At 33.8% G+C, this 72089-nt stretch overlaps 4 protein-coding genes and 1 pseudogene across 4 annotated transcripts; 4 read left to right on the top strand and 1 right to left on the bottom strand.

Moving 5' to 3' along the window:
• Positions 1–15172: 15172 nt before the first annotated feature.
• LOC111020061 (Cysteinyl-tRNA synthetase, class Ia family protein) lies at positions 15173–23150 on the bottom strand. The gene is made up of 9 exons (XM_022296622.2): positions 22608–23150; positions 21497–21560; positions 18791–18952; positions 17968–18138; positions 17599–17880; positions 17379–17504; positions 16950–17183; positions 16243–16359; positions 15173–15805 (listed from the first exon to the last, which is right to left on the bottom strand). Exons 1-9 carry the CDS (start codon positions 22772–22774, stop codon positions 15407–15409), a joined length of 1722 nt encoding a protein of 573 aa, XP_022152314.1. The 5' UTR covers positions 22775–23150; the 3' UTR covers positions 15173–15406.
• Positions 23151–25748: 2598 nt separating this feature from the next.
• Positions 25749–29919, top strand: LOC148211984 (uncharacterized). Its single transcript, XM_088122973.1, has 5 exons — positions 25749–26782; positions 27317–27614; positions 27724–27790; positions 27871–27968; positions 28012–29919. The coding sequence occupies exons 1-5, from the start codon at positions 25749–25751 to the stop codon at positions 29917–29919; spliced, it is 3405 nt and encodes a 1134-aa protein (XP_087979099.1).
• Positions 29920–34107: 4188 nt separating this feature from the next.
• LOC148211983 (uncharacterized) lies at positions 34108–34822 on the top strand (annotated as a pseudogene).
• Positions 34823–56183: 21361 nt separating this feature from the next.
• Positions 56184–57779, top strand: LOC111020057 (uncharacterized). The gene has a single exon (XM_022296617.1). It carries the CDS (start codon positions 56184–56186, stop codon positions 57777–57779), a length of 1596 nt encoding a protein of 531 aa, XP_022152309.1.
• Positions 57780–69436: 11657 nt separating this feature from the next.
• LOC111020030 (uncharacterized) lies at positions 69437–71287 on the top strand. The gene is made up of 3 exons (XM_022296571.2): positions 69437–70454; positions 70593–70670; positions 70856–71287. Exons 1-3 carry the CDS (start codon positions 69714–69716, stop codon positions 70868–70870), a joined length of 834 nt encoding a protein of 277 aa, XP_022152263.1. The 5' UTR covers positions 69437–69713; the 3' UTR covers positions 70871–71287.
• The last annotated feature ends 802 nt before the right edge of the window (positions 71288–72089 follow it).

The following is a 72089-nucleotide window of genomic DNA, read 5'->3' as shown; positions in this document are numbered from 1 at the left end:
TTGTAGAGATAGAATACTAACTCTAATTTTCCTGGAATCTTTATTTTCAAATTTCTATCTTCAATTTCGTGACTATCAAAACACACCCAAGGAAATTAAAAAACTTTTGAAATTCATCTCTTATACCCCATGTTAATTTTTTACCAATAACAAATTGTGAAACTAAACTCAAGTGACAAGATGATTCATAGGAATTACTATAGCATCCTTGACACTAAAAATTAGTCAATTCTAACATGTGCCAAATTAAATTTAAACTTACTACTCAGAACATGTCAAACTTTATGCTCAACACTTTTTAATTTACTAGTTCCCTATTTTAACATTAACATATTTTAGCTCGTAAAAATTCATCAAGTTAGTAGAACGTCCTAGTTATTATGATCGCTTCAATATTAATTGGAAAGAAAGTGACAATGGGAAGAGAGTTTGAATGTTATTATACCATCACTAAATCTTTTTTTTCCTTTTATCAAGAATAGTAATCCTCCACAATTTTAGTAGTGAAGAGTCACTGTTGTTTTGTACTAGGTGGCAAGCATTTTGTATAGCATTTGAAGCTGATTCCTTTGTCACTATGATATGCAATAGAGAAACCAAAATTAAAATTTTGATATCCAATAAGAAAGGGTGGATTGAAAAACAATAATGTTTGAGGAAGCTGATTAGATCCCCAAAAGTCAGCTGAGAAAATGGAAATTTTAGAACTTGACGTGAGACACTCATTTTGCTTTCTTGATTGCTACACTTAATAAAGAGCCATTCAAATTACAACTTTACTATAATATATATATATATATAAATTTCTTTTTCAAAGGTATAATATAATATATTGTTAGTGTGTTAGTTACTTATTGGCAAAAGATAGATTTTTTCTATATTTTCTGAAAATATGGTCGGTGCTTTTATATATAGAAAAATATAAAATTGCAATTTTTTAATTATTATTTTTATTATTGATCTCTAAAAGTTTTAGGATCACTTGATTTTGGTAAGTCTTTTTACTTTTTGTGCTTTAAATTTTGGTGATCTGAATTATATTCTTATAATTTTTTTGTAAGTACTGCAATCCAGGGTAAAGAATTAAATTTTCAACTTTCAAAAAATAAAATAGGTATTTTTAACTATCTACTCAACTTTAACTCTAATACCCATCAATATATTTTTATTTTATTATTATTATTATTTTAATACACAACATGTCAAATTTGGGAATCAAACTCACAACTTCTTGATTGGAGATGTATATATACCAATTATCACTACGCTCAATTTGACAATCAATATATTTTATTTAAAAGAAAAAAATCAAGTAATTAAATTTATTTTGTTTGAATTACTTGGAGGGGAGTAACGATATGTATGGTCTTTTAAAATAGACCGTTTTAAAAATGGTTAAACAACTCTTGAATTATTTTCTTGTTTCGAAATTACCCTCAGCTGAAAACTATTCATATGCGAATTCTACTTTTTTCTCTCTTTTTTTCTTACCTTCTATGTATATATATATATATATATATAGAAGAATTCTACTGACTTTTTCCCAACTACAACATACTCCTAATGATTTTTTTGACAACCCATTTTTGGGGAATCTTAGTAAAATAACAAACAAAAAGGAAACAATATTTATCAAATAAAATCTAGAGAATCCTACTAATATTTTTACCAGCCGATTTTTATAAGAGAATCCTAGTTAAAACCTGTTGGGGCGAATTTGGACCTGCCACCTATCATGATCAGAGAGGTAAGCCGAATTGACCTGCGGATGAAATTAGAATTTTTCCTAAGGTTGTTTAGGTCGGCGATCACGGACTGAGCTAAAAGGATGGGCCGACCTTAAACGAGGTCCGTAAACGTGTTTATTTTGAACCCGACAACACGCCGTATTTGTAGGGTGTGTCAGAGTTCCTGTCGGGCCCAGTTTCTATAAGTAGAAACCTTAGCCTTAAATGCAAGGTACGCGATCCTAGATAGACTCGGCAAGTTAGCTCGGACTAGACTAACTAGCTCGTCGGAGTGCTAACTTTGTTTTACAGGTCTCAGGAGTGATCTGGGAGGGTGTTGGACCGTCGGCCGTAGTTCATCCTGAACAGTCCGATCTAAGGTTTCTCCGAGCTCAGCGATTTTGAGCTCCACCAAAACCAAAATTAAAGTAGAATCATTATAAAAAAAATGATATTAAAAAAAATTAAAAGAATAAATATAATTAGAAATAGAAATACATACCGTGACGCTTCACTAATGCAACTTTGGATCAAAGTAATATTTACTTCAACCTTATTAGGTGTTTGTCATATTTTTTTCGGATTTTTTTTAATAATGCTTCATTTGAAATTATATATATATCAACTCTCAAACTATTTACAAAAATAATGGTTTTGAAAATTGTAGGTAAAAGTAAGGGAACAACCACTGTAGCAGAGTATTAAAACTATTTTTATTTTGCATATATCTTCTCTTGAAAAAGACGACATGCCAGAATTAAAAAGAAAAAAAAAACACCAGCGAGGCATCATGCAACTAAGGAAGCGTGAGGTGACAAGAGACGACCTACAATTTCCAAAACATTATTTTTGGAAATAGTTTGGGAGTTGATATATATTTGGAATAAGTCTTGAGGAAAGCATTATTAAAAAAAAAAAAAAAAAAAATCCTACTTTTCTCTCTTCTCCTTCTAGCTATATACCCTCTATTTGTGCGGGCCACATGTTTTATCTCTTCTACTTCTTGCTATATATCTTGTATTTCTGCTCGTCTATTTTACCACTTTTTTTTCTCTCTTTTACTTCTAGCTATATACCCTGTATTTTTGTACTTGTCAATTTCGATGTCACTAAAATATTTATGATCGACAATACAGCCATCGACTATTGTGTGATAGATTACTTCCTACTATATATATACCATGTATTTGTTTTACCATCAATTTCAATATCGCTTTCACATATAGTAAATGAAAAGTAGGACGAAGATGTTGATAGAAAATACCGACACTGTAGTTGCCTAAACAATCCGCCTCTTTCGTGAGGCGATTGGTTGCCTGAAAAATTAGTGAACATCAACTCCCTTGCCGCGTCACGGTCCAAACCTAGAGGACATTTTTTTTTCAATTAAGTTCCTTACCATCTTCTAAAACATTAAAATTCATTATTTTGACAAAGTTTTAATTTACTTTATGTTTTCAATTTATTAAATTGGACATACTATAACCTACCCACTTTACACAACTCTAACTTACAATAAGGCAATTCGACCCATTTAAAATGTTATTATACTAACAATTAGATATCGAGTATATATATATATATATATATATAATTTAGATCAGTCCATAGCTTTTTAGTTTTTTATCCATATAGTTGGGACATTTGTGCTCATCCCAAGGCCTTGACCTAAAAGATATTAAATATATTTGATATTAAGCTCACTCAAAAGTTTGAACACACGAGACCTCATGGTAGGCACTTATACTACAATATAGTGCCTCATGCTCCTTCCAATAGGACCACCTCTTATTAGGGAGCTTAGTCATTGAAAAATATTATTTTTAAAGTCTACATAATTATGTTTTAATTTTTTAAATTATACCTTATCAGTTTTTAACCTATATTAAAATAAGGACTTAGTGTGACACAACTCCATACTTAAAAAGAGATGGAACTAAAATTTTAGATAGAATTAAAATTTTTCATTTTAGAACTAAGAATGAAATTAGAAAAATGACATATGAATTGGGGATTATATTTTTCTGTTTTATTTTTTGAGAAAAATTATTTCCTTTCCATTATATATATCATGCTAATTAATGAAATCTAGTACATTGGAATCCCTAGCTTCCCCTTTGTAACGCTAACCTAATCAATAGCCTAAAATTAATAGAGAAATTTGCGGTTGGATCATTTTTTTTCTTCATGTTAAGATGTCAATTATAAGGTCTTGAATTTTTTAATAGGCATTATGAACAAAATTAATGCAAGTGGGTTCTTAACTATCATTAATAAAAATTTAATTATTCTATTTTTCTCCGTTCCTAACTTTAGAATATTATATTTGGAATAAAGGAATCAAATTCAAGTTTATTTTTATTATTTTTGTTAGTGCAATACGTGGAATGAAGATTCGAACTCTCAACCTCATGGTTGGATATGTGTGTACTTTTTTAATACAACATATGGGGGTGGGGATCGAACTCACAACCTAGTATTTGGAGATATATGCATTTGAATCAACTTATATCTAACAACAACCCATAGTTATATCATTAATAGATATTTGAAAATATAAATATAATAAAATCGTAAGTAATTCTTTTGTCAAAAAAATTATCCTACTAAATAATTTTTTTCTCTTCAAAATTTTTTCTTTTATTTGAAAAAAAAACAGTAATATCTCTAAACGACACTCCCAAAATATGTTCTTATTTATTAGTCAAATTAGAGTTCATTTCATTAATTTTATTTTATTTTGTAATCAACAGTAAAACGATATACTAAAATATGCGAATTTCATCAACGAAATATTTTCTCTCCATATATTTTTTTCAGTACATTCCGTCTCCTTTTATACATATATATATATATATATATATATAAATGATCTAAACCACACATAAAAATTCAAATCAAACTGGACTTTAACAGTTGGGTTATCATTAATTAATTTGAAACATAAGTACAAAAATTAGATTACTTCTAATATAAGCTTCAAAAATCAATTATTATTAAAGAGAACAAGTGGGAAATGATTCCTACCCAAAAGGCAAACAATACTTGAAATAAATAATATGTTTGGTTGGCAAGAAAATTTTAGGATATGATTGGAAATTGCATTGGAAAACTCATTTAATATCCCAACTTTGGTCCTCTGATCATCCAATGAGCTCTTGTTCAGTACTCCTTAGTAGCTGAAATATCTTTATCAAATTAAAAAAAAAATTCATAAAAAAATAATAATAATAAAAATAAGAAAAATTTGAAAGGGAAATCCAAAATTGTTGTGTCCACACATCTTAACCTTAAGGTCAGGTTTGGTAAGGTTCTTTTTCCTGTACCTTTTCAAAAGTTCCAAACTTTAACCTCAAAATTTTTCAATGGGGATGTCCTTTAAATTCAAATTTCAAAACTTTACTATTAAGATGTACATCCTTTTTAACTTGTCTATTTTCACATTCTCTCTTGAAAATATTAAATTTGTTTTCACAAAATTTTTTTTAGTGATGATTAGGGTAAGAAGTCTTGAATGGAAAAATGGTTGCCCTATATTTTTTTCGGGTCTTGTATTTAAGCCACATGAAACCCAATTCCAATTAAGCAATGACCCTACCCAGGTATAAGGACATAAAGGTCAAAGGGCCACCAACCCCTAGGTAATAAGAAAAATATTACTTTTTTCCCTTCCATTTCTTATTAATAATTTATGATAAATATCTTTTATATTCATATTCGTCTCACAATCAATTGGTTATGAGAGGTGGAGTAGTCCATGTATATCAACCTTATTAGATCCCTTAATTTTTTATAAAAGATATAATGAAAATAATATTAGTATATCCTAATCTATCTATTTAAGCTTTTCAGTAGTCATTTATACCAGAAGTTTTATAGCTTCTTTATAATATTTTTTTCTCTTTATTAATTTAATTTTCTCCTCATTTTTATAATCCATGTGTTGGAATTTTTTTTAAAGTTTAAATATTGGTGGGAATTAGTCTATCTAGAGCTATTCGATAAATACCTAATTCTCCAGATGAAACGGATCAAAGTTAAATAATAATAGAAGGAAAGACAAAGTAAAAGATATAAAAACTAACACTAAAGTCGTTTATTTAAACCAGTTCATCCCAAATTCGAGATTACGTCCAATACTCTTCTACGACAGCAGATTCTATTATAATGTACACAAATTACAATAGAATCTTTCAACGCTCTACAGAACTTTCAAAGTGCCACAACATTGGATAATTGACATTCTAGAAACCGCAACAATAGTTACTTCAACTCTTCTCTCTGTCGTTGATCCAAGTTGTTGGGGGGAAATTAGCAAGAAAAGAAAAGGATATGAAGTATACAGTGAATTATATTCATGTTATTGGGTACTGAAAGTGAGCTCAAAGTTGTTTCTTTACCAAGTCCATATAACTGCCTTTAATGCAATTATATATCCTCTCTCTCAAGGTTGTTTTTTTACAACTCTATATATATAGCTGTCTTTAATCTAAAAAATATTTCAGGATTTGTCACAAGCATAAATAAAGTCTCACATTAGTTAGAGAAAATGATGATCCGGGGTTTATAAGAAATGACAATTATCTTCATTAGTATGAGGTTTTTTTGAATTAGACTAAAAGTACGTAAAAGTTATGCACAAAGGAGACAACATCATACTATTGTGGAGATAAAAATATACTAAGAAGACATGTAAAGGACCGTGAACCTAAAGTTGATGGATGAAAGTGAGCTCAAGGTTATTGTTTCTTTTTTCAAGTCCATAGCTGTCTTTAATCTCTCTCTTGTGTGTCTCTCTAGAATGGAAAAAGAAAAAAGGACACACTGAAGAGAGAATTGTGAATCCCAAGTTGATGCAAGGGTTGAACTCAGCTCAAGGTTGTTTTTTACACCAAGTAATCCACACAACATAGCTAGCTAGCTGTCTCTAATCTCTCTCTAGAATGATGAGAGAGAGGAAAAAGGACATGAATTTAAGGGCAGTGGCACTGTGAATCCAAGTTGATGGGTGTGGTAAGAAGAGCAGAAGTTGAGGTGGAGGTTGTCTTGTACTAATTAATAAACTTCATAGCTGTCTTTACTGTAAGAAGGAAAAGAGAAAGGGAACAAAGATGGTACTTTGTTGGTAAACTGCTTCATGATATTGAGCTGCTTTTCCATTCTTTTTAACTTCTTCCGTTCAGACCCGCCTTCTTAGTTACCGCAAAATTTATTATCGAAAAATTTCTAGTACTATAATGTATGGAAAAGATTTTGTACTATTCCCGTTAGATATTGTTAAAGGATGAATAAACCACCAAAGTTTAAGTTGTTGGATTGGATAAATTATTTAATTCATTTATATGATTCTCACCCGATATTATCTAACAATTTCTTGAATTTAATGTTAAGGATCCTACATCGAAAAGATTAGAGACATGACAAAAGTATATGGGCTACTCCTCCTCATTATCAATGGCTTTGAGATGGAACCCCATGAATATTAATATGGTTCATAATGCAAAATGTTCAAACAAGCATCTAATCCAAAAATGAGATTCGGCCAAGATCGATGAGCAAAAAGAACAATGATTTTTGAGGGAGAGGTTAAGGATCCTACATTTGGTTGTGAATATTAAGTTTTTTGTTCATTTTAATCCATGTACTTTCTTGATTCATTTTAGTTTAGGTAGCTTTGAAACATCTATTTTCATCTCTACACTTTTAAAAAAGCATATGATTATGTTGTATATAGAATTTGTGTTAAAATTTTATAAATAAGAACCAAAATAATGATCATTTTATAAAAATACAAGGACCAAAACGATTATTTTGTAAGTACATAGATAAAATGAACAAGAATGGATTATACAAAAAAATGAACCATAATTAAAAGTAAAATGACTAAAATAATATTAAGATCAAAGTTTAAATACTTAGATACTTTTTAAAGTTAAAAATATCATACAATTATGAAAATCCAATAACTAGACTGTGTAATCAAATCTTCTATTAAGTCATATTAACCATACAAATTAATAATGTGGAGTTTGTTAGATAAAAAATATATCAATTATAGGATATGTTTAAATAAATATATACAAAAGGAAGAAGTAGAAATCATGGGATGAGAAAATTTCCCATTTAATCTCAATTAATAATTTCGTCCCACAGTGGCTCTCTTATTTCAGACAAAACCCCTTGTCTTTCCAACCATTACATTAATTACTATGTTTGTGTTCCAATAAAGGACACCCTACAACCTTCGAGAAATGGCAGCATTTCTTTAATATCTCACTCTTTTAACTAATGTTTTTCGATGGTTGTTGGCCTATGGTCCTTTTTTTAGGTTTATGTTTTTAATTTTTCCTTTTTATCTTCAATTGTCTTTTCAATCATTTTCAATCACAACAAACCCTTGTTTTCTTTTTTCCATTTATCTTATCAAAGTATACTACAGAGAAAAAAAAAGCAAATGAATCTTCATGTTTTAACCAAAAAAAAAAATAATAATGACTAGGTCTCCAAGAACACTTTAAAAAATGCCTCCAAAACAAAGAGTTAACACTTCAAAAGTTTTATCAGTAATGGAATGATTATGGAGAATTATTATTGTTCAATTAAAAAATTTGCATATTTTTTTCTCTAGTATGGTGATATTTATTTGAAAGAGAGAGGACCGTTGGAATTACATATGAAGATCGTGTACCTCTCCAACGGTTACCTTCAAGATTTCAGACGAGAACTATGTTACGAGGCAGGAGAAGCAGTTGCGCGGTTACTGATTATGGGTTGGAGTAGTATATATTGTTTGTGTTGGGAAATTTGGTGCTCCAAATATAGTTTCCCCCTTCTACAATTATCCAACAAACAAGTCAATCACACGATACACAAATAAGAGATAGAAAAGCATAAAACGACACAATAATTTATACTAGTTCACCCCAACAGTTTATGGGTTGCGTCCAGTTTTTCGCTCAGATGCGGGTTCCACTATAATATGAGATTGGATACAAACACTCTCAAATATATCTCCCCGCAAATATACGCTCTTTGGAGCTCCCAATAAAAGTCTCATAGCTTCTAAGTATTTAACCTCAATATACTTAGGTCCAAGGAATGAAAAACTCACACAATTATAATCAAGATACAATTACCCCAAAACTATCGATCTCGATTTGTCCTTTTTGTTTTGCCAACACACGAGTTGTCACCCCAAATTGCCACAAAGTTGCTGCCAAATCACACAAAAAATGGCAGCAAACAATATGTTTTATTTCCCACAGCTTGACCTAAACGAAAACGCATAGGTTCCTTAAATATAACAGTGTAGCGTTGAGACGCTGCCCTAAAGCGTTGAACCAATCTGTGGCCAGGTGTCTCGACACTATGACCTGAAGCGTTGAAACATGCTACGCCACATCCTTTTTTTCTGATTTTCGTTGCAGTGCCGCGGCGCTGTGCCCACAGCTAAAATCTTGCAGCGCCCCATTTCAACTCTTTTTCATTCCTTCGATGTCCCGACGCGATCTCGGCTCAACTCGACTCGTCTCTAACTCATTCCGACGTCGATTTGGTTCCATCAATCCCAACAGTTTGGTAAAAGCTGATCGAGATTATACTTGTTTAGTACAATCTACCGGTACAGATCCAAATAAACTATCTCCTCAACAATTATGTCGGAAGTCAACTATCCATTTAACCACGATATGTCCTTTCTTGGGATTCATCCTTCATCATTCACATAATTGACTATAGTGGGAGATGATTTTGATCTTGCATTAATAATATTTTGAAGGTGATAATAAACCTGATCAGCTTGTGTAATATAATGGTTGAAAGCTTGAGTTTTGTATAATTGGATAATTTTGGATTTTGTCCAAGAATGTGTTACCTAAAATAGACAAGTTATTGGTTCTATATGATCTGTAATGTTTAGCTTGTGATGTGTAATTTTGAACAATGTCAAATTGCTATATTTGAATAAATTTGCGAACTTGGAGAATTCAATTTCACCGGGTCCATGTCGGAGACAGCGGGGCAGTTGTTACACCATTCATGCAGGCTACTTATGCGACAAGGAATTTCGCTACCTTAGGACAGTTAGAGTTACTGCCGCTGTTTACCGGGGTTGGTCGATCGCACATACGTAGAGTGCGTACTCAAATCCTCCTTTTGATTTACACGTTGGCCTCTTTAAATCAATAAGCTAATTCACGATCGTTGTTATACATACAATAATTTTACTATTTATTTAAATTTAAAGTTTAGTTTAGTGAAATTAAAATTATAAGATTAAATTAACTCACCTAGTTTAAGTAAAAACTTCACGAACACAGTAAGAATTTGAAACAAATATTAAAAAGAAAAAAACCAAATGTGCATCTCAAGTAACTTCTCAAATTATTTGCTTCAGAAAAAAAAGAAAAAAATAAACTTCTCAAATTATTGTTATGCTTTTGACATTGTCCCATTCAATACTAGTGGAATTTAACGGTTGAGATTTGAGGTTTCTTCTTCACTAAATTTTCAGTCTTTTATTTTTTAATTTTCTTTCATTAAAGATTAGATTTAATTTTATGTTATTTTGTTGACGTTGGTTACAAAATATTTGTACACATTTTCATTTTGTACCACATTTTTTGGATCACCAACCTTTGTACTTTCATTTGTTTATTCACAATTTTGGATCAATTCAATTTGCAGTTGATTTCTCATCTATTGAATTATACTCTCTCACATTTCATATTTGCTCATTATTCATCAAAAAGTTGGGAATTTTACTATTGCTATCCCTTTCATTTTCTCAACATTAACAAACCATATCATATACATTCAAACCTTTTTTTTCTGTTATTTATAAAAAAAATAATGAAAATAAAATCTCACCCCCACCCAAAAAAAACAAAACCCAAGACAATTAAAAAAAACCTATGACCATATAGTACAAATAGTAGGTTAAATAGAACCATTTGAAATTATAGACAGATAAATAGATGTAAAAAAAACCCAGAAAATGAAACAGTACAAATGTCACTCAAAAGATATAGTTTTGAAAGAAATATGATCTATTGTAATTATCAAGATTTAAAATTTTTACCAATATTTTCATATGCTCATGAGTTTAGTTTGACATTGATATTAATCAACAAAATATTAAAAAAATATCAATAAAACATCACTTAAGATAAATTATAAGAACTTTTTAATGACGAAATATTTATTTGTTATTTTAAATATATTTTTAACTTGATTTTTTTCTTTTTTAGAAATATCCATGGACATCAATACTTTTACCGATATTCTCATTCTTTTTTTTCTTCTTCTTTTCCTTACTGTTATTTGCAATCTCGTATCTGACCAATCGCTTAAGATTTGTAAATTTGTATATATATAGTACTCTTTTATCAGTTACTTAATAGAACTAACACATGTAGAAATCAGTTACATCTACCAATTATGTTGGGATTAAGGAAAGAGGTAGCTAGAAATTTAATAGAATGAAGATCAAGTTTTTTTTTTTTTGAGAAAATAATTAAGATCAAGTATTAAAACATAACAACAGATATTATCGATGTGACAAAATATAGAACATGTTGGAGACAGATTTCATCACGCACATGACAGGTAGTGAGTGGATGCAAAATATGACACGTGGTTTATAGAGGTCGTGGAAGATCGGCCAAGTATGCACATCTCGGCTCATCTCATCGGTCGAGCCGAATCCATTTAGTGGCCGAGCTGAACAAGCTCATTCAGACTTGCGTTCCCATGAGAGTGGTCGAGTCAGTTGGCTTTCCTCAGCTCGGTCACGCCTCCGATATACTCCACGACAGCACGCCGCATTTCACGGCAACCTTAAAGAACCGTTGAGGCCTTGTTGGGAACGCTGTCGGGGTTTCATTTCACTCGTCTAGAGGTACGCGAACATTTCGATTCTCTCTCGATTTAATTCGGACTTTTGCTGACTTTGACATCGGAGTGCTCACTCTGTTTTGCAGATCTGCTACCTGACATTTGAAGTTCACTACCCAGCTTATCTAGTCCAAGCCGATGTTCACAGAGTTGGTTGATTTCTTGATTCAACAGAACACGTTAATAAATAATTACTTATGATTGTTGTAAATTGATATCTAGGTTAATCATTGATTAGATTAATCAAATATCTAGGTTAATCATCGATTATATTAACCGATTGTTTAATTTATAATTGTAATTAATAAAAATAATGACTATTTTCCATTTTGTGTGCGTCTGTTTTTTAAAGATATACACGTCAATTTATGTTCAAAGTTTCCCTTAGAAAATTGAGCCCATTGAGGCCCAATTTGGAGAGATGTTCTACGGAACAGCCCAATGCAAGAATAGCCCAATTGAGAGATGCAAAGGCTAAATTACCATGGTTGCATCTAGGATTCTAGATGCCTTTTGTGGCTCTCTTCTCTTAAAAACATATGAGATAATATCTTGGGAGAGCTGTTTTAAAATCGTATTTACACCAATGTCTTCAATTTTCTAAATTTACACTTTTAGATATTTTCATCTAGAATTTTATTCTAATACCCTTTCTACCCTTATTTATTGCTTTTTAATATATTATAATTTTAAAATTTAAAAGATTTGAATCCTTAATTTGTAATTATATTCATTTAATTATTCATTCAATTTTTCAACCTAAAATCCTCAAATCTCTCAAAGATTTGATCCTCTCACCAATTAACAACTTCCATATTTGTGAAATCATGATTTGAATTTTCCACTTCGTTTTCTACCGTCTCCAACCTCCTTCGTTTGCCGCCGCCTTCCTTTCAGATGTCAGACCTTCATCAACGAGGACAGGATACTGCATACCGTCTTCTTTTAATTCTTCTTTCCTTCTAGATCTTCTTCTTTTCGTTGCCGAATAGACTTTCCGTCGACGTTGTGTGCTTCCATCAACGAGGTATTTATTCCTTCAATTTTCGTTGCACTTTTCCAACGCCGTGCAGCGTTCTTCCATCGACGCCGTTGAGTGTTCTGTTACCTGTCCCCTTCTGTTTTTACCATTGATAATTATTAGTCTTCTGTTAAGATTGGTATATATGGGGATATATTTTATGTATGTGTATAGAAAATTGAAGTTCTAAACGTCTCATAGTCTTAGTATTCCTGATTATATTCGTATATATGGGTATATATTGTATATGTGAATATATCTTATGTGTATATATCTTATATCACATATATCTTATAGTTCTGTAGAAAGGGTCCTCCATACCATTGGTAATTATTAGTCTTCCATTAAGATTGATATTATATGGGGATATATTTTGTGTATGTGTATAGAAAATTGAAGTTCTAAATGTCTCATAGTCTTAATATTCTTGATTATATTCGTATAGATGGGTATATATCTTATATGTGTATATATCTTATGGTTCTGTAGATAGGGTCCTCCAAAATTGAAGTTCTAAACGTCTCATGGTTTGGACGATTGTTATTTTTGGATTTTGGGGGATTTTGGGATATTGTTTCAAATCCTTGTCAATTTCTTTTTTTTTTTTTGTTTCTTTCTTTTGGGAGATTTTTAGACGGGATTTAAGAGATATTTTGGGAGGTTATGATTTCAATTTTGGGGAATTTAGGATTTTGTTTTTAATGTTTTGGTGTTTTAATTTGTTTTGGAAAGTATCATTAACCTAAAATTATGGGATCTAAATTGTAACCTTTCAATTAATCAATTCTGCATCTTAAAATGAATTAAAAATTAATTTGTAGATACAGGAGGGTATTTAAGTAATTTATGTAATGTGTACCTTTTTAAATAAGGTTAATACATGACAAATGTGTAAATTCTATACATTCTATCCTTTTATGTAATTAGGATCTTTAAATAGCTCATCAATGTACTAATCCCTTATTTTTTAGTATTCAAATAAATGTTAAATTACCAATTCAATTCCTTTGATTCGATCGCTGTTTTAATTTGATTTCTATTGTTCTAAATTTTATATAGTTTAGATTTTGTCTCATTTTGATTCCTATAGTTTTAAAAGTTTCAATTGAGTCAAATATCACATATCGCTCGTACCATTATAGGTTATGTTACCATATTGATTTATGTGGCATATTATTATTTATGTGACAAACGAGCTAGTCTTTCTTTTTTTTAAAAAAAAAAGAGCTAGTCTTTCTATTTAACTGATTGTGTTAGCTACTTGTATTAGGGTTCAAAATTGAGTTTAAAATAGGAGAAATTTATTTTTTCAATAGAAGCGTCCCTCCAATAACCTAAAGATCTACCAACATATAATGGATACTTGTAAATGTAAGACGAATCTTCGAATCGTTATCAATGTTTTTCCCTTTTCAAGTGCGGGTAGACCTTTTATTCTATGGAGTCGTGGAACAAGTTATATCCAAGGCAATTCCTTGATTGAGTTATGGAGTCCACCATTTTTTATAAAAGATTTGAATTGGGTAGGTCTATTGCTCAACTTTTGAATTCTAATACACTCATTTACGACTCAATTTAGTTTTTCTAAACTTAAACAATTATTTTGTGTTAGGAATATGCTTGTCCCAAATAAAATTATTCATTAGTCCAATGAAAATCCCACTCACTTGGGCGTATCTTCTACTCGGCCATTATCCACGACTAAAAAATAATAATAATAGACCTTTTGAATTCGGGTCATATGGATTAAGATTGGTTTGTTGGAGTGACGCAGGCTTATAATTGAGTCAATCTAATTCAAATTCTTTTTCTTATTTTTAGATTCATTCAATCAAATTCAAATAGTAAAAATTTATATTTTAAATATTTTCAAATATTGAATTTAAACCAATTACATTCAAAAAATATAAAAATTTTGATAAATATACTTTCATGTGATAAACACATATTTCATTTTTTTTTTTAAATTAAAACATGTAAAACATAATATATTATAAATTAGAGCATAATAAGATAATAATTATACAAAACTTATAATATATATGATAATAAATTAATTAATAATATTTTAGATTGAACTAAATATTTAATTGATAACTACAACTAATTTACAAATATAATACTAAACACGCCTTGAACAATTTTCTGAATTCAATTTTCAAATCTACTATTAAACATATATTTTAACTTTGAAGACACCAAAAATATGAAATACAACTCTAGTGTTTCTATTTTCAGATCACTAACCTGATGGAAGTTGTTGACCATTTTGTGCATATTGTATGGTAATATTACATCTAGTCGTAGCCATGTAGTACAAATATAAACTGCAGTTTTATGCATATTTACACAACATATTCACCAACTTGTACCATCATTCACCATCTTCTTTGCATCATCTAATTTTTTCATTGTTAAAACTGAGATTTTTTTGGGGGAAAAAACTGACAATAATTAAATTATCAGCTATCCTCTTCGCCTATATTCAATTATTTCAAATGGCAAAACAACTCAGTTATAGGCAGTCAGCTGGGTCGAATATTTGGTTCCCTAATAAACTGCGGTGTGGGAGATAATAAAAATTCACAGTAACACAACAATTAAATTATGTATAGATAAAGTTACATACCTTATACCTATACACTACAACCAGGCTGCTCTTCAAAATCTTTCAGCTTTCTGCATTAATGGCCGAAAGAAAGTGTTTAAAAATGGCCAAAAATGTAAAATCTCACCCATCCTTCCCGTCAACGAAGAAGATACATCACACGGGCACTGTCGCCTTCTTTCCCGCCTCGTGTGGCTGAGCAACCTCTACTGTTCGTTCTTGTACTGCCTTGTTGTTCTGTTCAACTGCTAGTGGCTGAGCAACCTGCTGCTCTGTCGGTTTTTGCTCGACTGATGGGGGGGTGGCCTTGTTCTGTTCAACCGTTGGAGGTGGCGGTGCCAGTTCCAGTTCTACGGGCACGCACGGTCTCCAGATGGTATCTTTGCCAACATCCATGAGAGCGATGCCCAAGGCCGACAGCTCGGCTCTGATATGATCACTTCTGGCGAAGTCTTTGTTTTTCCTTGCTTGGGCTCTTTCTTCAATCAGACGCAGTATATCATCTTCCACCATCTCTGCTCTCTTCAGGGCTTTGTCTTTCAACTGTTGCAAAACCTGCACAGTGGAAACAACTAACCTCAGAAATGTATTGTTGAGTTTCATAATCATTCAAATATTTGAATCCTAATAATTTAATCTATGGATTTTCACCTTGTTCTCTATCACAATCCTAATATTTTAAAATGTTTTATTTTGATCTATTTAAATTACAAAAAGATCCATTTCGGACATTTACGTTAAACTTTTGTCATGCATTCGAACAAAAATGTTAGTAGCCTCACATAGACCTATGTTTATTTAAAGCCAGATGTTAAACATTTGGAAACAAGTGATTTATGATAAATGCAAAATGAAAATTTAACTGCAAAAGTTAAAATAATTATTTTATGAAATTTCAAGAATCAAAATTTTAAAGTACAAGGACCAAAGACAAGGAGCAAAATAAGATTTAAATCTAAGGAAATAGAATATATAGGGCAGATTATATTTACTTCGGAGTAAGTAGAAGAGGACAGCAAGCCAAGAACATCTAGAACTTCTCTCACTTCTTTCTTCACACTGATAAGGGCCTGAATCATTGAGAGCTGTTGTTTCTTCGGTTGCTTCTTCTGATAAAATCAGAAACATGAACGGTTATTTTACATGAAACCAAAAAAATATGAAGAGGGGCAGAGGGATGGGAAAAAATGGAAAAGAAAAAAACAAGTATTTTTACCGCTGTAGATAAGCCAGTAGATTAATTTTATTTTATCAATTTGAACATTAAACTTAAATAAATGGTAAAATTATCATCTTCTTCACTATCAAATTTTAAAAATTAAACCAACCCAATAATCACTCAAGACTAACAAAAACATCCAAAACCAACTATAAAAACAATCAAACCTAGTAACAAATATACCACCCATCACCGATGCAAATATAATCAAGGTGCCATAAAACACTAAAACTCAGTATGAAAATATCCAAACCCGGCAAAAAAAAAACACCGACACAATCATAAAAATCAGCCCCTCAAATCTTGCCCACAAAAGTGCTCACATCAAGTTACAATTCTCAAAACCAACAAAATTTTGAAAGTATAGATTCCAACGCTTATTTAAGTTTAAAGGATCTGACGAAACTATGAACATAAAACTAAATCATTCAACTAAGGAACAAGGCATTGAATGTGCTAGATGCATGCAGAAAACTGTACCTTCAGCGAGGTTAAAGTACTATTTATAAACTTCAGAGCTTCCTGGAAAGCACCAGTCAATATATGTGCTGTGTTCAAGTCATCTGCCATTCTAGTTTGAAATTCAGAACGTAGATTACTGATGCATTCTTCAGCGGCAGAAGTAACAGGATCCTTTTTAGCTGTCTTTCCCAAACCCTCAGGCAGGTTTTCCCCTTGATGTTTTGATAAACCATCTTCACAATCTTGCAAAGTCTAACAATTACCCAAAACGATACCATGAATATCAAGAGCCTTATGTAACCCATCTATGGGCTTTTGTAATCCCTTTCATGGGGTTTGTAATTTCATACATCAAGAGCCAATATCTCAATAAAATGATAAATACAGACGATCATCATCTGATAATAATGCCAGAGGGGATTAAAATGCATTGATGGGGTTACGAACCTGGTATATATAATATACCGTATCTGATGCACTATCCAACTGAGAGACAGTGTAGTTGAGAGGAGATCGATAGTGAGCACTTATTAAAAAGTGTCTCAAAACCAATGGATGATACCTTTCCGTAATCTACAGAAGAAGGTTAAAAAAGGAATCAGTAAGCAATACCAAAACAATAAACAAAAAGTAAAAAACTATAATATCTCCTTTAGGCCCATACTACCTGACGAATGGTGAAAAAATTACCCAGTGATTTGGACATCTTCTCGTTATTATTTGTTACATGCCCATTGTGCATCCAAAAACTGATTTTGCTCTCTTGGCAGGCAGCACAGCTCTGTGCAACCTCATTTTCATGATGTGGAAAGATCAGATCGATACCACCTCCATGGATATCAAACTTAAAAGTAAGATAATGAGCACTCATAGCACTGCATTCTATGTGCCATCCTGGCCTTCCAGGACCCCACGGGCTTTCCCAACTTGGCTCACCAGGTTTTGCAGCCTATGTAATTTACACAAATTAACAACACTATACAACTAATTCCTATTTTATTCCAACTTCATAGCCTAATTGATATCCACGTTATACCTTCCACAATGCAAAGTCAGCATGATGACACTTTCGCAGGTCAACAGCAACCCGTTCACCTGCTCTATGATTTTCAAGCTTTTGTCCTGACAGCTGGCCATAATTTGGAAACTTTTCCACAGAAAAGAACACGTCTCCATCAACCACATAGCCATATTCATTCTTTATAATCTGCAAAAATTTATCAACCAACGATGAAATAAGACGGCAATCAAATCAGTCAGGAGTAATTGTTACCCTTAATTCATGTCATGAACATAAAGATCTTCATATGAAGCTATGTGGCAACACAACTATGGTTTTATGAAATGCAACATACTATTCTTTTAACTTCTAAAGAGAACGCACCCTAAATTAAACAATAAAAATATCCTCCAACCTATTCGAATCATTCACATGAAAAGACAATTGTAGCTAAAATTTCAACATGCACAGGATACTGTGCATATTTAATTTGTAGTTTTGTTTTGTCCACATAAGGTAAGAAATAAAAGATATCCGTTAATAATATCATAGTTTTCAACAAGAACACAACATTTGGAAAGATCTTCAGGTGGCAAGCACACTACACCAGAAACTTCAGCTCACTAACTAACCATCAAGAATTCATACTGTGAACTTTGGACCACACTTGGCTAGGTGTGAGACAAAAGTTACAAGCATTCTAAAATATAATTGTAGATAATATATTGAAGGGAATTAACAGTGGATGCACTCAGTAATTTGCAAAAACAAAGAAAATTTAAGTACTTTGTATATGCGGATTGATCATTGGTGCATTCTGAATTTTGCTTTCCTTTTTGAGTGGGTATAAAAAACATACCTGAGTTATCATATCCTTGATTTGTTCCAAGTGATCTGACACACGAGGTTGGTGTGTTGGAGTAAGGCACTGAAGGTCGGCCATGTCAGCAAGATACTCTTGGCAAAATCGATCACTTAATGACAGTGGATTCTCCCCACACTCATTTGCCCGTCGAATTATCTGTTAATAGTAAGAATAGCAACTTCAATATAAGTACTAAGAAATCTGACAAGTAGGAAAAACCCCACCTTTGCCATTAGGAAAATGCTAAAATAGACAAATTAACCAATTTAACAACATAATGATTGTCTCCAAGAGTTAAACACTGACAAATGACCATCAGGGATGGGGGAGATGTTAAATAATGTTTTTATAAAAAGATGATCGATATTCCAAACAGAAATCAAAGGAATTAGCCAGTAACACAGAGTAAACTTCAGGCCCGACAGCCTGTTGGGACAACCCAAAGCCAGGGACTTTTGTATTAGCAAATAAAATCTCTGGACTCAAGCACTCAAAAACCAACAGCTACCTCAGTACTCAATGAATGGCTTTTAGGGTAAGTTAAGGAGTTCATTAATGAGATACACACATGTTAATGATTAATCTATTGTCTCTTTCTTGGAAAGATAATCATGGTCATGTTATCCTTTCTTATGATTATTAGCTGCCCCAATTTGAGTTTAATTTTAAGTATAAAGGGAATAAAATTAAAAAATGAAATTAGACGAGAAATGACCAAGAATATCAGTAGAACTGTAGAACCACATCATGTTACCCATTATGACTCATGTAGTATAAATAGTTGAGCTTACAAAGAAATGGAAATAAAAATGATTCTACAACGTACAGTAGAAAGAAATAAGAGTCTTAGTTCTAAAAATGAGGCATACAATACATGAATCAATAAATGGAGCAAACAATACGTATTCATAGAAACATAGACATGAAAAAAAAAAACATCTCTAATGATGATGTCCTCCCTGTTCTCTCCATAAAATTTACTCAGGCCACCACCACCTCACCTTTATTATGGCCTCAGTGGGGGGTGGTATCTGAACAGACAAATTGGATTAAGCAGAGAGAAGATTGAGTTTAAGTAAAGACCAGCTATTAGTGTTAGGGTAATCTCACTTCAAAATAGTTTTCCCAAGACTGCATCAGCCATTAGGTGGCAAATCCTAGAGTTTCCTCATTAACATATGTTGCTCTGAACAACAAGGGGATGAAATTTGGCCTCGTCAAAGGGCCGTCAATATTTTAAAAAACAGTACATAATGCAAAGCAACGAGTCTCTTGACCGACTCAAACCAAGAGGCAACCAAGATGCAATGACCAGATTGAAGGGATGCAGACTTGAATAGATAAATAAGTAAAATATATATATAACAGAAATTTGTAAAGTAAACACTAATTGATACTCCTCCAATTTTCCTCACTTGACGATCACAGTCTCTTTAAACACATTTTTACAGTTCAATATTCACCAAGTGTTGTGTTGCTCTGGGTCATGAAATTACACCCTTTGTTGCACTGATGGGCACAAGTCACAACTGAACACCAAAGCACACCTCTGCAAGCAGAACCCTTGATCTTTTTCCTTTTTTCTTTTTTCTTTATCTTTGTAGTTTTCGCCTAGTCTGGACTCTAAAAGCAAAAATGAAAGAACACTTCACAAAGACACAGCACAGCAACCTGAAGCTGCTATATGTGATTTTTTCCCTAAATGACTCCTTTTTCTAATTTTTTTAGGATATTGCTGGGTTTTCGCCATCGTGCCTCAATACATTGTTGTCTCACCCTGTTTCCATGAAGATTAGGCTCGTGGTGGCAGAATAGCAACCATGGCATGTGCCTCTTTAAAAGGTGGCACAACACGCTCTACAATCTACTGTGAGGAGAAGAAGACAAAGGCACATAACTGCCAAATAACACTGGCTTGGTTAGTTTGCCAGTCAGAAAAGGCACATTGCTGAATCAACTATACAACTCTGATGCCATCTTGGGTAGCATTCCCACTAAGACAACTTGAAAGTTGAAACATTAAAAAAAGGTTAACTTCTTCACTTGAACTTTGCCTCTTAATTGTCTATTTCAGTGGATAAAATGCCTAAAACATGGCTCTCTGGCCTAATCGATGCTGCTAATACAATCAAGCTGATAAGAACCAAAGTCATATTTCCCTTCACTGTCCTTTCACATTATAAATTATCTCAACATGGCTCTCTGGCCTAATTGATGCCACTTGGTCCATTTTCCATGTGGTCAGTTGTTAAAGATATTTTAAATTCTGTGGAACAATGAAACTGAAAAGAGAGTTTCGGGAGATTTGAAGGGCAAGAAACCAAAGAATTTTAAAGATAAAACTAAAGAGTTAGATGAAGAGTGAAATACGGCTAGATATCTTTGTTCATGGTGGTGTGCTGTCTCTAAAACTTTTTCCAGTTCCAGATATGAATCTTACGATTAATGCCAATTGAAGGTCAACTTTGTAAACTGGCTATAGGAAGATTGGTTATCCTCCTGTTCTATAATACTTTTTCTATTGTAACTGATAGTTTGTCTCATGTCAAAAATAAATAAATAAATAAATAAATAACAAAAGTAAGAAACTCTAAGAAATCATCCTTCTGGTCCATCATAGAACCACAAGCAAATCATTAAACTACAGCTAACACAACTTCCTGCTTGGTGTAAGACATGTATACAACTCTACACACTCACCTTGTCATCAACATCAGTAAAGTTCCGCACATAAGTAACTTCATATCCCAAGTACTTAAGATATCTGCAATGAGTGTTGTCACCACGTTAAAAAATAATAATTGAAGCATTTGACGGAAATAAATCTTCAGAACTGCAAAATGAGTCATCAGACATGTAGAAAAATCTAAAAGTTAAGAGAATCAGATAGTCATGCTAGACAGCTAGATGTATTAACGACTCTCATGAGAACGAGACTCCCAATATTCAATCTCCAGTTTAGACTATAGTTGCACATTATAAATTATGCTCCACCTTCTAGACCAATCAGAAAATAATAAAATTTGAAAATCTTTGGTTCTTCATATTTATTGTAAACATTTAGACAAAAATACAATTGAAAAGATTCACTTTGCAGAGGTACTCTATCCATTGAAATATTAGATATCTCATGCCAATTATACCAATGTATGAGTAATAAAACATCCCAAGTGCCTCAGATTATCTAATGAGTTCATCTAGAAAAATGTTCACCCTTTTTAGGTAATAATTATGAAGAGGTAAAAGTTTTCTCGTTCAGGAAGTTCATTATAGAGTACTTAGCCTTACAGAACTACAAAGAAAATGTACATTTAGCAAGATAGATCTCCTTCACGTTACCTACAGCTTACAGCCTCATAGTTAGCGTCTCTCACTCTCATATTCCCACTCCAAAATCTTTAAATTATCAATCAAGCATCGTTGACATTTTTGTATGCACCTAATTCATTCGTACAAGTCAAATCACCACTAATAAAACGCTAAGGTGTATCCATATCCATAATACTAAGACTTGCTTCGGTTTTTTGTCCCTTCCATAATGAACTTACATATAATTGCTTCAATACTACCAGTATGACATACTGATTAAATTTTACAGAAAAACAAAGAACCGAGTTACCAGTAACAGAAGTTCTACTTCTCCGACACTTAGCTAAATACAACCAAGATAATAAATAAACAGTTCCAATAAGGTATAAAATTATGCAACTCCCGGAACCATTATATGCCGGCGCTACCTACAACCTCATAATCCAAGAGCCAAAAAGAAAATCTGGCTGATGGAATCAACTGCATATAGAAATCGGTATACCTGTAGAGGACGTCGAAGTTGACGGCCGCGCGGGCATGGCCAATATGGCTGAAATCGTAGGCCGTGATGCCACATACATACATGCCAACCTTACCAGGCTCCTTCGTCGTGAAGACCTCCTTCTGCTGCGTCATCGAATTGTAAACCCTAAATTCCTCCTTCGCCATTCCGACGGCAAACAAAATATCCTTCCTCTCTCGTTGAGATAACAGCAACAAAGAGGCGGCGAAACCCTAACCGCCGCTGAATATGGTTTACGGCGTAACCGGAGCCGGAGTTGGAGGTTCCGCCGTAGATCTGAGTCTGAAATTTTTGACGCTTGGAATGACGGACGGATTTGTTGTATACTGGCGGCAGTTCCTGGATTGGTAACGCGTCGCGACTTGATTTGGATCAATCACCACCGTTGAATCAAGAGGAAAGTGTAAAGTAACGTCCAAGTCTTTCCCTTTCTGATTTCTGCACTCATTTAATTTGGATCAAAACTTAAATTAGTCGTCTGTTGATCCTTGATTATGAATGAAGTTTCAAATTCAGATTTTAGGTAATTAAGAATCATATATCTATTTGTGAGTTTGATCTCTTGGTACTAAAAAAAAATGAATTACTCTCTTCCTTATTTTATAGGAAATGTTGAGGTTTGGAATATCCATCTAATTTTAAAAGATACATTTTTACTAGTGGTCGAAAACTACATCGGGTCAAAAGTCCACTTTATCCGTATAATTATCCACTATTTTTATATTTATTTTGTATATTTTGAATTTATTTTTACTATCAATTTCGGTGTATTTTGCATCTTGTATGATGACTTCATCCAAGAAGTTTGGAAAATAGTTATAAATGGTCTCTGACCTAATTTTGTCTCCTGTCATCGTATGAATTTGTAATTTATATCATTTTTAATTAAAAATTTAAACTTAATGTTATGTATATAAATACATATTTACTTTTTGTACTAGTTTTTAATTCCCTCTCGATTATCCATTGAATAATGACATATCATGCTAATTAGATAAATTTAAATGGAATTAATACAAAAAGTAAAAACAACTGGACAAAATAGAGTTGCATGCTGGATAAAAGATATTTTGTGACTTAGAAAAACTGATATGTCGGATGTTTCCCTTATTTTATCTTGGTGTCTAATTCATTATGCCAACAGTATCAAATTTCTACTCTAAAATAGAAATGAGCGGGTATGACCAAACAATCTACTCTTTCTCTTAGAGTTAGGGGTTCGATCTTCATTCTCACACTTGTTTATTAAATAATAATAAAAAAAAGTAGGTTATGACCCACACTTGTTTATTAAATAATAATAAAAAAAAAGTAGGTTATGACAAAAGAATCTTTATGTTCCTTATTTGCACTACCTTTTCTTAAAATATTGTATATTTTACCCTAAACGGACAATACAATATAAAGTATATAGAATTAGAGTGTGTTTGGGAGTGATCTTGTCATTGCCGTGGTCAAAATCACTTCCTTCCCAATTAAAATTAGGAAAGTTTAAAATTACTTTATATTGATTTTTAAGGTACCACTTAAATCACTAATTCTACCATCACTTTAATTTTCTTATTTCTTATTGAAATGTATTCGTCTTCTCTTTTTGTGAGAGTGTTTCTCTCTTTTTGAGAGTGCGGTTTTCTTCGGGTTTTGGGGAGCCTCTATTAGGCTTCTGCAGGTTAGGTCAGTCATGGATGACCTCGTTGCCTGTTGCGAAAACCTCAATCTAACTTCTGAAGAGAATGAGGTGATAGTGATTGACAAGGAAAAACCAATAATGAATGAGGACAATGTTCAGCTTTGTGTGGTGGGGAAACTCCTATCAAGCAAGCGTACAAGCACGGAGGCATTACAATCGGTAATGAAGCAAGTTTGGAATGTTCATGATACCACAAGGATAGAACCTATCGGGATGAATACGTATGTCTGTCTATTTCGATCTCTAGGAGAGAAAACTCGAGTCCTAAACTCCGGACCCTGGACTTTCAACAAATCCCTTTTTGTCCTAGCTTCTCCTTCCGCCACAGATCAGCCTCTTGCAATGAATTTCAATGTTTGTGCTTTCTGGATTCAGATCCATAACATACCTTTTGAATGTATGTCTCAGGAGATGGCTCTTATGCTTGGGAGTAAGGTAGGTGAGGTTGAAACAGTGGACAGTGAAGACCAGGAGGGTTGGACAAGACCTTACTTTCGGCTGCGAGTGAAGATTGATATCTCGAAGTCGTTGCGGAGAGGTTTGAAATTATGTGGCAGCGATGGAAAGGATATGTGGTGCCCAATTCGGTTTGAGAAACTACCAGATTTCTGCTATGAATGTGGAATAATTGGTCATTCAGGAAGGGAATGCAACAATCGTAACACTCTTTGTCAGAACCAGTATGGGGAGTGGTTACGTGCATCCTTGCTAAAGAAGAATGTGGGCTTGCGTGGGGCAGAAACTGGGTTTAGGGGCGGCCGTGGAGGGCAAAGTAACAAGGGTCGTGGAGGATGGGGGGACTGGCGACGGTTCGAAGAGGAGAGCGAGGAGAATAAATTTCCGGCAGATGTTGTCCGGAGGGAGGTGTCGGACAATGCGACGGTGGACGTTCCGGCAAGGGGCGATTCGGGGGAATCCGGTCTGGAAGAGGGGTCGAAAAAGGTAACTCCTGTCGAGAGGGCGGAAGATACGGAAATCTCATTAATGAGGCAATCATTCCCAAAAGAGACCACTATTCATGAGGGATTTAAGGAAACGGAAGAAAATGAGACCGTCATTATTACAGATAGTCTGACCATGGATCTGGATTTAAATGCCCAAAGCAATAAATCTGGGCAGGATGAGGAATTTGATATGTCTAATCAAGGCTCTGGGTTGGTGGACATTATGAGGAGTAAGTCAAATGGAACCCAAAAGAGTTGGAAACAGGCTGCTAGAATTCTACCGGTTTTAGACTGGGGTTTGGAGTCGCTAGGCCCATCTTGTGGGAAACGGAAAGGGAGCCCAGCGGAAGAAAGTCAGGGCACTATTGTTTCTACTAATCAGAAACTCTTGAAAATGGATAACGGAAGCAAAATGGGCTTTAGTAATGGGCCGGCGATGGAGGTATCAGATTTGGCGGAGGCTGTTATGCAGCCCCGCCAAACTCAATGATAGGCCTATTCTGGAATGTTCATGGGTTGGGGTCTCCCACGACATTCCAAAGTCTGCATGATTTAGTGCAGATCTCGAAACCTCATATTTTGTTTCTTTCTGAAACAAAAGCTAGAAGAGACAAAGTTAACAGTGTTAAGCAATGGCTGGGTTTTTCAAACTGTATTTCGGTGGATTGTAAAGGGAGAAGTGGTGGTTTAGCTTTGATGTGGCAGGATACATTGACTTTCAACTTGATCTCGTTCTCGCAAAATCATATTGATGGGGGAGTTGAATTTGAAGGGAATATTTGGCGTTTAATGGGATTTTATGGGTATTCGGAGGAAGAGAATCGTCATCTTTCGTGGGACTTAATGCGTTGGTTGAAAGGAAGCGGATCGACGCCATGGCTCATTGGTGGCGACTTTAATGGAATTTTAGCCCATTCTGAGAAAATTGGGGGGAGACCGAAAGATGACAAGTTGATCAATGATTTTAGTTTGGCGGTGGATGATTGTGATCTAATTGATATGGGATTTTTGGGTGAAGCTGTGACTTGGTGTAATAGAAGACCAAATGGTGGAACAGTTTTTGAGCGGCTAGACCGGATTTTGTGCAACCCGGGCTGGGCTTCGTTATATCCAAATTTTGACGTGAAACATCTAGACTATCGAACATCCGACCATAGACCTCTGCAACTAAGTGTAGTACAAGATGTCTTTAAGGGTAGATTGATGACAAAAAGGCTTTATCGCTTTGAAGAAGCATGGCTGGAAGATCATCAATGTGAATTGATGGTAGTTAATGGGTGGAGCAGTGAGGTCCATGACAGCAGCTCTCAATCTTTAAAGGCTAAGCTTCATACATGTGCTAACCATGTTCTGAAATGGGGTCGGAATAAGGCGGGTAATTACAAGAGAAGATTACAAGAAGCAGAAAAACAGTTACAATTTGCAATTCATAATCTCCCCTTTGTATCTGACCGAACCAGAATTCAGACGGCAGAATATAATTTGGAGAAGCTTTTGAATGAAGAGGAAATTTATTGGAGGTAACGATCTCGCGATCATTGGCTCAAATAGGGTGATCGGAACACAAGGTGGTTTCACAGTAAAGCATCTTACAGGAAGAAGAGAAATGAAATAAATGGTTTGTTTGACACTCAGGGTCATTGGGAGACTGACCAGTCTGTGGTGGCAGGTATAATCTCTGACTATTTCTCAACTCTTTTTTCCTCTTCAAATCCAAGCCTTCTTGATATTCAGCAAGTTTCAAAAAGTGTTGAGCCTCGGGTCACAGATGCCAATAATAGAGACTTAATGAGAAGCTTTAATTAAGAGGAGGTCCTTCTAGCCCTAAAACAGATTCATCCGAATAAATCCCCGGGGCCAGATGGATTTCCTGGGGTTTTCTATAAGAATTTCTGGCATATTGTGGGTAAGGATGTCATTGCGTGTTGTCTGAATGTTCTTAATAATAATTGTGATTTAAAACCTCTGAATGAGACTATGATAGTGTTGGTTCCGAAAGGGAGTAGTCTTAAACATGTTTCTGATTTTAGGCTCATTTCTCTGTGCAATGTTAGCTATAAAATTATCTCAAAGGTTCTTGTCAATAGGCTTAAAAGAGTTCTTCCTACGATTATATCGCCTAACCAAAGCGCGTTTATCCCAAAAAGGCACATTGTTGATAATGCAATCTTGGGATTTGAGTGTATTCACTCTTTGAGAAATAGGAAGGTGGGTAAATCAGCTTGGGCTGCTTTGAAATTAGATATGAGTAAGGCCTATGACAGGGTGGAATTGGGCTTTTTGGAAGAGGTTATGCTTCAGTTAGGCTTCGGAAAAAGCTGGGTGGAATTAATTATGAGATGTGTCCGTTCGGTGACTTTTTCCTTTAAGTTAAACGGAACAAAGTGTGGGCATATTGTGCCGCAAAGGGGGCTCCGTCAGGGAGACCCTCTTTCTCCTTATCTGTTTCTCATGTGTGCAGAGGGCTTATCTAGCCTCCTTCATCAGGCAGCCAAGGAAAATAGGATCTCTGGACTTCGTATTGCTAGGTATAGTCCCCCAATCACCCATCTCTTCTTTGCAGATGATAGCCTGTTGTTTTTTAAGGCTAAATCTTGTGAATGAACAGCGATTAGTGACTGTCTTAAAAAGTACGAAACTGCTTTGGGTCAAATGATAAATTTTGATAAGTCTGTAGTCGCGTTTAGTCCTAATGCTTCTGGTTTGGTGAATGATATAATTAGGAACATTTTCTCAGTCAATATGGTAGAATGTCATCAACAATATTTGGGCCTCCCAAGCTTTATATCTCCAAGCAAGAACAGTCAACTATATCAAAGATCGTGTTGGGAAGCATCTCCAAGGCTGGAAGAGCAAGTTATTCTCCATTGGAGGGAAGGAAGTTCTTATTAAGTCTGTTGTGCAGGCAATCCCTTGTTACTCTATGTCGTGTTTCAGGCTACCCAAAAATCTTATTCATGAGATCAATTCCTTAACAGCTCGGTTTTGGTGGGGTGACAATGATAGGGAGAATAAAATCCATTGGATTGGATGGAAGACCCTATGTAACCCAAAATGTCAAGGGGGAATGGGATTCCGTGACCTTGAACTTTTCAATAAGGCTTTGCTCGCTAAGCAGGGATGGAGAATATTGAATGAACCTAACTCTATGCTCGCGCAGGTCCTTAAGGGACGGTACTTCAAATACGGTAATTTCCTTTCGGCCAAGGTGGGAAGGACTCCGTCCTTTATATGGAGGAGCTTGTTGTGGGGAAGATCGTTGCTCACAGAGGGGGGTCGTTGGCGCATTGGGAATGGGGAGAAGGTGAGGATTTATAGGGATAACTGGCTTCCAAATTATCCATCTTTAAAAATCCTTTCTCTTCCTCGAGTCCCTCTTGATACAAAGGTTAGTTTCCTGGTGGATAGTGATTCGAGGCAGTGGAAGACAAATTTGATTCGGGATATGTTCACTGAAGATGAAGTAAAGACCATTCTTTCAATTCCTCTTGGTATCAGCCTTGCAGCTGATAGGCTTATCTGGAATTTTGAGAAGAATGGGATCTATACAGTTAAGAGTGGTTACAAATTGGCTCATATGCAATCTCCGGATACTAGTGCCTCTACTTCTTCGTGTGAATGTTTAGCTTTATGGTGGAAAGATGTTTGGCAGCTCAATCTTCCTAGTAAGATTAAGGTTTTCTTCTGGCGTCTTTGTTTGGATAGATTACCAACGGGTGCTAATCTTATTCTTCGAGGAGTAGATGTTCCTAATTGTTGTGCTTTTTGTGGAAAGAAAGGGGAAGATGCTTTGCACTTGTTCTGGACCTGCAAAGTCATTAACAACCAGAGGCAAGTGTCGAAATTTAGCCATCTTCCTCAAGATGTTAGGCCCCTTTCTCTGTTGCATCTGCTTAGAGATTGCAAGGATATCCTGAGTTGGTCTGAATTCGAGGAATGGGTTGTTTTCCTTTGGGGAATTTGGTCTAGACGAAATGTGAAAGTGTTTCCGAATGGAAGAAAGATGGTGGGGGATCTGGATGGTTGGACAAGTTCTTATGTCTCTACCTACAGAGCTGCAAATTCACCTTCTACATGTTTACAACATGAAAATGAAGTTTTAACTGATAACAATAGATTCCTTTCACACAGGCATAAGGATTCGCTACCAGATTCAAATTGTTGGAAGGCTCCAACTGAGGGAGCTTTTAAGATCAACACAGATGCATCATTTTCGTCTATTAATCAAACAGCGGGTCTGGGTATTGTAATCAGGAATTTTCGTGGTCAGGTCATGGCAGTAGGAACGAAATACCTGGAGTTTGTTTCATCGGTTGACGAAGCTGAGGCCTTTGGCGTTCTGGAAGGGATTCGTTTGGCTCTGGATTCTGGGATTCATCCGTTTCAGCTAGAAACCGATTCTTTGCGAGTATTTAATATGCTCAATCGAGAGGATGAAGACCTCTCGGAAACAGGAACAATCATTTGTTATGCAAAGTCTTTTATTCCAGAAGGTTTGCATGTTCCTTTCGAGTTTACAAAGAGAGATGGGAACGTTGTTGCTCACCTTTTGGCACGAAGAGCGTTGCTTCAACTGGAGCATGCTGTCTGGATTGAAGAGTGGCCGGCGGAGATTTCGGCTGCGTTAGCGAAGGAGTGCCTAGACCTTTTGGTGTAATGTTCTTTTTCTTCTTTCCGTGTTGTTTCCTTCAAAAAAAAAAATTCTACCATCACTTTTGTAGACACCGTATTTGGTCCGGCTCGCTTTCGTTTTTTTTTTTTAAATTTTATTACTAATTTATTTATTATTTTTTTATTTTTTTATGTTTATTGATTTAGTTTAAAATAACATAATTTACTTTATTATAAAATTTAATGTAAAGTTTTAATTGAATCAAATTAAGTTTTAAAATTAGATTTTATTTGAAAATAATTGGTTTTTTTTAAATTGATTTTAAGATAAAAAAAAAACAGTTCCCCCTCTTTGATTTTTTTCCTTCATAGGTGTATCCCCTCCCCTTCTTCTCCTCCCTCTTTTTCTCTCTTCTCTTCCCCATTTTTTTTTTAGGTGTATTTAAGGAGGGTTGCAGTGGGGAGGAAAGACAGACAGAACCCATACAGAGAAGAATTCACTTCCTTCTTTCTCTCTACCATTACCTTCTCTTCCTCTTCACCCAGGCCGGCAACCCCGACGATACACAGACTACACACGTCCCCCGGTGATCACAAGTTCAGACCAACCTGCACCACAGTAGTCCAGCGCAAAGTTCTACAACCGACGCACGGATCACCGACCGCCTGAATCCGACCTCGAGTGCTCCTTCACGGTTTCAGACCCGTGGGCACACCCAGAATTTCCTCACTGTAGTACGTGGTATAGAAAATGGTTGTTTTAGAAATGATTTGATTTTTTTTTATTTGTTTTAAATAAGCTTGTTTTAAATTTGATATATATATATATATATATATATATATATATATATATATATTAAAATAAATTTGTTTAAATATGATTTGGTATATTTTAAAATAGATTTATTTAAATATGATTTGATATATTTTAAAATAGATTTTTTTAAATATGATTTGATTATTTTTAAAATAAGTTTGTTTTAAATATGATTTCATTATTTTTAAAATAAGAAATATGATTTGATTATTTTTAAAATAAATTTGTTTTAAATATGATTTGATTATTTTTTAAATAAGTTTTTTTTTAAATATAATTTTTTGTTTAAATTTTAAAAACAAGTTTGTTTTAAATGTTTTTTTTTTGTTTTAAGGAAGTTTGTTAGAAGAATTTCAAATCTAAAATAAAATAAAATTTTTTTATTTTATTATTATTATTATTTCTTGTTTTAGTTTTATTTTTTTAACATGTTTTTTGAATAAAGATTTGTATGATAAAAATTAATATTGAGTTGTATCATATGGTGTTGGCATAGTGGTAGGTTACTTAGGAGTAATTCACACGTCTTAGGTTCGAGTCTTTTCTTGCCTAAATTAATATTTTTTTATATCATTATTTTACCAAACAACTATTTTAGATAAAATATTTTTTTAATATAAAAAAAACTTTCTTTTTTATAAGATTTCAAATCTTAAAACATTTATATAAAATATTAAATAATATCTTAGGATGTTAGCACATTGGTAAGAAATTTATATATGGGCTCTCATATCACATTCAAGTCTTGATGGCCCCTACACTAAAATTATTTTTTTTATTTATTAATTTTTCTTTTCTACTAAATAATTATTTCGAAAATCCCAATGACAGAAATTGGATCTTTCCAATATTCTCGAGGTGATAATTTGTTTTTCTAATGGTCTTTGCGCCACTCATGCTTGTTGTTGGTTCATATTTTATCGTAAAATATGAACCAATAAATTTGGGACATTTAAAATCAAACACAAAAGTATTTTTCTTTTTGGAGCAAAGTATAATAGGATAATTTTTTACAAAATATAGTACCGTTTTCGAACAGGTGTCGTAGGGTGCTAACACCTTCCCTACGCTCAACCGACTCCCGAACTAAAATCTGTTTTTCGTAGACCAAGTTTTTAAAATAGGTGACCAATCATACATCGTAGATGATTGGTGGCGACTCCAAACTCTAATCTCTAAAGAGACCCTTCAGGAGATGATGTCGGCCGCTCCGCGTCGTGATGACGTTGCGACAACTTTCAAAGACACTCTTACTCTCATTTATAGTTAAATTCAAAGTAGCATTGATGGTTGGGATTAATCTCAGGGAGAGAATTTTCAATTTTCACAAAATCTCATGTTGTCTTCTTCACTGCCATAATTTTAATCTTAAAACTCATCAAAATCAACTATATAAATAGGTTCTGTCAATCCAAATAACCTCTCCTTTCCTTCATTAGTTGTTAGATTAACTGGGAGAATACAAATAAAGAAAGAGTAGAAAATTAGTGTAAACTGAAAAGTCACCCCTTTGAAATATTCTATACTAAAATTTCTAGATTAACTGTTGACCTCTCTAATCTTTTCCATAACGCTGATTTGGGCTTTTCTTTTGGTTCCACTCAAAAAGACCTCATACCAATAGAGATAGCTGTCATATCTTTTATATACCCAAGCATCTTAACCCTCGAACAAAGAACCACCGAGTCTCCCCTCAAGTAATCACTCATTCGTCTACTCTCGGAGTCCAACAATGATAGAATACACTTACGGATTACACCATTTCTACACCTTTCGAGACTCATCACTTCTTTGTTCGGCACCCAAAGATTCACCAACATAGCTAGGTTTTTAGACCATGGCTCTGATACGACTTGTTAAGGACAACGGTACCAGTACCCCGAGTATCTCCACAATGGTATGATATTGTCCGCTTTGGGAATAGCCCCCGCACAGCTTTGTTTTTGGTTCCACCCAAAAGGCCTCATACCAATGGAGATAACTGTCCTATCTTTTATATACTCATGATCATTCCCTTCCCTAGTCAATGTGGGACTTTGTTTGCAATCACCTCACAAACCCAACAATCTTCCCCTCGAACAAAGAACTACCGAGTCTCCCCTCAAGTAGTCACTCATCCGTCTACTCTCGGAGACCAAACAAAAGCTTGCTCTTATCCAATGCTTCTGGCCACAACCTGATAGAGTACACTCACGGATTACACCATGAATATACCTTTCGAGACTCACCACTTCTTTGTTCGGCACCCGATGATTCACCGACACAGCTAGGTTTTTAGACCATGGCTCTGATACCACTTGTTAAGGACAACGGTGCCTCAAGTACCCCGAGTATCTCCACAATGGTATGATATTGTCCGCTTTGGACATAGCCCGCATGGCTTTGCTTTTGGTTTCACCCAAAAGGTCTCATACCAATGGAGATAATTGTCTTCTCTTATATACCCATGATCATTCACTTCCCTAGCCAATGTGGGACTTTGTTTGCAATCACCTTACAAACCCAACACATAGACATGAGATACTTCTCTGATTGTCAATTGGTTTTGAGATGGAACTCCATGAATATTGATACATAGAAAACCCAAACATTTTGTTGTTGGTGATCTCGTAATGGTTTATCTAAAGAAACCATGTTTCTTAAAGGATCTTATAACAAACTTAAAAGACAAGATTAGGCCTTTGGAAAGTTTGAAACATTGTGCGACAACGCCTTCTGTATCCACTAATTACCTATATACTTACAGGATCAACCCTCTCTTTAACATATTTGACCTATATATGAATACCTAGCTTAGGAATCCTTCCAGATTGCTCCTTTAATACAAGGACGAGTTTTTTTTCCCAAGAGTGAGGGAATTTTATGTAATTAACTCAATAGTTATTCCACTGTTAATTAATCTTTTGAGATAGGATTCTTGTACTTAAATTGTCAAGAATTAGTGCAAACATGTGTTTGTGTTAGTTTCTTTGTTAGTGGATCCACATTGTTAGAAGTCATGCAATGTAGTTAATTTCATAGTTGGAAGTTAATTAAGTAATGGATGAGTGGATGTGTAATTTGGAGGCTTCTAAGCTTAGTGGCTTAATGGAGTAGTGGTATTGGGTTAGAGAGAATTTGAAGGGTAGTGGCCTAAGTAGTGGATTAGTGGCCGGTTATTTACTTTTCCTATAAATAATTGTAACAATTCTCAATTCAATGAATAGAAGTTCTTTCTTCGTACAGTTTCTCTATTGCTTTCACTTTGTTGTTTTATTCGTTTTCGTTACAAGGTATCAGAGTGTCTAGGTTCTCGATCCTGTATTTGAGTTTAGTGCTCGTTGTTTGAGTTTAGTGCTTGGTGATGATGAATGGTGGGAGCAATGTTTGTGTAGACAAGCTTAGCAGTGATAATTATTGCTATTGGAGGTTATATGTATGGAAGCTTTTCTACAAGGGCATGATTTGTGGGATCTTATAACTGGTGAAGATAATGTAATTTCAGATGATACTCCACAAAATGTTGAGCTACTGAAGGAAGTGGAAGATCAAATATGGCAAAGCTTTATTTGCTTTGCAAACTTCTATTGGCAAGGAGTATATCAAGTATGTTCGTGATGTAGATTCTCCAAAGGAAGTGTGAGATACACTTAAAATGTTGTTCACTCAGAAGAACACGACGAGCTTGCAGTATTTGGAGAATTAATTTGCTAGAAAAACTCAAGGTAATTTGTCGATTTCAAAATAATTTCTGAAAGTTAAAACTTTGTGTTATGAAATTTCAGAATTGGACGAGGAGAAACCCATTAGTGATGACGTTTGCGTCGGTATCTTATTCGTGGACTGTGAAAGGAGTTTATGCCGTTTATTTCTTCGATACAAGGTTGGGTAAATCAACCTTCTATCATTGAGTTTGAAATTTTGCTATCAAATCAAAAAGCCTTGGTGAAACAAATGCTTGGTGACAACAAACAGTCTTCTCTCGAAGTAGAATGTATTCTTTATACAAGAGACAAAGTAGAAAGAAGTTATGTTTCTGAATGTTCTCCAGATGATAGCAAGCATTCCAAAAATGAAAGGCAGTCCAAAGGCAATTCGAAAGGATGTTTTAGGTGCGAAAAGTCGAGACATATCAAACGTGATTATCGGGTGAAGGTGGTATGTAGTCGATGTAGTAAACAAGGCCATATTAAACAAAATTGTTGAGTGAAACTTAAAGAAGGAGAAGCAAATGTTGTACAAGAATTAACAAGCCTGAACAACTTAATTGGGAACATTGTTTATCAATTGAAGTTATTGATCAACCCATTAATTATTGTACTAATGCTTCTTTTGATTATAGTGAGAATTCTTCTGATGGTTCTGGTTGTTTTCATCATATTACCGAAGATGTATCTCTTTTTTCTAATGTTTGTAGGAGAAGAGTCAATGTGGCGGCTCATAATTCCTTACATCCTCATGGGAAGGTGGACATAAGGACGGATCTACAGTAGACCCGGGGGAGAGGGGGCCCTCAACTTTGAAACGTTTTGATTATGTACTGATTAATAGCCTAAAAGGACATGAATTTTCAGATTGGCGTAGTGGAGCCTCAATGCAGGCATTATTTTTATTAAAAAATTCCCTACCTTTTATATATATATATATATATATATATTCATTTTTTATTATTTTAATAATATATATATATAAATGAATACTATAATAATAAAATATATTACATAAAAAAATCTGTTATATAATTCGAAATATCCCCAACACTTACTATATATATATGAGATATTTAGATTCTAATTTTCTAAAAATAACTTTTTTTCAACACTCTGCACCGTATATTTTGTAACTCGAGAAGTTTTTTTTTTTTAAATTTATACATATACATCTTTTATTTCTTTAGTTTTTTTAGTCAAGTTATCTCTTTAGTTTAATTGTTGCTGCTTGTTTTTATCAAATTTTTGAGTTTTTCTTTTATATAATTTTTTATTTTAAATTTTGGAGACTCCAAAGAAGTCGACAATTTTGAGATTAATTGTCTAAGCTACAATTTCTTTTTTTAACTTTACGTACTATGAATTTGATGTTATTTTGAATATAATAGTTAGTAAAAAATAAAAATAAAAGAACCAACCGAACTAAAATTTTGGATCTGTCACTGTTGATTACAATTGTAATATTCGAGACTAAGTTCGTAAAACATATTTACAAAAATGACTTTGTCAGCCTCAAAATCATACTTTTATGAATTCTTGAAATGACTTGTAAATTAGTGTGAAGTCCCCCTCAACAAAATTTCTGAATCCGCCACTGGGTGGACATGTCAATGTTGAAAATAGTGATAGGGCGATGTTCCTCGTAAAGATGGTTGTCATGGTCCAAATTTGAAGAAGAATTTTGTTTCAGTCTCTCAGGTTGTTGATGCTGAGAGTTTTTCTGGAAATAAGTTGAATTGTGGCAGAAATTATGCTCATTTCTTGTGCTAAAGATAATACAAGCTTAAATTGTTTAAATAATTCGAAGGTTAGGAATATAGGAGGACTTATTGTTGGATTAACATTTGTTGTTTTGGTCGGATTATTTTTCTGCAAGGATACCTATAAAGGCTACACATGCGGAGTCTTTGTAGATGTTGCAGGTGAAGTTGATCGAAGAGTTTCTTTTGGTGAGTTGAAAGGATTTGCATGGAGGGAAAGCTTTGAGGGGGATGCTTTCTAACTTGAGAATTTTAGTGTTGTCTACCATCTTGGAGAACTTAAGCTTGGGGAGCTTGCTTTGGATTCGCATACTCGAAGGTGTGTAGGTCATTGGACACAACTCGAGGTTTAGAGTATTGTTTTGAAAGTTGCAATCCAGATTGCTTATCAAAGTGTTGTGGTCGTTAATGTGTTACTTGATGAAGATTTTGAAGTCATCGTTGTTGGTGATTTTGGCCTAGCAAAGTTAGTTGGTGTTAGAATGACTAATATTACTCATGGGGAGATAATGGGTCATATATAGCTCAAGTATTTATTTACTGGAGAGCTATCAGAACAGATGGATATGTTTTGTTATGACATGATGTGTTTGGAGATTGAATTCTTGTGCTTTGAGGAAGAAAATGATGTTTTACTCCTCGGCTACGTCAAGAAACTAAAAAGGGGAAGCAACTCAATGCGACCGTGGATTGTTTTCATTTGGGGGTGACAAAAGCGATTACTACTCTTATAGAGAAAAATTGAAGTAATCAGAAGTGCACAATATTGTTATCTGTATCTATATGTCTGCACTAAGGGGAAGTGTCAAGAATTAGTGCAAACATGTGTTAGTTTCTTTGTTAGTGGTTCCACATTTTTAGAAGTCGTGCAAGGTAGTTAATTTCATAGTTGGAAGTTAATTAAGTAGGGGATGATTGGACGTGTAATTTGGAGACTTCTAAGCTTATTGGCTTAGTGGAGTAGTGATATTAGGTTAGAGAGCATTTGTATTGGCCTAAGTAGTGGATTAGTGGTCGGTTATTTACTTCTCCAATAAATACTTGTAACAATTCTCAATTCAATGAATAGAAGTTCTTTCTTTGTACAGTTTCTCTATTGCTTTCACTGTGTTGTTTTTTTTCGTTTTCGTTACATAAATAGCCTTACAATTTTAGTTAGTTATCTAAGTGCACAAACTAACCCCTAACTATTGTTTCCATTGTAAATGTGGCTTACTATAAAACGCCAGCTTAATTTCCCTCAGATCATTATTAGTAAAATTCTCTTTCTTTGGTTTACACCAAAACTACTCAAATTTTTGTCAATAAAATTTATACTCAAAGTGCAACAACAAATATGCTTCAAATCCAACTTAAAAACCCCAACTTAATCACAAAATCCAACAACAAAAGTAAAAGTTCAATTTTATCATCAAAATATTTTCTAATTCAATAAACATAAAAATGCCAGCAGAAGTGGTTAGGCATCAGTATCTTTCCTAATAAATTGTAAGTTGCAATCCCTAATAGAATAATATTAGAAAAAACAAAGTAAGATTATTTACATGTAACCATTTAAAAATTATTATATTTCTAAAAAAATAAACTTAGAGAATAATGTTTTTGAGTGCTCCAACAAGCTTTGCTATCCCAAATTCTCTAAATCTATGTGATTGTAGGTTACATTCCTTGATCATTATTGCATCCCTATTTTTCTTTTTCTTTTATACTTTGATTTCTTCTATGTCTTAGTAAAATACTTTTAAATACTCTCTATATTAATGGTCTATATTCCAATGCCCTCTCATTAACTTTATCTATTTTAGCTTAATATGTACTTAATAAATAAAACATGTTGCTCATGTAAGAACCAAGACCTTATGTAAGGAATGTGATATAATATATTAGGTCACCAAATAGGAAATAGTTTTACTTTTATTGTCATAATTTTGAGAAAAACTTAATGTGTATTCTAACTTATTAAATAGTGGAAAATTTTGTTGTGTTTGCTATCTTCACTTGAGTTAGTTCATGTAGTGGTCCTACACTTTAATTATTAGCGGTTATGATGCTATATCTTTTTATTAGAGATTTATCCAAAATATAAATGGAGTATTAATTATTTAAATAAATAAGTTTTATGTTTACTCTATATTTCTAAAATTCAAACTATAGGTTGAGAATTTCACTTTCAATCAAACTTGAAGTATTTCATGTTGGTGGTGAATATTTTAATAATAATCTCAAATTGTCATTTACCAAAACATCTCTTTGTGTAGGTTTTTCCTCTAATACCTCACTCTAAATAGCTCGGTCTTGTCCACTCCGCACATAGTCTCAAGGTGATTTGATTTGGGTATAAATTTTTGATACCGTAGAAGTCTGAAGTCATATATATAGCTTGACCTTATGCGATGGCGAAACAATCAAGCAACTCTTACCGATGAAAAGTCGATCCTTTTGCGAAGGCACCCCAAAACTCTGCTACCAAAGCTCAGGGTCAACCTCCAAAATCAAAGAAGGGAGGAACGACTCGGCAAACACACCAAGTGACACAATTAGCTCCTATCGACCAAGAGATAGTTTTCAGCCTTCGAGCTGAAATGCGAGAAATGATAGCCAAGATGAATACTATGACTTGAACTTGTAAGGAGTGCAAACAAAGTCCCACATTGGCTAGGGAAGAGAATGATCTGTTAGGAGTGTCAAAAGAGAAACCACTCACGGACGGGTTCGAGTTCCTCGCGCGAACCTCAAAAATAGTTTTGATATTTGTTTTTAACTCAACAGGCCTAGCATTTATTTGTTTTTTATTTTAGAACTTAACAGGCCCAACTCATGCCCTTGGCCAAAGTGTTTTAAAGAGAAAAATTGGCCCAAGTATTTTAAAGAGAAAAACTCAATATTGCCCATGGCCCAATTCAGTTTATGTTTAAAGAAAAAAGGGGCAACTAGAGGAATGACTTGCTTGAAAAATGACCAAAAGTATCTAATATCACAAAAATGACTATGAGACAGTTATACTTCAATACTAGAATTTGATATAGACAAATGTACCCTCCCACTAAAATAGCTAAATTATCCTACTATTACCCCTTAAATTTTTTGGCAAAAATACCCTCGAAACAACTTTTTGCTCTAGCTTAATTTTAGGAAATAAAATAGTGAATTAAAGTTCAAAATTTTCAAAAATAAAATCTAGATTTAGAAATTTCAAAATTTCAAAAACAAAATCGGTTAAATGAATGATTTGAAAAAATATATATATATATATATATAATGTAGAAAAATATGAAAAATATATGGCCTAATAAAACGTAAATAAAAGTGGAAAATGATTAGAAAAAATAAGATTGAAAAATCAAATCCTATTTTTAAAACTATGGAGGGGGTAGCTACATTGTGAGACACGAAAATTAATACCAAATTCGCGAACCGTCTCATTCTTGCCAAAAAAAACGTAATCTATCAAAAAAGACATACAAAAACGGTTACAAATAAAGGTAATGACAAACTAGAAACGTGGTGAAGCACCTGGACGAGGATGAAGCTAAGGTATTTTCTTATTCATACGTCGTATATAATAATACTTACGTGGTACTGAAAATAGTTTACTTACACTATAATAAGTGACTTGCTTGCACCATTTCATTACTTAGTTTTTACCATGGTTAAAGATAATCTCTATCTAATATAGGGTAAATAAGCGTATAGACAAAATAAAGAAAAAATGCGTTAGACAGAATAAAGATAGAGTAAATAAAGATACACACAGTACCTGGATTTTTCTTGACTGCAAAAGACGAGATGAGATCATATGACTGCTCACTATAATGACTCATGAGGAAGGAGACTCATTTTCCTTTCCAATCATCTTCCCTATCTTCTACTACTTTCTCTCAACTCTCAATAATTATATTACTTTAAATATTGATTATTCCAATGTTTGCTTCTAATTTTTGCAAATTAGGACTCAAATGCACAAATTAAAATGGGATTCAAATGACACAATCCGCACATCCAAAGAATCAAGCTAGAGTAGAGCTTCACTTCAAATGAATATGACAACAAACGGTTTAGATGACATATTTTGTGGCAGAAAACTATCAAGGAGAAGAAAAAAAATCTTCAGTTCTTGTATTGTTGAGTTGAATTCTTCTTATAATCTAAATGCTTACCAGATAAATTTCGATCACGGAATTGGAGACTCGAACTTTACAAGTCATTCTCTGCTCGATTTGTTGATCCCTCCATGTCTGAAGGAACTTGAGATTGTTGGGTTGATAAAAAATGGGGATTGATGAGTGTAAGAATATTTAGAAGATGTGATTGCAACGGAATTTACTACCCAATTAGTTAGGTTTGTTATAGATTTTAATTAGATTATATGTTGGAGACAAATTAATAATATTTTTAAAATGTTTGAATGATATAAGTAGATTCGGTTGTTTGATAATGTAGATTTGGTAGCTTTACAATGTAGAGATTTTGCTGGTTTGGTTATGGAGAAATTTTAGGGATTTGGTAGTTTAATAATGTGATTTATGGAATGTGGGTTGTTGAAAACTGGACGGGTAAAATGGAGAAATGATGCAAGGGTAAAATGGACATGAAATGTGCGGAGGGGTAAATATGGAATTCTACCCCTCCCCTAAAATTCAGGAAATCAAGTATGGTCATATATCCAATTTACGAAATTTTAGTCATTTTTCATTATGATTATAGCCATTTCTTAGGATTTCCCAAGAAAAAAAACTGAAAATCAACGTTCAAAAGGGGCCCATTGTTTGAAACGTTTTCCATAGGGAAATCCTTAAGAATGGCTACCACAGGTTATCGTCAAGCAAAATGGCCAAAGTTTTTCTAAATTGCATGATATGGCCAAAGTTGGTTTCCTAGATTTTATGGGAGGTGTATAATTTCTTATTTATCCCTTTACACATTTCATGCCCATACTGCCCCTGCAGTCTTTCTCCATTTTACCCATTCACGTTTTATTGAAACCACCTTAACTACAAAATCTATATAATTCCTAAAATCTTTCCACAAAATTTAAACCAGAAAATCTACCTATATCATACTTAATATTGAAACCACCTTTAACTACAAAATCTATATAATTCCTAAAATCTTTCCACAAAATTTAAACCACCAAATCTACATATATGATTCAAACAAGTTAAAAATGTGTAATTTTTTTAAACAAACCTAACTAATTGGTTTGAACATTCCACTGTAATCAGCAACCTTAAATACAATATTTTTTTAATATTCTTACACAACATATCATTAATCCCCACCCATTTTATTTTTACATTTTTTCAAGAATTAAATCAATCAACGCGGGAACATTATGCGATCATTGTTAGCCACGATTTTAGTTGGGAGGAGCACAACAATTATGTTCATTACGGGGCACGTTTCAATTCCATTCGATTTCATCCTACAACAACTCTGTGAATGTATTTCTAGAGATCTTCATTTTCTAGAAGGAAAAATTACACGCCTTTCACTTTTCAGAAATGGTATTGGCAAGTCGATAATTATGAAGCTGTTAGTAGATAGGGACGTGGTGTGAGCCATATCCCTGTTGGCGGATGTTAGGTGCAACGACTACGACATAGTTGTAGATATTGACCCCGTATATAACACCATCTACGGGGGTAGTGAAAGTTCAGACGCCGAAAATAGATTGAAAACTATCTGCAGAAAATAGTCATATTTTGCATCACATAATCTTTCTTTATCACTAAATCGGAACAAAGATCAATGCATAAAATATGACAAAAAGGTAACCAAAACCAACAAAATAAAAAATGCATATTAGCAATCAAGGAAACATATATTAATATTTACCTAAGGAGAGATACGATGGATGTGTAAATATATGGCTACTAGAGGTTATCTCACAAAATAAGCAAGAGACGTCAATACAACGAGGTAGATATAGGATTCTATAGAGTAGATGACCATTTTGATTGGGTTATCCTTGTCCATCAACATTCATGACTAATATGCCACGATTATTACATTCTAAGAAGCTGCATTTTAATTCTTGATATATGAGAATTAGTCATCGAGTTACTGAAACATTACTCGAAAGAATCTTCCTATTGCAACAAACCTAGTTTTAGAAAAATTAGATTATTAACGAAAAAAAAAACTCAACAAGATTCAACCATTGTATCAAGCCCCAAAAAAATTCGTCCGGTAGAACCAACAAATAAGAATGCGTATTCCTAATATTGTTCAAATTAATTAGTTCCTAATGAGTATCAATTAGTACCACATAAGTATCAATTAGTTCTACGGGAATCTAATTGGAAGTTCTTGATTTTTTTACAATAAATTTTAAATATTTAACAATAAAATGGTTACATTTAGCTAAAAAACATCAGAATTTACAAGTTCCAGGTACTAATGATATTTATTGAAACATCAGAATTGAGGTCTGTGTTTAAATTTATTGAAATTTGAAATTTAAGATGAGATTTAAGATTGAAAATTTATTAAAATTTTTTTTTTTGCAAACTAAACTACCTGACAATCTAATTTTAACAATATTTTTATTATTTATTATTTAATCTAAACTATATTTTTAATATAATCTCCCCAACTGACCATATCTACAAGGTGTCCTAAAAACAGGTTGTGTCCAACAAAATCCCTTGAATATTGGAGGTTGCTAACCAACGGTCAATTATTTTAAACCTCATTTATTTAAACAACATTCAAAATCGATCGATGAATACCCTTGTTGGATAAGCAAGAGTGGGAAGAGGGATGTCAAAGATTGTGTAAGCCAAAGAGGGACGCCGAAAGCTTGAGGCGCACGAGGCTTGAGGGGCTTGAGACTTGATTGAATCAAATTTTATTTGATTTTAGGAAGGAAGAGTTAGGGCAAGTGTGGAAGAAGGAGTTAAATGGCAAAAGTGGGAAGGAGTCACTTGAGTTGCCTTCCCTCCCATAATGGATCATAATATGGTATTAATCTTCAACTACTCCATCTACAATTTTAAAAACAGTACTTTACAGCTTCAATCTTTATTTTTCCACTTTTCTAATTTGATTTTACGTTTTTTTAGTCTATTTTACACTTTGATTCAATCTTTTTTTTTTATTTCAAAGTATTCAACAAATTTATCTTACAGATTTGGAAATTTTGAAATCTATATGTTATTTAAAATTTTTGAACTCTATAATTTCCATTCACTATCTTCTTTCCTACAATTTAGGTGCACTACAGATTTATTTAAGGGTAGTTTCGTCACGAATTTATAGGGGAAATGGTAGGATAAATTTACCTAGTTTGATGGGAGGGTAAATTTGTCTACATAAAATCACGTAGTTCAGCTCTAACTGTTCTTTAGCTATTTTTATGATATTTTATTATTTTGGCTATTTTTCAAATCAAACTATTTAATTTAGCTATTCCTCTAGTTGCCCTTTTTCCATATTATTGCAGAATCAGTTTCAGCAGTTTTGCACATTTTTATTTATTAAGATTTATTATAAAAACGTTTTTCATTAATTTTAGATAGAAAACGTTTTTCTCTAAGTCCTATATAAACGATCTTCCTCTCATTTGCAAAACACACAATTTTGGCTCTACTTCTTCCCCTACTACTTTCTCTCTTAGTTTCCAATACTATTTTTGTTTTCAACCGCTGTTTTGAGCTGATTCCAACCCATTTCCGGCAAGTGCACGCTTGAATTCGGGTGTTGTGTTAACTTTGGGAAGCAACCGCCAATTAATGATATAACACTATGATCGTGCCAAATTTTGCTTTCAAGGTAGTGGGTTCCACGGCACAACAACGAGATCCTCCTCTTTTTCTCTAACAATTTGAAAGCAAAATTTCGATGGCTTCAATAAGATCCGGCAAGGTGCTTCCAGATCTATCTAAACATGAATCTTTTGATGGATCGAATTACTGACGCTGGTCTCAGAAGCTACGCATCTTCTTTGAGCAATTGGAGATAGACTACATCTTGACCACCATCGCTTCCAACGTAGCCATTGCCGCCGGATCCACCGCTGGAGTTGCCACCGGAGCTACCACCGGAGCCGCCACCACCGCTGTCGCCGCCGCCGCTGCCGCTGACAAGTTCTTGAAGGATAACGAGATTGTTCACGAGCATCTCCTCAACCATGTGAATGACTCGCTATTTGATCTTTTTGTTGCCCAAAAATCTGCAAAGATTATTTGGGACAGTCTAGAGTCAAGATATGGTGGAGATGATGCCGGGAGAATGAAGTATGTGGTTGGCAAATGGCTGCATTTTCAAATGGCAAATAAAAAACCAATCATGGATCAAGTTCACGAGTACGAGAACTTGGTGGCTAATGTTCTATCCGAGGGCATGAAGATGTGTGAAATCCTCCAGGAGAATGTGCTGCTCGAGAAATTTCCCCCTTCCTAGAGTGATTATCGCAATCATCTGAAACACAAGAAGAAAGATCTAACGTTGCAAGAATTGATCAGGCATATGTGCATAGAAGAAGCCAATAGACAAAAGGATAAACTCTCTTCCCAGTTTGTCAATTCAGTTAATGCTAACTTAATTGAATCTTCTGTTGTAAATAAAGACAGGTTCAAAAGCAAAGGAAAATTGATTGCCAAGGAAAGAGTCCAAAAGAAGAAGAGATTTCAATACAAGAGTTATAGTGGAAGAATTGAAAAATCAAAGATAGTATGTTTTCGTGTGCGGGAAACCTGGACACAAATCCTACCAATGCAACGAAAGGAAAGGAAAGGAAAGCCAGAACAAAAGCATGTTCCACAAGCCAACATTGCAGAGACTGACGAAATCATTGCTGTTGTGGTCGTGGAGGAAAATTAGGTGGAGAACAAATCTGACTGGATTCTAGACACTGAAGCTTCCCGACACTTTTATTCAAACTGAGATCTCTTCCACGATTTTCAAGACTCCACTGACAGCGAATGCATCTTTATGGGTAACTTACCCACGGCTAGAGTCCTTGTAAAAGGGAAGATTCTTCTAAAACTTACATCTGGTAAAATTTTATCTTTAAGTGATGTTTTGTATGTTCCTTCTCTACGTAGGAACTTGGTATCTGAAAGTTTACTTAACAGGGTAGGACTTAGGATTGTCTTTGAGGTTGACAAGGTTATCATCACTAAAAGTGGTGATTTTGTTGGTAAGGGGTATCTGGCTGATGGTTTATTTGTTCTTAACACTATGTCTACTTCTGGTACAATGAATGAAATTAATTCTCGTTCTACTTATATCGTTGAATCTATTGATATATGGCATGGTAGACTAGGTCATGTGAATAAATCATCGATTAAAAGACTTAAAACTTTAAATTTAATCAATGCTTATGAATTGCATGAAACTGGAAAATGTCATGTTTGTATAGAAGTAAAATTTGCTAAAAAACCATTTAAACTTGTCTCAATTACGAGCACTGAACTATTAGAATTAATTCATTATGATTTAGCAGATTTCAAGAGCACCACTAGTAAAGGTGGCAAAAAGTACTATATTTCATTTGTAAATGATTTCTCTAGATACACAAAAATTTATGTTCTAAAATCTAAAGATGAAGCAAGCAGCATGTTTTTTAAATTTTAAGCTGAAGTAGAAAATCAATTAGATAGAAAGATAAAAAGGCTAAAGATCTGATAGTAATGGTGAATATAGTGACAACTCACTTAAAAATTTTGCATAAAGAATTTTGCATGAATTTTGCATGTTTTTCATGGTATTATGCATGAAGTTATTGCACCTTACTCACCTCAACAAAATGGAATAGCTGAACGTAAAAATAGAACTCTAAAAGAAATGATGAATGTTATGCTTTTGAGTTTTGGTTTATCTGACTATATGTGGGGAGAAACTGTACTCTTTGCTTCTTTCATTCTTAACAGGGTTCATCACAAAAAATTGAATAAGACACCATATGAACTCTGGAAAGGATATCCACCTAACCTAAGCTACTTGATAGTGTGGGGGTGCTTGGCAAAGGTAGCATTTCCAGAATTTAAAAAACCCACGGTAGGATCTAAAAGCTTTGACTGTGTGTTTATTGGGTATGCTCAAAATAGTTCTGCATATAGATTCATGAACTTAAGTGATCATTCAATTTGTGAATATAGAGATGCTGTGTTTTTTTAAATATATTTCCCATGATAAAATCTGTTAATAAATCTAATGGAAATTTAGAACAAGTATCTATGTATGTTCCCTCTACCTGTGATACTATGATAGAACCTAGGACTGATGTGGTGAATCGTGAACCTAGGAGAAGTAAAAGGCAGAGGACTAGCAAAAGTTTTGGGCCTGACTTCTTAACTACATTCTTGATTGAAAATTACAATAAGATAGATGATCATTTTGCTTGCATGCATCTAATAGATGAAGATCCTAAAACCTATCAAAAAGCAATAAATTTAATAGATTTTAGCTTATGGAAAGATGCAATTAAAAGTGAATTAGACTCCATAGTTTTGAATCAAACTTGGGACTTGGTAGATCTACTTGTTGGTAACAAACCTATTAAGAGCAAATGGATTTTCAAAAAGAAAATTAGACCAGAGGGTTCAATTGAAAAATATAATGCCAGATTAGCAGTTTTTTGTTACATACAGAAATTTGGTATTGATTACTTCGATACTTATTCACTTGTAACCAAAATAGCCACTATTAGATTTCTAATTGCACTGGCTGCTCTTCGTGGCCTGCTGATACATCAGATGGATGTAAAAACAACTTATCTTAATGGAGATTTAGAAGAAGTGATCTATATGACTCAACCTAAAGGTCTTGTAGTGGCTGGTCAAGAAAATAAAGTAAGCAAGCTTAAAAAATCACTCTATGCTTCAAAACAAGCTCCTAAACAGTGGTATGAAAAATTCAATGGCACTTTAATAAACAATGGCTATAAGTAAATTGTTGTGATACATGTGTTTATTCAAAGATGTTTGGAGTAGAATGTGTGATTATATGCTTATATTTGATGACATGCTTATTTTTGGTACAAACATAGATCTCATTAATAATACAAAATTATTGCTTTCTTCATATTTCGAAATGAAATATTTAGGAGAGGTTGATGTAATACTTGGTGTTAAAATAAGAAAAAATGATAACGGTTTCTCCTCATGTCAATCACATTATATTGAGAAAATGTTGAAGAAATTTGATTGCTTTGACAAACCACCTGGTAGAACACCTTATGATGTGAGCATAAGTCTTAAGAAAAATAAGGGTGAAAGTGTATCTCAATCTGAATAGGCAAAGATCATAAGTAGTGTCATGTTTTTAACGAACTACACTAGACCTGATATTGCATATGCTGTAAATAGATATAGTAGATTTGCACATAATCCTAGTAAAGAATATTAGAATGCTTTTCATCGTTTATTGAGATATTTGATAGGTACAATGGATTACTATTTGCATTTTAATAAATTTCCTGCTGTGTTAGAAGGTTATTGTGATGCAAACTGGGTTACAGATAACGATGAGGTAAGCTCCACTAATGGATATGTGTTCATTTTGGGTGGATGAACTATATCATGGAAGTCAGCCAAATAAACCTATATAGTACGCTCCACCATGGAGTCAGAGTTCATAACACTTGAACTAGCAGGGCAAGAAGCTGAATGACTTAGAAGTCTTCTTGGAGACGTGCCATTGTGGGGGACATCTGTGTCAGTGTCTCTACATTGTGATTCACAAGCTGCCATAAGGATTGTCAAAAATAGTGTGTACAATGGCAAGAGGAGGCATATACGCCTGAGACATGAAGGTGTGAAACAATTGCTGAAGGGCAGAGTAATCTCCTTGGAGTATGTGAGGTCTGAGAGAAACTTGGAAGATCCTCTCACGAAAGGCCTAACAAGGAAAGTTATACTTGAGTTCTCTGCATATATGGGACTAAAACTCCGATACATTAGTTGTAAATTCAAAGCCCAATATTTGGGTGGTCTATTCATAGACTTGATGGATTAGTTTTCATAGCTCAGTTTTGAGTGGTTTATTTGTGATAAACTTGATGAAGCATTGACGTGATTGTAAATGTGGGGCTGCCTTCTATGAAAGAGTACATGGTCTCTTTCTAGAGCTTTCACGTGACCCAAGGTTCTATGTGCATGGCCATTAAAAGCACTTGTTATATATCGCGGAATCGAAATGAAGGATTAAAATGTGTTGTGGGGGTTTCAACCATAACTACTGGAAGTCCAAGAGGTAACTCACTTTCACTACTTAGGTTATTGCCGCACTTCACTATACATTAATTCAAATCGTAAGATATCAATGCTTAAGTTTTATTCCTTTATTTGCTCAGAATTTTTATTTTTATTTTTTATTTTTATATTTTCTCTTTTTACCATTCGTGGGTGACTATTAGGAATGTCAAAAGAGAAACCACTCACGGGCGGGTTCGGGTTCCTTGCGTGAACCTCAAAAATAGTTTTGATATTTGTTTTGGAACTTAACAGGCCTAGCATTTATTTGTCTTTGATTTTGGAACTCAACAAGCCCAGCTCATACCCTTGGCCCAAGTGTTTTAAAGAGAAAAACTGGCCCAAGTATTTTAAAGAGAAAAACTGAATACTGCCCATGGCCCAATTTAGTTTATGTTTAAAGAAAAAAAAACTGAAAATCAACGTTGAAAGAGGACCCATTGTTTGAAACGTTTTCAATAGTTTGAAATGTTTTCAACATTATTGCAGAATCGGTTTCAGCAGTTTTCCACGTTTTTATTTATTAAGATTTATTATAAAATGTTTTTCATTAATTTTAGATAGAAAACGTTTTTCTCTAAGTCCTATATCAACCATCTTCCTCTCATTTGCAAAACACACAATTTGGGCTCTACTTCTTCCCCTACTACTTTCTCTCTCAGTTTCCAACATTATTTTTGTTTTCAACCGCTGTTCTGAGCTAATTACAATCCGTTTCCGGCAAGTGCACGCTTTAATTCGGGTGTTGTGTTGACCTTGGGAAGCAACGAGCAATAAACGATATAGCACCATGGTCGTGTCCGAATTTTGCTTTCAAGGCAGTGGGTTCCACGACACAACAACGAGATCCTCCTCTTTTGCTCTAACATGATCATGAATATATAAGAGAGGACAATTATCTTAATTGGTATGAGACCCTTTGGGTGAAATCAAAAGCAAAGTCGTGCGAGCTATGCCCAAAACGGACAATATCATATCATTGTGGAGATACGTAGGGTACAAGGGTTACCGTTGTCCTTAACAGAACCATCCAAAACACTGGACTCCAAATCAATATCAACTCAAGCTATCTTTACCTCGAGATCCCAATTGAGGTAAAGCTTGCACTGATAATGATGTTCGATTTGAAGAACACCAATCTGTGCCCAGAGTTCGATGGAATAACTTAGTCCAAGGCCCCAAGTTGTGAATGACAAGTTCAATTCCAAATCCCAATAGAACTCTAGTCAAAGAGAGACTGCGTACCACTGGCGGTGACTAATCTTCGTTAAACACTCAATAAGAAAGATTTGGATAAAAAACTTAAGCATAGTATTCAGGCCCACCTACCACACTCCCAATTTTCCAGAATCATATCTGAAAAGAAAACTCATTAAGTTAGTCTGACGTATGCGAATAACAAAAAAATTAGGTATCTTAGAGTACTTACTATTGTTGGAGACTCGAAGCTGGAGTCTGAAAAATCTTCTATCTAGTCGTGAAGCTCACAGTCGACGAGGTTGTTGTCGTTAAGAAGAGCTATAACGTGTCAACCAGCTTTACAAATCTTAGGAATATGTTTGATGTATTCCTCAGTTAGCTCGATAAAGGCAGGGATGGGCTTGGGAAAAATTGCAAAGGAAGGCAGCTACAATTAGTATGAGTTTATAAATACGAGCTAAAATTTAAAGTCAATCTTACCCAAGTTCCCAAAGCTAACCGAGATATTACACATCGGTTCCCCATCTGTATCAACAATGAGCCAATTCCCGAAAACCTAAAACCATTGCCTTTTCCAATTTTTGGTAGAGATAGGCCATAACTATATTACAAACACCTTTCCCAGCGGTTATGTAATACCGATCAGGGTTTTTGGGAGCTTCTTTACAGTATGGATCACGAGCAGTTGATCTATTGTCAAAAGCTCAAAGTAGTTAGTATCTAGACCTACTCCCCGCCATAACATATAGCACCTCAACAATGTCCCCCCACCGATTGGGAGCGAGTTATGCTGGTGCAATTTACCTTAGTAAAAAACTCTTGGGCAAATAGATGGATGGAAAGCCTAACACCAAATTCAAACATCTTTAAATAGAATGTTACATGCCCTATCGTGGGTCTTATATTATTTTTTCTTCTACTAGGTACCACATGACAAAAGAACCTCAAAATGTGGTGTGGCCGACCTATTGAGCTTGTACCACATAGGTCGGACATACTAGAGATAGCGTTGAAAAAGCGACCTATTGAGCTCCTACCAGATAGGTCGGTCAAACTAGAGATAGCCTTGAAAAGTTTAGGCGCCGAGGTATAGTGCCCAACTATCTGTAACCATGTAACAAACTCTGGAACGGTTTAAACATAACGGTTACGTGGAACCCACTACTTCTTATCCTATAAATACGCATTCACTCTCATACGCATGTATGTGATTATGTCTAGATCCGACCTACATAGATCGGCTCTTAATTGACTCGAGTGTCGAAGTATTTATTCTTTGCTTAGAGGTCTTTCCTTGCATAGCTTGCTTCGAATAGCATGACCAGCTAGGATTCTCTACGAATCTTGGGTCATTCTAAATTCGGCATCTATAATTATAATTCCTCAAATCCATAATTCTTACAAATTCAAAAAGAATAATCAATTAGTAGAACTTTTCAAAAAAGAATATAGCCCTGATACACATTCCAGAACTCAAATTCAAATTCGAAATCAACAACAAATATAATATAATTAAAAAAGTTTAAGTGAAAATAGTAAAGAGCTCAAGTTCAATTTCAAAAACAAATATTAATATATTTAATGAAAATTTAAATATTGTTGCAGAAAGTGTCAATAACTAAAATTCTTTTCAATAATTAATTTCATAAATTTAAGCTAAATAATTCTACTGTTAATTAAGACTTAACAAATTAAATAATATTATGTAATGTAACTAAAAATTCAAACTATCAAATCATTTATTAGATAGTTAAAATTAGAATTAAATATCTTTTTTGAAGCAATTAGAATTAAATATTAAATGAGGGGCAATAGGTAAAATTACAAATTTATTCCGCTCGAGCTACCTCCTAAGATTGAAAAATCAAATATGTAATTTTTCTATTTTAGAGGATAAGTATAAATAATTACACACATTAAAAAAATAAAAATAATTATAAAAAAACAGTTTCTACACACAACCTCAATTATGGACAAGTTTTTTTAGAAATTTAAAATATTAATCCAATTTTAGAGATAAAGCTATTAGAAAATTTTGAAAATGAGAGGTCTGATTACATCTATATAACATTTTTTACTTAAAAAAAAAGATGTTTTGGTTGTAGAAAAACGAAAATAGTAAATGAAAAAAATAAGTAAAATTACAATAAATTAATTAAATAAAACAAAAGGGCAAAATAGAGAGAGAGTTTCTAATGAGGATCCTTTAACTAAAATAAACCTAAATGTAGTGTCGTTCAATATATGCGAGATATCTCAAAAATATTTTTGTATTTTAATACTTATGTACATGCATAATTTATTTAAAAATTATTTAATTGAGAAATTATTTTTTTACATAAATAAAGCGAGGAATTATTCTTAGCAGGGAATCAAACCCTATTTCCTCGTAAACTATAGTGTGGAATATCGCTCGGACGATAATTAAAATGAGGCTTCCACATCTCCACCCCGTCCTGTGAACACTCTTAGTCAAACTCTAGGGAAATTTATCCATCCATACATGAGATAAATTCTTTTTATGTGTCCTTCTATATTGTGTTCTCGTTGTAGATAGAATAGCTGTGAAGAATCCATGGAGTCCACCATATCCAAAAGGTAAGGGGATTTAATCCATCTTATTTTCTAAACTTGTTTTAAATTAAAAGTTTAGCCATTCAAAATCCTAATTAATCAGATCTGATCCAATTTCAATCACACAGACCAACAAATAAACATATATTTCGAAATCTTTAAAATTTAGAGATCAAAATAGGAGTTAACTCTTCTCTTTTTAGTTCAATAAATGAATCGGTGAAAATTTAAACCTCCGATCTTAAGGGGAGTAAGTAATGTCTTGAATAGTTGAACTATGCCTAAATCGACAATATATGAATACAATTTTTTTTTGGGTATCATTTTTATGGTTCATAAACTAACTCTTCTATAAATGGTGAATTTTTATTTTATAAAAAGATTCAAATTGGTTTATAAAAATACTATTTTCTTAATGACGTGAAAATGAAATATCGAATTAGCTCCTTTCTTTATGTTGCATTGTAAGGTGTGCAAATAAAGTTCGACATTGGTTAAGGAAGAGATTGATTCATAGTATACAAGATGAGAACAATTATCTCTATTGGTATGAGGTCTTTTTGGTGAAACTAAAAGTAAAGTCGTAAGTGTTATACCCAAAACGAACAATGAGATATTCGGAGATATGAGGGTACTGTTGTCTTTAATACTTTATCCTAGAACTCTCTCTCAATGCAAAAAAGAAATTACTACATGACCTCGTTATGCATTATTGAAAATAAGTGAAAACAACATCGGGAGTGATGAAATCAATAAAGTCAAATGAGAACCATATTTTAAAATTTTGAAGTAGCTGTTGAGAATGAGGGATTTCAATGGATGTGGATGAGTGAGGAAGAGGGAGAGAAGAGACAGATAGAATGTACGATTATATATGAGGAAAGGTACCGTTTTTTTCCCCTTTCTTCCCTCTCTTTATCCAGATCGTGACCCCTTCTTTCCCACTCTCTCACTCTCTCTTTTCCTCGGAAGAAAATCTAAAGAAATTCTTCTTAAAGATTACTCTCTCTCTCCTCGAATTTGTGAATTTACTTATGTTTCCTTTCACGAATTTTCAAATTGGCGATCGAAAATCACGACTCCACCATCTGTGAAATCAAGCCCAAAAGCAGAAGAATCATGGTATAACGCATTTTGGTTTCCCATTTGGGTTTCGCTTTTCCCTCGATCCCTAAAAGTGTATTTTACCCTTAAAAATATTATTTTGCTTGCTAAGTTTAGTGAGTGATGATTAGACATTTATAACTCTATTCATAACTCGTAGAGATCGAATTTTCACTTTTTATTTGCTTTATGTAATATTTGTTGGATTTTAAGGTGCGAAAGAAAGTGAAAGTTAAAGAAATGTATTCACATATACGCAATATGTTTATTTCTTTATTGGTTTTATTTCTTTAGTTATTAAACTTGAACTTATTTATTTAAATGAAAAAATTGTTTCTTTATTTTGTTAAGGTTATAAAGTTGCACATTTGTAACTTTGTATGTGTTAAGTTATATATGTAACATATGTAAAAAAGTTACATATGTGTTAAAAATACTTGTGAGATGTTACATATTTTGACAACTATATATAGTTGTTGTGTTCCTTCATTTTGAGATATCCAAGCATGCCACAATTGAGTATTCTCCTCCTCTCACAAGAATTCTCTCTGCTTTTGTGTTGTTCTTCTTATTTATATTGAGAGCAAGTGTCTAAAAGTTATGTCAGATCCGAATAGTTCGAGGTTGCAGTTCTATTGGAGTTAGTCGTTATATCCTACTAAGACGATCGCTGTAGACTGCTAGAAACTTGTGCAGAACGAATAATTGTTTTTAGGTCAGCACTATTGTAGCATGCCTCGACTATATTTATCAAGTTTGGTGTTTATCAAATTGTCAAAGTGTATATTGTTTGTAGCCAATTACGTTGTAATCTATTTGCTAGTATTACACAGTTTATATATGCAACTTATATTTACCCAACAATCTGAAGACCATTCTTGATGGTTGCAAACAATTCCACCAACGCTCCTACGATTATAGGATCAACCATTATCAAATCTCATGCTGAAAAACTTGAGAAGTTAAAGGGAGAAAACTTCAAAAGATGGCAACAGAAGATGATCTTCTGTCTCACCACGTTAAACCTGCTCACAACCTAAATGAGGTATGTTCAACTACTCCAGTAGAAACAATCACTCATGAAACTAAAGCTGCAAAGCAAGCATGGTTGCATTCAGACTTCTTATATGTCGCAAGAATTCTGAGTTGCTTGGATGACATCTTGTATAATGTCTACTACAATGCCTTCGATACTTCAAGGCAATTGTGAGAGAGGCATTAGACAAGAAATATAAGCTGGAAGATGCTGGTGCTAAGAAATTTCTTGTTGGAAAATTCTTAGATTATAAAATGGTTGATACCAAGTTGGTAGTCAACCAGTTGGAAGAATTGCATATTATCATTAGTTATTTGCAAAGTGAATGATTGGTTATTAACGAACCATTCCAAGATGCTGCTGTGATTGAGAAAAATGATATATAAATGAGTGATCATGGAATGCACAGGGAAAGCCTACAAGAGGAGGAAGCTCAAATCAGCTCAAATGAAGCTTATGCTCAAAGTCAACCTAATCATGAGCCAATCATTATGCCACAAGGTCCAATCACAAGAGCTAGAGCTAAAAGACTACAATAAGGGTTGAATGGTCACTTCCAAGCTAAGGTATTCACACTTTGTGAAGAGTTGCATCCCTTCAAGCTTGAAAAGACATCTTGGCATCCAATAAACTTCATGAATCTAAAAATCCAGATTCATCCACATATTTAATTTATTATGTATTTTTCAAGAGTTGTGTCTTTTAAATTACTTTAAATAGGGATGTACATTTGCTTTTCAAACACAACATTTGATGAATGAAATTTCATATTGAGTTTAGTCTCTCTCAAACTTTAAGCTTTCTTTGTATTCTTGTGTTTAGAATGCATGTTTAGAACTTTCAATCTAGTTTGATCAATTAGGTTGTGGAGAGTTCGAAATCTTGAAGATAGGAACAAGTTCTCTTTTCTTCTTGATCTTTGATCATCTTTTCCAAGCACAAATCTCTTTAGCTTTCTTGGGTTGATTCATCATCTTGTTATTAAGGTTATTCTTATTATTGTTGTGGGGGTTCACCTTGTATAAGGGAATTCTCATGCATAATTGACTTAGTTCCTTTATCATTTGATATTAGAGTTTTGACTCTAAAATAGATTATATCTATTTCGCTTGCCTTTGTTCTTCATTTTTCTTTCTTTCTTCATTCAATCGTTACATCTACTTTCATTTTGCTTCTTCTCATATTTGCTTCATTTTTTTATTGTGCTTGCTAGAAAAAAAAGTTCGCTAAAAAAAAGAGGAAAAGAAAAGAAAAGAAAACGAAGAGACTTATCATCTTTTATTGGCATTTCATATTTGATGCTGATTGTCTCTTGTTTTATGTACTAAAAAAATAGAAAAAAAAGGAAAAAAAAGTGTCGATATAGCAAGTAGTGAACCATTGTTTCTTTTGCATTACACGTGAAGATAGTTCCAACGCTTTATCTGTTATATCTGTATCTTTTCATCAAATCGTTCCTATTCATTTCCATCATATCATTCTTGAACCATTTTGCTTAAAATTCATTCCATTGCCTCTTTCAATGCTTGTTTTCAAAATTCTGGATTTTTGTAACTTTTCACATTCTGGGCTATTTTGAATTGTTCTTGCTTGATTCTCATAAGAATACTACAAGACTTGCTGAAGTTTGAGAAATTAGAAATCTTAGGGTATTTATACATTCTTTTTTTTTCTTGAGTGCAAACACGAGTGACCTTTCATATTCTAAGAGAGTAAACACGTGAGGGAGTGCTTGTAAGGTCAATTTTTACTTTGTGTTCGTTTTTGCAGCATGGCAAATGAAGGTAACATATCGGATGGTAGGATGAGAAAAGCCTAACAAAGAGCTATGAAGCAAATGATTCGTACCATGGAAGACATATCAAAACGAATGCATAGGTTGTAGATTTAAAACCAAGCGCAGGAGAGGATACCACCACCACCATCACGTGTTATGGATGACTATCTTTTATATCGAGAGAATGAATCTGAGGAAGGTTGGTCTGATCAACTAGAGGATGACCAAGTTACCTTGTTAGCCGTGCATAGAAGGGGAGATAGACGTCCTGGACATCGCTTGGATAGAGGGAGAGGTCGTGGAATACAACACAATTATCAGAGGAGAGCTCCGAGAGAAGAGGCTCAAGTTGATCGTAATCTAGGGAGCATCAAATTGAAGATTCAAAAGTTCTTTGGCAAGACTGATCCAGAAGAATATCTCCAATGGGAGAATGAGGTGGAGTCGGTATTTGTGTGCCATAATTTCAGTGAAGAAAAGAAGATACAACTATTTGTCGCTCGATTTAAGCAATATGCACAAACATGGTGGGATAAGCTAATGTCTCGTAGAAGAAGAAATCTTGAAGCACCAATTGTTTCCTGGTACGAGTTCAATGAGTCTTTGAAGGAGCGGTTTGTTCCAAAACATTTTGAAAGGGACATGGCACAAAAATTGCAAGCGTTGAGACAAGGAAACAAGTCAGTGGAGGACTATTACAAGGAGATAGACACTTTGATGGATCGAATTGATCTAGATGAGGACATGAAGCAACTCATGGCGCGATTTCTTAATGACCTAAACAAGGAGATTGCTGACAAGGTTGATCTACAACCTTACTTTGACATTGAGGAGATGTTGCATTTAGCAATCAAGATCGAGAGACAAATCCAACGGAAGTCCCAACGGTATTCTTCTAAACAATTTTCCAACTCTAGTGCTACATGGAAAAAGGATAGTAAGAATAGTGATGTTTATCCTGGAAATGGAGAGGAGAATGAGAAACCTAAGAGTAAAATTGAGAAAGGGGAGAGTTCAATGAAGGGGAAAGAGAAGGTAGATGAACATAAGGAGAGAACTAGGGATATTAAATGCTGGAAATGTCACGGGGTAGGGCATGTAAGTAGAGATTGTCCAAACAAAAGAACAATGATCATAAAAAATGGAGAGGTAGTAACTAAGGGTGAAGAAAGCGAAAATGAGGAGAGGAAGGGAGACATAGTTTATTCGGAGGAGTCTAGTGATGGTAGCTATGAAGAACCAGTAGTAGGGGATGTGCTTGTATCTAGAAGAGCTTTAAATACCCTAATTAAAGAGGACCTCGTCGAAGAGCAAAGGGAAACATTGTTTCATACCCGATGTCATGTGAATGGTAAGGCCTGTAGTGTGATGATTGATGGGGGAAGTTGTACTAATGTTGTGAATACATTACTTATCAAACGATTGGGATTGCCTACAACAGCACATCCTAGACCATACAAACTTCAATTGTTGAACAATTGTGGGGAAGTTAGAGTTAATAGACAATGCATTGTGCCATTTTCTATTGGAAGATATAAAGATGATGTTCTATGTGATGTTGCACCCATGCATGCTGGAGAAATTCTTTTGGAAAAACCATGGCAATTCGATAGAAAAACTGTGCATGATGGTTATCTTAATCACTACAAATTCACCAAGGATGGGCGAAAGATAATTCTTCTTCCTTTGTCAACCAAGGATGTATTTGAAGAGCAATGTAAGTTAGAGAAAATGAGAGTGGAGGCCGAGTAAATAGAGCAAGAGAGTAAAAATATTTTGAGTGAAAAGAGCAAGAGAGATAAGAATTTCAAAGAAAAAAATAGTGAGAAAAATAATTGTGGAAAAAAAGAAAGAAGTGGAGAGAGTGAGAAGGTGCTCAAAGAGAGAAAAGTAAGAAATGAAAGTTTGATAGCTAGAAACAGTGAGGTTAGGAAAGCTTTGTTTTCAACAAAACCGATCTTTGTACTTTTGTGCAAAGGACCTTGTTTTCTAACTTGTGACTTAGAAACTTCTTTGCCTAGTATTTTTCTGAGTTTGTTGCAGGAGTTCAAGGACATATTTCCTAAAGAACTACCAAGTGGATTGTCACCACTTAGGGGAATTGATGGCACTATAGATTTTCAAATGAGTGTGACAAATGTGTCTATGTTAAAACCATAGATCAAGATTGCGTCATTGTTTGTTTATATGTGGATGATATGATGTTAATGGGCACAACTAGAAGTGTCATTGATTCCATTAAAAGGATGTTGAATTCCAACTTTGATATGAAAGACTTTGGTCTTGCTAATGTTATCCTTTGAATTAAAATAACGAGAAATCCAAGTGGATATATACTTTCTCAATCTCATTACATAGAGAAAGTGTTGAGAAAATTTGGTTATTTTGAGGGTAAGTCGATAATTACTCCATTTGATCCAAATTGTAAGTTGAAGAAGAAGAATAATCAAGGTGTATCTTCTCTAGAATACTCTAGGGTTGTGGGTAGTTTAATGTACATAATGAATTTTACAAGACCTGATATTGCCTATTCAATAAGAAGATTGGCAAGATACACTAGCAATCCTGGGCATGATCATTGGAATGCATTAGTTAGAGTTTTAAAATACTTGAAGTACACTTTAGATTATGGATTGCATTATATGAAATATCCATCTATACTGGAAGGATTTAGTGATGCTAACTGGATCTCTGATAGCATGGAGACTAAATCAACCAGTGGATATATATTTACCTTAGGTGGAACAACTGTGTCATGGAAATCTTCAAAACAAACGTGTATAGCACGATCTACTATGGAATCAGAGTTTATAGCTCTTGATAAAGCTGGTGAAGAAGCATAATGGCTTAGAAACTTTCTTGAAGATGTTCCGTTGTGGCCAAAGCCTGTAAGTTCATATGTATTTATTGTGACAACTTAGCAGCCTTAATGAGAGCTAAGAATAATGTCTACAATGGGAAGACACGACACATAAGACGCAGGTATAATTCTATCAAGCAATTGCTCTCTAATGGAATAATTTCCATTGATTATGTGAAATCAAAAGAAAATATTACAGATCATTTGACGAAAGGATTGTCAAGAGAGCAAGTTGCATATACATCGAGAGAAATGGGGCTAAAGCCTATGAAATGAAATATCTGGTGGTAACCTAACCTAGTTGACTGGAGATCCCAAGATCTAGGTTCAATAGGCAAACTAGCTGGATAATTGATAGTTGACACACTAAGAAACTTATGGTTTCATCCCATTTCTATGATGTTATGTGTGTGATCTGTTGATGTTAAGGTCATATTGATATCTTGATTACAAGAGGAGTAGTGGAAGAATTTAATCAATATCACCTATGTGAGAGTAGAATTGAGTCGGTTCTATGAGAACTTTTCAAATAGCTTATCTTCTCTAAAGCTCTCATGAATTCAGGATCTTGTCCAGGACCAAAATGGACACAACCGTATAGAACTCAAAGATACAAGATAAGTTATGTGTGATATTTGTTGTCTCAATTTATCATGAGAATGATAGTTCCAGAGCTAGTTCTCACTATTTCTTCGATAAATTCGATAAATATTCACTTAGGAAGATTCAAGTCCAAAAGACACCTTTCCTGATTCATAACTTATCTATTTACTCTCAACGTTTTGGTCGTATATTTTTTTTTTTTTTTTTTGCAAAGGACCTTGGTCGTGTTTTGTATGTCTCACTTTATTTCATATGGGGGATTTTTGGATTTTAAGAGGTGAAAGAAAGTGAAAGTTAAAGAAATTTATTCACATATACGTTGTGAATATGTTTATTTCTTTAGTGGTTTTCTTTCTTTATTTATTAAACTTGAAGTTATTTATTTAAATGAAAAAATTGTTTCTTTATTCTGTTAAGATTATAAAGTTGCACATTTGTAACTTTGTATGTGTTAAGTTACATATGTAACATATGTGTTAAAGATACTTGTGAGATGTTACATATTTTGACAGCTATATATAGTTGTTGTGTTCCTTCATTTTGAGATATCCAAACATACCACAATTGAGTATTCTCCTCCTCTCACAAGAATTATCTCTTCTTTTGTGTTGTTCATCTTGTTTATATTGAGAGCAAGTGTCTAAGAGTTTTGCCAGATCCGAGTAGTTCGAGGTTTCAGTTCTATCGGAGTTAGTCGTTGTATCCTGCTGAGACAATCGCTGTAGACTGCTAGCAACTTGTGCAGAGCGAATAATTGTCTTCAGGTCAGCGCTATTGTAGCGTGCATCGACTATATTTATCAAGTTTTGTGTTCATCAAATTGTCAAAGTGTATATTTTTTGTAGCTAGTTACGTTGTAATCTGTTTGCCAGTATCACACAGTTTATATATACAATGTATATTTACCGAACAATATTCTTAAATTAATTGGAAATGGTTTCAATTGATTTTTTTTAAGTTAAATAGCTTTTGAAATTTAAAGAATAAATTATCTCAGGACATGTATTTCTACTATGAAATTCATAAATGAAGTAGTAAACAAGGGACTAGAGTAGCATTATCTTTTTTATAAAGACAAATCTGATATGTTTTCTTGTAATAAACTTTTATATATATATATATAAAATAAAAATGGTGATTATGCATAAAACGGAACGGGGTCAAATCTAGTCAAGGTCGGACATGTATGACAAATGACTTGCTCTATCAAGGAATTACCTGAACAAGAGAGGCAAGCACTCCGATGCTCAAGTCAGTAACAGCTCAGACTTAATATCAAGTTCAATTTTGATACTTGTATGAAGAAATGGTGCCTCTATTTATAGGTTAGGGATCCGAAAGACCTTTCGATAGGCAGTTATGGATGTCGGACAGTAGGTCAAGCATACTTCAAATTGTGGATCAGACCCAGATGTTGGTACCTCTACGAGGTGGCTCTCTTACAGAATTTATTACCAAGCTGGTCACCTTAGAAAGGTCCGAGGTGATATGAATTTACGGACTTGTCCAGATGGCCCTTTATGTTTCCTCCACGTCGCGAGACGATTTTCTTCCCCAGACAAAGGGTGGTATTGATATCAAGTTTTTAGAAATTTTCCACAAACATATGTATGTTTTTTTCCTCAATTTTTAGTAATTTCGTTTCTGACACATAATTTCCCTTTATGTTAAGTTCTTTTTAAGTTTAGGAATTTTTCCAAATAAAGTCATAAAATTATAAATCATTATCTAAGCATAATGGAAAATTATATATAAAGAAGGAAAGCAATAATTGAGAGTATTTCTCAAAATAAATTAATATACATTTTAGTCTTTAGAATATAAATCATTTTTCTATTTTGTTCTTTATATTTTAAAAATATTTCACTTGGTTCTTAAAATTAGAAATTCTAGTTGATAGTTTACGTGGTTGAAATGGAATAAAGAATTTATAATGTGGTAAAAATATTATTTTGATAAGGTCTTCAGCTTATTGATTTCTTTGGATCAGTCTTCTTCATTGTTGAGTTTTTTGAATCCCCTCTTGGCTTGTTAATGTCTTTGGATAGACCCACCTCTTTACTTGTTGATATCTTTGGATTAGTTTTCTAACTTGATGATCTTTTTCGATTGACATCTTGGATTTGTTGATATCTTTAGATCGACCTTTTGGCTTGTTAATCTCTTTGACTCGATCTTCCAAGTTTGTTGAGTTCTTTAAATTGGTCCCTAGACTTGTTGATCTCTTTGGATCCGTTCGATCGATATCTTGAAGTCTTGTACACTTCATTTGTCTTCAACTTTTCTCCGAAGTGTTTAGATATTCAAAGTCTTATGGTCGTCAAAGTCTTTTGTAAAGTTTTCCATTTTCGAAGTCTTTGAAAGTCTTGTGGTACTTTAGAGAATGTTCAATTTGCTGGAGAGTTTTCTATGAATTCTGTGACTTCTGAACCCCTAAAATGAAGGATAGCATTTCTATTTAAGGGCAACCAGAGGAATAGCTAAATTAAATAGTTTGATTTAAAAAATGGCCAAAATAATCAGATATCATAAAAATAGCTAAAGAACAGTTAGAGCTGAACTACGTGATTTTATGTAGACAAATTTACCCTCCCCGTCAAAATAGGTAAATTTATCCTACCATTTCCCCTATAAATTCGTGATGAAACTACCCTTCAATAAATCTTAAATAACATATAGATTTCCAAATTTCTAAATTTGTAAGATAAATCTGTTGAATACTTTGAAATAAAAAAAAAAGATTGAATCAAAGTGTAAAATAGACTAAAAAAACGTAAAATCAAATTAGAAAAGTGAAAAAATAAAGATTGAAGCTGTAAAGTACTATTTTTAAAATTATAGATGTAGTAGTTGAAGATTAATACCATATTAGGATCCATTATGGAAGAGAAGACAACTCAAATGACTCATTCCCACTTTTGCCCTTTAACTCCTTCTCACACTTGTCCTAACTTTTCCTTCCTAAAATCAAATAAAATTTGATTCAATCAAGTCTCAAACCCCTCAAGCCTCGTGTGCCTCAAGCTTTCGGCGTACACAATCTTTGGCATCCCTATTCTCACTCTTGCTTATCCAACAAGGGTATTCATCGATCGATTTTGAATGTTGTTTAAATAAATGAGGTTTAAATAATTGACCGTTTGTTAGCAACCTCCAATATTCCAGGGATTTTGTTGGACATAACCTGTTTTTAGGACACCTTGTAGATATGGTCAGTTGGGAGATTATATTGAAAATATAGTTTAGATTAAATAATAAATAATAAAAATATTGTTAAAATTAGATTGTCAGGTAGTTTAGTTTGCAAAAAAAAAAATTAATAAATTTTCAATCTTAAATCTCATCTTAAATTTCAAATTTCAATAATATTAAACACGGACCTCAATTTTGATGTTTCAATAAATATCATTAGTACCTGGAATTTGTCAATTCCGATGTTTTTTAGCTTAATGTAACCACTTTATTGTTAAATATTTAAAATTTATTGTAAAAAAATCAAGAACATCCAATTAGATTCCCGTAGAACTACTCATTAGGAACTAATTAATTTTAACAATATTAGGAATACGCATTCTTATTTGTTGGTTCTATCAGACGAATTTTTGTTGGGGCTTGATTCCATGGTTGAATCTTGTGGAGTTTATTTTTTTCGTTAATAATCTAATTTTCTAAGAACTGTTTTTGCTGCAATAGGAAGATTCTTTGGAGTAATGTTTCAGTAACTCGATGACTAATTCTCATATATCAAGAATTAAAATGTAATTTCTTAGAATGTAATAATCGTGGCATATTAGTCATGAATGTTGATGGACAAGGATAACCCAATCAAAATGGTCATCTACTCTATAGAATCCTATATCTACCCCGTTGTATTGACGTCTCTTGCTTATTTTGTGAGATAACCTCTAATAGCCATATATTTACACATTCATCGTATCTCTCTTTAGGTAAATATTAATATATGTTTCCTTGATTGCTAATATGCATTTTTTATTTTGTTGGTTTTGGTTACCTTTTTGTCATATTTTATGCATTGATCTTTGTTCCGATTTAGTGATAAAGAAAGATTATGTGATGCAAAATATGACTATTTTCTGCAGATAGTTTTCAATCTATTTTCGGCGTCTGAACTTTCACTACCCCGTAGATGGTATTATATACGGGGTCAGTATCTACAACTATGCAGTAGTCGCTGCACCTAACATCCGCCAACAGGGATATGGCCCACGCCACGTCCCTATCTACTAACAGCCTCGTAATTATCAACTTGCCAATACCATTTCTGAAAAGTGAAAGACGTGTAATTTTTTTTCCTTCTAGAAAATGAAGATCTCTAGAGATACATTCACAGAGTTGTTGTAGGGTGAAATCGAATGGAATTGAAACGTCCCCGGTAATGAACCCTTGATAATTGTTGTGCTCCTCCCAACTAAAATCGTGGCTAACGATGATCGCATAATGTTCCTGCGTTGATTGATTTAATTCTTGAAAAAATGTAAAAATAATGGGTGGGGATTAATGATACGTTGTGTAAGAATATTAAAGAAACGTTGTATTTAAGGTTGCTGATTACAGTAGAATGTTCAAACCAATTAGTTAGGTTTGTTTAAAAAAATTAAACACATTTTAAACTTGTTTGAATCATATATGTAGATTTTGTGGAAATATTTTAGGAATTATATAGATTTTGTAGTTAAAGGTGGTTTCAATATTACCTATGATATAGATAGATTTTGTGGTTTAAATTTTGTGGAAAGATTTTAGGAATTATGTAGATTTTGTAGTTAAGGTGGTTTCAATATTAACTCCATAACATTGCTAGTTTAGGAGAGATTTAAGGAAATGTAGGAGGCATAAAACGTGGATGAGTAAAAGGGAGAAAGACTACAAGGGCAATATGGACATGAAATGTGTAGAGGGTTTCCCTTCTATTTATTGAGTTGGCCATTTTGCTTAACGATAACCTGTGAGTAGCCATTCCTGAGGATTTCCCTTCTATTTATTGAGTTTTCCATGAGTTTTACTCGATTGGGACTAGGGTGATTTTGGACCCAACTTTTGAGCTGGGTCATCGGTCCAATTTTCTTCCTTGAGCTTTAGTGGACCTGAGCTTGGGTAACTTTGCCCCAACCTTTGGACTTGGGCCATGTTCGCATTGTGAGCACAATTCTCTTTGGTGAATTTAGACTTATTGAAATATAGTTAAGACAATCGACTCATTATGCCGACTAATTTGAATTTTGGGCCAAATAACTTTTTATTGGGGTTTGGACTTATTTGAATCTTGAACCTAATTGTCATACGACTTAATTTGACCAAGCTAATCTTGCACTATTATAAAACTAGTCTTTTATGACCGTTAAAAGTGTCATCAACTTAATTCGTAACAGTTAATAAATTAACTAAATATAGCCTTAAAGAAAAACAATTGTCTTTCCATTTTAATTTAGGTCTTTCCATTTTAATTTAGGTTTTTTTTTTTGAGTAATGAGATACAAATAAAGTAACTAAAAATGTAAGCCAAACAAATAAATAAACTCAAAATTACTAGGTCCCTGAAAACTTATGACCCGTTTGATAACCATTTATGTTTTTAATTTATATGTTTTTGATTTTTAGTTTTCTGTTTTTAAAAAACAAAAACCATATATGTATGATAACTATTTTTGTTTTTTGTTTTTAAAAAACATAAAACTTTGGTAATCATTTTTAGTTTTCTGTTTTTAAAAAGTTAGAAAATTGAATATATATATTAGAGACAGAAAATTCCATGTAGAGTAGAGATGACAATAGTGTGAGGCGGGAGTGAGGATGTTTTCTCCCCCATTTTCTTGCTAGTGAAAAATTTTGGTTCCCGTCTCTATCTTGTTCTTTGATCCAAGAATTGAGATCCAGGTTAAAGAACCCTTATTTGGGGATGAGGATATTCGTGGGAAAATTACCTGTTTTATAATTAATTTTAATTTTTTTTATAATTTAGAAAATAAAAAAGTGTAATAAATATATATTAATTATTTTTAGAATTATTATTTACTGGTATAAATAATTAGTTTTAAAAAATATTTAATATTTTATTCACAATTAAATAAATATGTCAATAAAAATATATATTAATTATTTAAAAAATAGAATTGGGGATCAAACTGGGACATGCATTTCTTATTCTTCGAGCAGGAACGTTTGTCATCCCTAATGTAGAGACATGAAAATACAAGTTTAGAGAGATGTAAATAAACTTTTAAAAAAGAAATTTTAGAGTGATAAAGACAAATATTTGGAAAAAAAATTAGTGAAAAAAAGTTCAAAATAAAAAGAGAAAAATTTTAAAGAGGAAGAGTAAAGTTGTGAGGAAAAGATACCTTGAAGAAAAAAAGAAATTAGAAAGAAAAGGAAAAATTATAGTAAGAAAAAGTTTAGAGATAAAAACAAGATTTGAAATATATTTGTTAGAGAAAATAAATAAATACAAAAGAGAAATAGAAGTTATATGGAAAAAAAATTGAATGAGAAAAGAAGATATAATTTTATGAAGAAAAATACATTAGGAAGAGAAATGAAAGTTATAAAAAAGTTATAAAAGACTAAGTTTTAGAGAGAGAAAATTTCAAAAAAATATTAATTTTTTAGGAAGAGAAATGAAAGTGACCTATTGGAAAAAAAGAGAAAAAATAAAAATACATAGAAATAAAAAAAATGTGGATAGAGGTAGAAATAATGATAAATATTTAAAATATTAAAATTTGAGAGAGAGAAAAAAAATTTAGAGATATATTTATGATGAAAAAAATTTTATAAGGAGAACGAAATTTGTTAGAGATAAGTATGTCAAATAAAAAAATTGAGTATTAGAAAAAAAAGAGAGATTTTGAAAAATAGAAATTTGTTTTAAAACCTTGCTTTTTTCTGTTTTTAAATTTACGTACAATTTCAAAATGGTTTTTGAAAAACAAAAAAACAGAAAATTGAATTTGGTTATCAAATATCCTTGTTTTTCAAAAACTAAAAACAAAATACCAAAAATAGAAAACGAAATAGTTGTCAAATGGACCCTTAATTTTCCATGGTCACCGTTTTTCTTTTTTTCGTACAACATGTGGGGAGGAGTTTCAAACTTACAACCTTTTGATTGGAAGTAGGTATCAATTGTCGTTGAGTTATGTTTGATTCGTCTAGTTGTTTGTCACTTGATGAAAAAATCCCGTCCTCATTGGACGTGTTCGGGATGAGAGAAAGTTTCCACTAATTCCTTTTAGGTTGGGAGATGAATGAAATAATACATTCCCCACCCTGCTATTTTTAATTATTTAATTATTTATGTTTTATTAATTTTTATATATTAAATTAACAATAAAAACACTAAATATCTAAAAAAAATGAGTATTTTAAATGGTATATCAACCTAATTATAATTCAATTGATTAGACATATATTTTCGATTAAAGGGCCGAGTTTCGAATCCCCATTCCATACGTTATTGAGAACTCTAAAATAAATAAGAAAATAAGAAGTAAAAATACTAATTTTATAATAAGAATATAATTAAAAATAAAGTGATCAGCGAGATTTTTTCTCATAGAAAACTCAATTTCCATAATCACAGCATGCCAAATCAATCCAGATTTATTTAATAGACTTGTGGTATTAGCATCAGTTAATAATATTTACAATAGGTATAATATGCTTCAAAAAAGATTTCTAATATACATTCTTTTAAATTTAAATACTAAATAGGTAAGATGGGGACGAAATACGTTTCTTGTCTCTGTTTCTCGTTCCTCGCTCTGCTTCATCTTTTTTAATATATACATATACACACATTAAAGTAATTCTATTATTCTCTATACCCACCTGCCTAATATATAATTGGGAGAATTAGACCTTGTAAATCAGGTTTTATCTTTGAAATTAAAAGTAATTATATATACAAATTTTTTAGAAAAATTTTTATTGAAAAATAATTTTAAAAATTAAAAAAAAAGGAAATGGTGGAAAATTCTCCACCGATCCCCATGAATTCCCCATAGAGAATCCTTGCCCAGATTCCTGTGAAATTTCTGGGAAATTTTCGTAGGAACGAGGAATTAAATGGGTCATCCCCACCCATGAACATTCCTACTTCGACCTTAACGACTAATATTTAGGGGTCGTTTGTTTTTTGGGAATATAGATGCCCGGTATCTATAGATGCCTGAAATTTCAAATGCTTGGAATTTTAGATGTCTGTCATCTTCACGTAACCACGTTTGTTTCGTAGGTAAATTTATAAGGATATCCGGGAATCTTTGGATAGACACGTTTGTTTCGTGTTAAATTTATACAACATTCAAAAAATAGCCTTACGAATATTTATATTATTAATAAATTCATTTAATATAATAGATTTATTTGAAATAATTTTTTTATATGTTATTTTATAGAACAAATTAATTCATATTAACTTAATATATATTTCATTTTCAACTTTAATAGTTTTTCAAGAAGATAATTATATAATTTATGCTATCTTGGGTGAAATTTATTTATCCTATCATTACATTATATTTTCTAGAAGGAAAAATATCATAGGTATATTGGTCATAAAAAAATGTTGCTTTAAAATTATATATTTATGATAATAAATATTATTAATAATATAATTTCTTCAAAATATTAAAAATAAACAGAGATATTATATAATTTAATTATAATTTATTTTACATGTAAATCTAAGGTAGAAATATATTTAATAGCATAAAGTTTTTATTAGTCTCGAGTACATTAATTTATTTTAATTATAAATTTAAAATATTGAAATAAAAAGGTAAAATATTAAAAATTAAAAAAAATTGATGAAAGAAAATATATGGAGAAAAATGAAGGGGAAAAATGTAAAAAGTGGATGCCCTCAACACGGGAATCTTGGATACCCATGTTTCAAAACACATCCAAAACCAGTAACATGTCTCCCGTATGGGCATCTTAGGATACCTAGGCATCTCGAGATTCTGGGGTATCTTACATTCGCCTAAAACAAATGTGCAAATCCAGATGCCCGTCCAACGAGAATCTCGTATTCTCATAAAAAAAACGGCCCTAGGATAATTTAGGCGGTTATTTAAGCATTTTCTTCCACAGATATCTCCTTTGCCTACGGAAACTCCATTCCAAGGCTGGCATCCTTAAGAGTCTTTCACCAAAGTTGTGTCTATAAAACAACTTAACTTTAGCTTCATCAAATGTGTTAGAGGTGGAATCATACCTCTCAACGGACCGTCTCACCTTCGAACACGTGTTCAAGTCATAGTTTGATAGATTAAGTACAAGAAAAGTCACTCTTGACTGATTCCACGAAAGCTCGACTCAACATGCACCAACTTGAACACACTAATACCATCGTGCTAAAATCTACTAAATACTAAATATGAAGTGTCAGAATGCCATGAAATGCTTCCCAAAGCTCCCCTATAAACGACGAAGTCTATTCTCCACAAAGGTACGCAATCTCTATGCAACCTAACTAAGTTAGGCTCGACACCAGCTCAAACTAAATCCCAACTTAAGTTTTAGAGTGTAAATGACCGAGTACTACACTAATGCAAGATTCTATTTGCAAGTCATCACCTCGACTAATTGGACATCTACCTCAAATCAAATCAGAAGTCGACTCGTCATGATCTCATCTAGAATCCTACATCACCAAGATATAATAGGCAAACATGTTACATTGCCCTTACAATCATCCTAGATCAACTCTTGGCTCGTGTATGAATTACATTTACACATTCACATATATATTTATTTTTTTGACATAAGGACCTACACACACATATATAATACATTTAGTTTAGGGCGTAATTTATAATTTAACCATAGAGTTGGAGTGGAGGATGATTAAAATAGAAGCTATTTCTGGATGTCATTTTACCAAACTAACCCTACGTCCGAACGTTAAAACTATCCGCTCCGTTTCTCTCTCTCTCTCTCTTCTCTCTCTCAAGTCTCAACCGGTATAAACTTGTTTCTTTTCTTTTTGGTTTCCGGCCATATTCTGTGAGCGCCGGCGACAGAAACAGCCCCTTTACCACTCTCTACTTCTCTCCCGCTCTTCATCTTCCTCTCAAATTTCTCACTAACTCACACCATCTTCACTCCGGCCACACAATCGGCCCTTTTTGTGTTTTTTTCCCCTTCCTTTTCCGGTAAATGGTTTGTCCGGCGGCCTCTTGAGAAGAGGTCCGGCGAGAATGCGGTCCGAGAGATCGAAACCTCTCCACAATTTCATGCTGCCGTGTCTCAAGTGGGGGAATCAGAAGCACTTGAGGTGCATGAAGGTGAATTCTAATGGCGTACAGGTTACCGGCGTGAATCAGCAATCCCACTCCTCGAGATCGGAGGAGTCCACCGACAGTAGGAGTCGGGAATCGGGGTCGGAGATGCGGATGTTCTTGAAGGATTTGGAGATGAGACGGACGAGAGTTTCGAAATCGAGAATCAAGAAAAGCGACGACGACGATGGGATCGAGGCGGTCAGGGAGAAGCTAATGTTTGATCTGAAGACCGCGGCGGATAAAATGAAGGAGGCGATTTTGAGTAAGGAGGCGGCGGTGGCTCGGGTGGAAGCGGAGGAGAAGAACAGCGATTCTGCGGTGATGGAAGAGGCGCCGGCAGTTGCGTTGTCGATGGCGGATTCCAGACCTTGGAACCTCAGGACCAGGAGAGCCGCTTGCAAGGCTCCGAATTCCGACGGCGGAGGAAGTAAGACTTTGAAGATTGATGAGAAGAAATCAAATTCCGATTCCCCGTTGCGAAGCGACGGTGGCGCCAAGTCCCCGAGGCTGAAAATTGGGCCGGAGAAGAAGAAGAAGGTCAAATTGGTAGTGCCGCTCTCGAAGAGAGAGATCGATGAAGATTTCATGGAAATGGTGGGGCTCAGACCACCGAGGCGGCCCAAGAAGAGGACCAGAATCGTACAGAAGCAATTAGATGTAAGTTCATTCAAATTCCCCTTATTCTTCGTCTACTTTCCTGCGGTTTTCAAAATTCAACTTCTCTAATCTCCTTCTGGGTTTCATTTTCTGCTAAGAATTCTGAGCATCGACGTTTTAATCTGTACTATTTTACAGACGCTTTTCCCTGGGTTATGGCTGTCGGAGATCACGGCTGATTTGTACAAGGTCCCTGAATTACCTGAAAACGGCAAGGTAATTTGCAAATGCCTCTTTTGCTCTGTTGATAAAGATCCTTTTCTAATGTTTGTTTCTCAAGAAAATGAGAGGTTCTGTTGTACTAATTCTCCATCTAAGAAACCTTAATGGGATGATTGAGATTCAAATTCTTTCTGGATTCTAATGTTGTAGATTGTTCTTCAATCTCTCTTGTTGCACAGGTGATGAAGGGTTGAAGTTCTACTTCTTTGTGAAGATTCAAAAGACTCTCTTCTCGTTCCTATGCTGACTCCGAGTAATTCATGAGGTTGATTGGGAGTTTGATACCAACCACTGTTGAATCCCACCCAATAACTCTGCGGTGTATGATCCTCCTCTACTTTCAAATGCTAATTTTTGTTCATAAATTAATTCGATATCGCTTTTGCTAGTCGTGGAATAATTCACAAAGAATAGGATTGGTGGAGTTTGGAATTGGATAAAAGGACATTTTCTTCAATGATCTTGAGTGATATAATGTCTTGTGGAAAGCCTTGTGTAGCATACTGTTATCATCATGTGAGAATATCAAACAGCTGTGCTTGAATATTGATGCACATTCATGTAGTTACTTACAAATGAGATTCAATCAATTTCTACTAGAATTGTCAAAATGGTTGTGATAGATTAGATAATATAAGAGATAGATAGAACTCTTTCTTTCAGTTGAATGCCTCTGATTTGGGCTCAGGAATTAACTTTCTTGCACGATCATAGTTTGAAGACCTGGTTTGTTATGGCACCCCCTGCACTTGAGCACTCCTGAAATAGAGCTTAAGCCACAACTTTGACTCAGATGAATCGTTTGTCTCCATTTCCTCGACCTCACCTCTGTTTGTTGTTCTTCAATCTTGCTAGCTAGTGAAATCTTGGCAGAGTTGCCACGCCGAGTGTGAGTCAACCAAAACAGGTGAATTTTGCTTCAGGGATTTGAGGCCGAGTTTAACTTTGTCTCGAGTTTTTAAACCCATCTGCTAGATTACCTTCTACAATCAGTGAACTCAAAAAGGGGTGGGAGAGGATCCCAAGACGAAATTGACCGATGGTAGTTAGTCGAAGCTCCCACACTCCTCAACCCCCCCTCCTCGGTCCCGTCCCGTCCCGCTCCACCCCAACCACCATTTGTATAGTTCTGCTGCTTGTGCTTTGGTGCATCTTGGTGGAGTTTTGTTCCTGCTACTGCTGCTGCCTCTCTTCTCTTTCCTTGTCTTTACTGTTTGCAGTCTATGGGGTCATTTCATTCACAGATGAATCTGAAAAGAATCCATGGAATTGATAGAGTAATCTTCACTTCAAAATGGGTCTATTTGTTGTTAACCAAATTTTGGTATTGGGGTTTTGGCGTTGGGTTTGTTTCTGAAAGTCTTTCTTTTGACTGTGTCCGTGGTTCTACTCGGAAAGGCCTTCGGGGAGTAA

Source organism: Momordica charantia (genome assembly GCF_013281855.1).
Source record: "Momordica charantia cultivar OHB3-1 chromosome 4 unlocalized genomic scaffold, Mcharantia_2.0 BLBB01000004.1, whole genome shotgun sequence".
Taxonomy (NCBI): domain Eukaryota; kingdom Viridiplantae; phylum Streptophyta; class Magnoliopsida; order Cucurbitales; family Cucurbitaceae; genus Momordica; species Momordica charantia.
Note: the sequence above shows the minus strand (reverse complement) of the source record. Positions and strands in the feature narration are given on the sequence as shown.

Excerpts from the sequence above, each read along its gene's own strand:
- LOC111020061 (XM_022296622.2), bottom strand. The coding sequence starts at position 22,774 with ATGGCGAAGGAGGAATTTAGGGTTTACAATTCGATGACGCAGCAGAAG. Across the intron at positions 17,184-17,378 it reads CGGTATATTATATATACCAG|ACTTTGCAAGATTGTGAAGA; the intron begins GTTCGTAACCCC and ends GGTAATTGTTAG. Across the intron at positions 15,806-16,242 it reads CCTCTTCTACTTACTCCGAA|GTTTTGCAACAGTTGAAAGA; the intron begins GTAAATATAATC and ends TCCACTGTGCAG.
- LOC148211984 (XM_088122973.1), top strand. The coding sequence starts at position 25,749 with ATGATAGGCCTATTCTGGAATGTTCATGGGTTGGGGTCTCCCACGACA. Across the intron at positions 27,615-27,723 it reads TTATGAGATGTGTCCGTTCG|AGGGCTTATCTAGCCTCCTT; the intron begins GTGACTTTTTCC and ends TCATGTGTGCAG. Across the intron at positions 27,791-27,870 it reads TCTGGACTTCGTATTGCTAG|CGATTAGTGACTGTCTTAAA; the intron begins GTATAGTCCCCC and ends GTGAATGAACAG.
- LOC111020057 (XM_022296617.1), top strand. The coding sequence starts at position 56,184 with ATGGATGACTATCTTTTATATCGAGAGAATGAATCTGAGGAAGGTTGG.
- LOC111020030 (XM_022296571.2), top strand. The coding sequence starts at position 69,714 with ATGCGGTCCGAGAGATCGAAACCTCTCCACAATTTCATGCTGCCGTGT. Across the intron at positions 70,455-70,592 it reads TCGTACAGAAGCAATTAGAT|ACGCTTTTCCCTGGGTTATG; the intron begins GTAAGTTCATTC and ends ACTATTTTACAG.